The 61,850-nt window shown below is 38.0% G+C and overlaps 1 pseudogene; it reads left to right on the forward strand.

Annotated features, from left to right (window-relative positions):
* Positions 1 to 53,406: 53,406 nt before the first annotated feature.
* Positions 53,407 to 54,001, forward strand: LOC134485560 (large ribosomal subunit protein uL22-like; annotated as a pseudogene).
* The last annotated feature ends 7,849 nt before the right edge of the window (positions 54,002 to 61,850 follow it).

Raw genomic sequence — 61,850 nt, forward strand, 5'->3', positions numbered from 1 at the left:
CAAAAAAAAAAAAAAAGAAAAGGAAAAAGAAAAAGAGAGGTCAGGTTCAGGGCTTTTGGTCTTTCAGTGACTTGAGTGCTGTCCTTGATCCCTTTGGAGTTGAGCTGTGTTCAGGGTGAGAGATATGGATCTATTTTCATTTCTCTGTATGCTGCTATTCACACCATCTGTCTGTCAAGATGCTGACCTTTTCCTCAGTGTGTAATTTTGTTTGCTTTGTGAAAAACAAGGTGTTTTTACCTGTATGGAATTACATCTGGAGCTGAGTCTTCAATTCTATACATTGATCAATGTGTCTATTACGTCAATAAAATGCTTTTTTTTTATTACTGTAAGCTTTTTAATACAACTTGAAATCTGGGGAAAAAGTTTAAATCCGCTGTAATGACATGTATTCTGAGTTTTTCCTCAGTTTACCATACAAAGTTATCCCTTCAACCATTTCCATGGACATAAATATCAACAATTTATCAATTCAATTCAAATACATTCATTTAATCAATTTCAGGTTCGTCTAGCAAATCAACTGCAAGACCTCAACTCAAATATAAGGGATGATTCTACTACAAAAATCATAACTTTTAACAACTTATGGCATCTATAATTTATTATTTGAGTATGTGCTTAGACAATATCCCCTGTAAACTTAGCTTGGCTTAAAACTAATGAACAATGTAATGTAGCAGTTTGATCGAGTTCTTCCACACAGCGCCATGCTCTGAGAACTAAGACTCAGACTCAAGATATATTTACAAATACCTTGACTATATAGTGAGGCTCTTCTCTAACTAGATCACAATTTAGAATAACTGACTTATTTAAACCTACATTCTGTAACATGCCCACTTAACCATGTTCAGGTACTATGTGTCACTCTCCTCACGTCTTCCAAGGTGAATCTCCTGCCGCATTCTATTTCAGAATTATGGTTTCTCCCAGATTTCCCACTTCTTATTTACCACCTAAATAATAAGCCGTCTGATTTATTATTAACAAGTGCCATAGTCATATCTATATTAGATATTCTCTCAATAATACCCCTTTGAAGTACAATAAATGTCTCTTTTTCAAATATAAATTGAATAAAATTATATAAATTATAATAGATATAAGGTGTGATATATATTTACAATGTCAAGTCCATAGTATGTGGTAATTAAGAAAAATATCCTATTATCTCTCCTGTTCTGGTGAGTTCAGAGTTCTGGATCTAAATCACATTTTGTCCTAACTTGCATTAACAACCTAACACCATCTTTTTAGGTCTAATAAATCTTCTTAAATATAACAACTTAAGCTTTTATTGAGACTATGATAATCTTGTATTCAACCCCAAAAGACAACTAAGAAGAAATATTTCCTGATTAAGTAGGAAGTGCAGACAAACACTTTCAAAGTTTTAAAAATGGCAGACAGTTGGCTTTGGAGACCACTTCAAAGTATTCTAAGACATTGGAGCACTGTCTTCAGTCCTCTTGTTCAAAGTATCTGACAAACTTTATGTCAGCTTCCCGGAGATGTTTCTTGCCTTGTAATTGCCCTGCAGTAAATATGATATATACCATCTGTTTTATGATTCGGTATCTTCCAAGAGAGTGGGTGGGAATATGCTTTCTGTACTTTCTGGTCTATTGTCTAACGTCTAGGGTCTAAGCAAGGTATACCTTTAAAGATTCTCATTCTTAAGAAATGGCTGCACTTGATCCATTCTTATCACCCTGTACAAAGCTTAAGTCCAATGGATCAAGGACCTCCACATCAAACCAGATACACTCAAACTAATAGAAGAAAAAGTGGGGAAGAATCTTGAACACATGGGCACTGGAGAAAATTTCCTGAATAGAACACCAATGGCTTGTGCTCTAAGATCAAGAATCGACAAATGGGATCTCATAAAACTGCAAGGCTTCTGTAAGGCAAAGGACAGTGTTGTAAGGACAAAAAAATCAACCAACAGATGGGGAAAAGATCTTTACCAATCCTACAACACATAGAGGGCTTATATCCAAAACATACAACGAACTCAAGAAGTTAGACCGCAGGGAGACAAATAACCCTATTAAAAATGGGGTTCAGAGCTAAACAAAGAATTCACAGCTGAGGAATGCCCAATGGCTGAGAAACACCTAAATAAATGTTCAACATCTTTAGTCATAAGGGAAATGCAAATCAAAACAACCCTGAGATTCTACCTCACACCAGTGAGAATGGCGAAGATCAAAAACTCAAATGACAGCAGATGCTGGCAAGAATGTGGAGGAAGAGGAACACTCCTCCATTGTTGGTGGGATTGCAGACTGGTACAACCATTTTGGAGATCAGTCTGGAGGTTCCTCAGAAAATTGGAAACTACCTGAGGACCCAACTATACCTCTCTTGGGCATGTACCCAAAAGATGCCCCAACATATAACAAAGACATGTGCTCCACTATGTTCATAGCAGCCTTATTTATTATAGCCAGAAGCTGGAAAGAACCCAGATGCCCTTCAACAGAGGAATGGATATAGAAAATGAGGAATATCTACACAATGGAATACTACTCAGCTGTCAAAAACAATGACTTTATGAAATTCATAGGCAAATGGATGGAACTGGAAAATATCATCCTGTGTGAGGTAACCCACTCACAGAGAAACACACATGGTATGTACTCATTGATAAGTGGTTATTAGCCCAAATGCTCGAATTACCCTAGATGCACAGAAGACATGAAACTCAAGAAGGATTGCCAAAATGCGAATACTTCACTCCTTAAAAGGGGAACAAGAATACCCTTGGCAGGCAGAGTTTAGAATAGAGACTGAAGGAACACCCATTCTGAGTCTGCCCTACATTTTGCCCATACATATACAGCCACCAAACTAGAAAAGATGGATGAGGCAAAGAAGTGCAGGCTGACAGGAACCGGATGTAGGTCTCTCCTGAGAGACACAGCCATAGTATGGCAAATACATAGGCGAATGTCAGCAGCAAACCACTGAACTGCGAATGGGACACCCATTGAAGGAATCAGAGAAAGTACTGGAAGAGCTTGAAGGGGCTCGTGACCCCATACGAACAACAATGCCAACCAACCACAGCTTCCAGGGACTAAGCCACTACCAAAGATTATACATGGACTGAACCTGGCCTCCAACCTCATAGGTAGCAATGAATACACTTGTAAGAGCACCAGTGGAAGGGGAAGCCCTTGGTCCTGCCTAGACTGAACCCACAGTTAAAGTGATTGTTGGGGGGAGTGTAGTAATGTCTGGGAGATGGTGAGGGGAACACCCATATAGAAGGGAATTAGGAGGAGTTGGGGGATGTTGGCCCAGAAACCAGGAAAGGGAATGAAAATTGAAATGTAAATAAGAAATACCCAAGTTAATAAAGATGAAGAGAAAAAAAAAAAAAGAAATGGCTACACTAATATCAAACAGGTATCTTTCAGTTTCAATATCAACAAAGTTCTTAAATTAATAAAATTATGTTTAAATGCCATATTCTCTGAGTGTTTGGTACTTTTGAAGGACTTCTATTTATAGCCTATTTCAACAACGAAACATTGTTAGGCCTTTTTATAAAGGCTTAACCTGTAGGATTGTAAACTTTATCTGGAATAGGCTTCATGCCATAATGCCCATGAAATTGTATTTTAATGAACCTATATTGCTAAGCATCATCAGTTTTAATCTGTAAAGGTATATCTAAGATAGCCTTCATTTCTAATAAATGTGTAATCTCAGCATTATCCTCCTCAGAACTCAAGACAGAAAGCCATTGTAACATTTACCAATGTTACACTGTATCAAATTTTCCAAATAAAATTAAAACACAACCTGTTGTTTGGCATTGCTTTTATTTAGGATTAATAAGCAGAATCTGTATTCATATTTCAATATATTATATGCCTATGAGCTGCCATCCTAATTTCTCAAGCTCCTGTGGAACCATTCTAACTGGAACTACATTTTTTGATTTTACTATAGTAAATTACTGATTGTATTCTTCTGAGGGTTTCCTGTTTTGCTTTAAAGATGCTTTCAACCTCTGCTTTATGATCTTTAATCTAGTATTTAATTTCTCAATCTCCCACATCTTCCTTATTCTGATTTCTCCCAAAGAGGACATAGAGAACTATAATGATTGAAATATAGCCATTTGCATGCTTATAAACAAAGCAAGATCATATGAAATCCAGATACCCTGTGTCATTGCGCTTTCCCTCATCCCAAATATAGAAAACATTTTTTGTTTTTAATCTCAAAACATCTCTCAAAGGTCTTTGTTTTACCAATTTTAAGTTTAATGCCCCCCAAGTTTAGCTGCCTATGGCTTTTATTTTGTGTATTGTGTTGTTTTTATCCCAGCACTAGTTTTGTAATGGCAGACCTGGCCAAGCCTTTTCAACCCTCTGTTTCTGATCTGCCTAGGCTTCAAGGCTACAGGACAAACTCTCTTCAGCATGTTTTCAAACTTGCTGGGAGAAGTTGTAGCTATTGTGCCCTCAGGCTTTGGCCACTTTTACTTCTTTTTTAAATAGAATAGGCTTCTTTTCCAGCTAACCTGACACCTGCCCCAACCTCATCCTACCCCTGCCTTAAGCTTGGATTCTAATTGCTGTAAATTGAGTGTTATTATATAGTAATTAAGATGGGCTTCCTTTTGTCTGCCCTTTTCAATAGCAGAGGCATTGCTGTGGCTCCACACAGGGGGTCCTGGGGTGGAGGAAGAGAATACTAACTTCTTTTACTCTGTTGAGGGACAGGAGAGTACAGGATTTGATGAGCAGAGATGGGGGCAGGTGTCCTGTGTTTCTTTACTAGACAAAATGAAAACTTGAGTTCAAAGCACACTTTAAATCAGACACCATCATACTCATGCCTATATCAATAATGCTAAGATAAATAGGAGGTAGAGAGAAGAGAATCTAATTCAAGTTTACTGGTTAGCTGGCCTGTAGTATATCTTCCTCAAATACCAAAGAAATCAGTGTCCACATCTGAGGTCATTCTGTTATCTCAAAACATACACTTGCATGCATGTGAAAGAAAAAAAAAATGCAGCCAAAAAGTCAGAAGCTTAAAAATGCTACCTCACCCCTAAGGAGCCAAATTCCAGATCTCTGCCTGTAAGTAAGAGGTCACATTTCTTGAGCCTGCTCTCCCAGGATCCAGATAAAAGCGCTTAAGGCCCTTAGATAGGAGATCCTATCTAAGAGAAGAGGAGGCTTCTTCCAGGAACTAGCTGACCATAAAGTTAGATTACAATATCAAAAGCAATCTTGAGAGACAGGAAGCTTCTCCTCATGATTTTTCACTGGTATTCTCCACATTTTCCAATGACACCATCCCTACCCCCTTGGGTGTGACTTCTTCCTTCAAATGACCCTTCTCCCAGCTACTGGGTGTCGAACTCCTGTGCCCCTGCGTGGGATATGAGTCTCAACCACAGTGCACTGGTACCTATTGATAAGCCTCATGTGATTAACGCAAAGAAAGTCTTGTGTGAGTTCTTGGGGGGTCGTGTCATCCTGAGACTTGAGTGAGGGTCTCCCATACAACAGAAACACACACACACACACACACACACACACACACACACAGACACACACACACACACACACACGAATACTTTTAAGAAGAAAGAAAAGGGCAAATCTAATAAAATAAGAAAATACAGTAAAACTAGAAATAGATGAAAAGAAATTAGCTATTGTTGGTGAGCACCTTGATGGGTATGAATGAGTTAGTTAACTGATGCTTATACACTGTTCCATAGATGTTTGTGCCACCAGAGAAAAGAAAATGAATCCTACAACATTTAAGAACTTGTATTTGAATATAAAAATTTATTGCAGGAGATAGAATAGTCATAACATTCTTTTGTAAATGTTTTGATATAATTCATTACGACAAATTAGATAGATAAGAGCTTAGAAATGGGATTAACACAAAATCAATTCCTTGTTAATATAAACGAAGAAATTTTATTTGATTTAACTTCTAGTAAATGTAGGCTCTTATTACTGTTACATTTCAAAAAATCTAAGGCTCCAGGTGAAATTCAAAGTGTTCATGTACTTTAAAAACTTCTAAAATTATTTTAATTGTTTAAACCTTGACATTTTAAGATGGCCTTCTCTTTCTAACTTTAACTTTGTGAGACTTAAAATTCTGAAAACTAATTCATATGAGGTGTTGTTTATACAATTAACCAGATCAGGAATGTTGATTGATTTTAAATTTCAAATGTGGCAATCATGAACACTGGACTGAGAGAATGGGTTTTTAAACAAACAAATCATGTGGTACTAGCTTAATTGAGTTTTAGAGTCAGCTCTGACAGAGACAATCTAATTGTCAGCCACTGAGTACGAAAGACCCCCAGAGTGGGGAGACCCTCACTCAAGTAAGGAGACCCTTACTAGGTCAGGATCTAAGGGCCTTATCTTTCAGCCATTTTATCTAGGTTCTGGGAGAGCAGGCTCAAGAAATGTGACCTTCTACCTATTACAGGTGGAGAGCAGGGTCTGGAATTTGAGGTATTTAGGGATTCTTAGGGGTGAGATAGCATTTCTAAATTTCTGACATTTTGGCTGTATTTTTTATTCTTTCAGTAAAGAGAAAGTCTTATTTGATTTTGTCACTGGCAAGCCTCCTTCCAATTACAGGGACTGGGCTGACATAGTTCCAGAATCCAAGAGGATTAAAGGGAGATATTGTTAGGCAGATTTTGACTCTGAACTCAGCTCAGTCTCTTTCTAGCCCTGTGACTAAAGTGTTTGCAAGCTTCTTCACAACATGACTACCAGAGCATTATCACAGAGAAGGAACTTCATGAATCTCAAATTTTCATTTTGACTTCTTTTTATGTGTGTGGAATGGGCACATAAAAGAGAAAGATGTCTGATGCTCCTGGAGTTAGCATTTCTGCAGAAATGACCAGCATATTGGTTAACCATTCAAAATGACAAGAACTTGACTAATGTGTCAGATCCTTTTTAATGCAGGGTTAGGGAATTCTCCATAAGAGTTAGATAACTTCTAATATAATTGGTAAGGACAAAGTAGTCACACTAGTACAGTTTGAGTGGCTGCTATGTTAGTTTCATTTTATTTGGTGAGACATTGAAGAATTTTAGAAACCAGCTAAGTTTTGGCCTTGTTATCTCTTCTACCTAGGTGTCCCAGGAGCTGACACAGCTCCAGAGTTTCGCTGCCTAAGTCAGGGCTCTCACAGACTAAAGACCTATTGTCAGTGTCCCACTCTAAGGAACCCAGTATACTTTTTGGAGAATTGAACATGTTTATTCCCTAGGTTTTTAGTCTTCTCACTATCACCTTCTACATGTGGTATAAAAATGGTGCTGAACTTTTTAATTAAGTTAACTTATATTAATACTTCATAAATGTAAAGATGGTCAAAGGAATCCAAATTGGAAAGGAAGAAGTAAAAATATCTCTATTTGCAGATGATATGATAGTATACTTAAGTGATCCCAAAAGTGCCACCAGAGAACTGCTAAGCCTGATAAAGAAATTCAGCAATGTGGGTGTGTATAAACCTAACTCAAACAAAATCAGTAGCCTTCCTCTATTCAAAATCTGGGAAAGAAATTATGGAAATGACACCATTCAGAATAGTCACAAATAAAATAAAATATTTCAGTGTGACTCTAACCAAGCAAGTGAATTATTATTTGATAAAAATTTCAAGTCTCTGAAGAAGAAATTGAAGATCTCAGAAGATGGAAAGACATCCCAGTGCTCATGGATTGACAGGATTAATACTTTAAAATTTCCATTTTGCCAAAATCTATCTACAGAGACAATGAAATACACATCAAAATTCCAAACTCAATTCTTCATGGAATTTGAAAGAGCAATTTGCAAATCATTTGGAATAAGAAAAAACCCAGGATAGCGAAAACTATCCTCAATAATACAAGACCTTCTGGAGGAATGAGCATCCCTCATCTAAAGCTGTATTACAGAGCAATATTAATAAAAAAAAGTATAGTATTGGTACAGAGACAGGCAGGTAGATCAATAGAATAGAATTGAAGAACCAGAAATGAACCCACACACCTATTGTCACTTGATATTTGACAAAGGGTATTTTCCATCCAGTGGAAAAAAGATAGCATTTTCAATGAATCTTTCTGCTTCAACTGGAGCTCAGCATGTAGATGAATGCAAATCGATCCATTCTTATCGCTGCAAACATTCCCATGGAATAACAGATACCTATGGAATATTTTCTCTCATTTACAAGTTGCTGGAGATTCTGAACTTTGGGGGATTTCATTTCAGAAAAAGAAACAATGATCATTCCAGGGGAGATATCACTGAAATTCCCAAACCCATAACCCACAGACAATGATGGGCCTCATGAGTTTTTCTACATCTAGGAATTGTTAGCTGCCTATCAACCCCAGGGAAGAGGCCTAGGCTCATGAGACTCTTCTCTTTTTGTTCTGAATATCTTCCATCGCCCTTTATGAGTGAATGAGATAGTTTAAAGACTAAATCATCCTCTTTGCACTCTTACAACTCAGAAATATCCAAACGAGAGGAGGAGGAAGAGGAGGAAGAGGAGGAGGAGGAGGAGGAGGAAGAGGAGGAAGAGGAGGAAGAGGAGGAAGAGGAAGAGTAACATCTCTAGGTCAGTTGTCAGCATTCTCTGTCCATGGGATAACCAAATGAGTTTGTCATGATCTCAGAAGTTACTGGACTGGCAACTACAGAGCATCCATTGTATGCTGTGTCCCATTACATATCAAAAGTTGAAGTTTCTTCCTATGTTTTTAGTCTCCGTAGTGGATTGCCCAAAATGATCATTTCACCCATGTCTGATCTGATGATTTTTAAATAATAATGCTGTTTTCTGGCTCTCTCTGAGAGTAGTCTATAGGCAATTATAGTGGCTAGAGGAGGGAGAGATTTTCCTCAATGGTTTGCTATGGGTAAGTTGCACATGTTCCTGTGAGATACCCTAATTAAAATAAGCCCCCCCCAGAAAATGACAGAAAATTAGAGGAAGAATAAAAGGAAAGGTGGAGAGAGAGAAAGAGTGTGACAGGAAGAATGAGAGGAAGGGGAATGGATGGGATCAAATTATTAGCATGTATGAAATGTAAGATGATAAAATCTATTATTGTTTGACTCAATACCTAATAATAAAAATCTTTAAAAATATTCTAGGGCAGTCTTTTTTTTCCATTTTCAACTGTCAGAGCTAAGACTCTCATTTATAGTCCATGTTCCTATCCCCACTTCTATACATGGTGCTAGAAAGCACCATGGTCAGAAAGCAGCTTTGAACTCTTGTGGTTTATTTCAATTTCTTGAAGGATTATAACTTATGACATTCACTATTCTAAGACTGATGACTGATGGTCTTGTCTGTTCTATTGACTTATCTTCCCATGTGATCAATGAGACATGCTATAGTAGAATTCCCAATATTTTTCATGACACTAAATCATGTTGATTTCTCTCCTACCATCTTTCAAATGCATCTCCTATCTTAGCTATATTGTATCTATTGGTTTACATGATTATGATTTATATGTGATCATTAGGGACAAAGAAGTGTTTCCCTACTGTAGATCACCCTCCAGTTTTTTGTAAGAAGTTTGATGTGATATTGGTGCTACTACTTGACATACTCAGCCCACTTTCTGTTCACACTTGTGAACTTGGTTTCCAGTGATGGCCATGTGCTTGGACACATCCTGTGCTTTGTTATACTTCAGTATTTGTTGAGTAAACTATGTATATTCCATTCTCATTTCTGTGTGAACTGAAAGACTGCCTTGACTTCCATGAGTGTTGATGACACAAATATGGGCAAACCAGTAAAGTAAGTCTTTTCTGAAATCAAGCCTGTAAAGTATCTTCATGATTGTAAGTACATAGCAAATAACCTACATGCTAATGTCAAGTTGATGGATAAAGCTACAGAAAAATGTAATGGAGATGATAAGAAAATGTCTGCCAACTTGAGAGAGGATGTTCCACTTTTGTACTTTGGAGAACTGAAGATACAAGAGTATACAGAGGGAACTGAACTGGACACAATGATAAAAGTCAAGCAATATTTTAAGAGCACAGTAGCAAGATTCTTCATAATTATTACACGTATATCAACTTAATCCAACACATGGTGTTGCAAAATAGAACAGAGCATTTGACTATGAGACAGTAGGAGGGAACTCTTACTTGAGCTGGGACATACAGATATCTACAGAAGGGAGGATATGTCTAAAGTGTGTTAATAGTATGAAACAAGTCATTTAGGAAATTAAAAAGACAACAAAGAAATGGTTAATTTTGTGTGGCCTTTTGTTTGCTTTGAAATAATTATCAGAGATTCAAAAGTTCATTGGGAAGTGAAAAGGAGTGTGACTTGACAGGATGAGTGGATGAAGCAGTGAGAGACAGCATTGACAATTGGCAGGGTTGAACTCATAAAGGCCCTATCAGCTCTAGAGATAGAGTGGAAAAGGAGCAAACAGGTTGTGTGGTTTAAATGGTAACTCCCTCATAGGCTTACCTATTTGAACATATGGACCACAAGTACGGATGCTATACAGATGCTTGTGGAATTTCTAGGAGGTGGAGCATTGTTGGAAGTGGGTCACTAGGAAAGGGCCTCAAGGCTTTGTAATCAGGCTTAATTTTCATTTTTTGTTCTTGGATTCCTGAATATAGATACATTGTGACCAACTACTTCTTACTCTTGCTGCATTCTCTTCTATGTCTGCTGCCAGGCAGTTCCCAGTTTGATATATCATATCCTTCTAAAATAATGGACAAAATGAACTTTTTCTCCCCTAAGCTATTTGTTCAGGATACTTTTATCACGTTTATCATAAGGTATCTAGGAAAGGGACAAGGAGAAAGTGCTATGTAGGGAGGAGAAAGAAGTTGATGAGATGTAGAATTAAAGAACCAAAATAAAATTTTAGTAGATTTTTAACATGTTTTCATTTTTTTGCCTTAATAGGCTAAATGGTAGAGTATATGATTTTACAATTTCTCATGCCTTCATTGGGTACTGCAGTGGTTTGATTAAATCTTTCTTTCTGTGATGCTTAATTCCAGTGAAAACTTAATGCCTTACAGATCATGGTGGTTGTACACCTTGGTTTGTGAGGGTATTTCAAGGATGGTACGGTTAGCAAGGAACACCCAAACTGAATTTTGAAAAGACAATTCCTGGACTGACATCTCATGTAAGTGAAAATGAGAAAGTGGGCTAAGGACCAGCATTCATCTCTCTGCTTCCTGACCATAGATGCAGAGTAACATAGCAGCATCATGTGTGGGCAACTGTGACAGACATCCCAGAGGAGATGCACTGGATCATCAAAATGTGAAACAAAATAACCAATACTTTCTTTAGTTGGTTCTGTTATATGTTTTGTCACAAAAATTGGAAAAATTAACTGGTATACTTAGTGTTCTCCCGAATTCAGAGTTGCTATATATGACTCCTCTCTTTTATTCTTATATGTCTGTATCTTGAGCACCTGAAGTTCACTGCTACTCAGTTATTTAATTATAATCTCTTTGTTTCTAATATTTGCAGATATTTTCTTAATGATGCATGTCTTGCTGAATGCAAAATGCTACAAATACTTCTGTCCCTATGTAAGTAATAGATCTTAAAATAATCATAAGAATTTTACAACAAGTCCCCTGGGTTATAATATTTCTGACATGGAGTGGCTTCATGTTTAGTTAGCTGCTACATGCAGGAGATTATCCAAGGAAAGATATCCATAAACAGTGGAAAGTCACACTGTACATTAAATGGCATTTCTAGCATGGTCTTACAGGAAAAATCATGAGTGGAATGCCCCAAGACTGGTTTTGCTTTTAGTTACATAGTCTGTTTTCTGACTGGGACTAAGATTCCTAGCACTGTGATTTATAGGGCTATTTAAGTACTTAAATGACTTCATGAAATTCTTAGGCAAATAGATAGAACTAGAAAGTGTCATCCTGAGTGAGGTAACCTAATCACAAAATAACACACACGGTATGCACTTACTGTTAGTGGATATTAGCACAAAAGCTCAGAATACCCACTGTATAATCCACAGACCACATGAAGTTCAAGATAAAGGAAGACCAACGTGTGAATGCTTCTATCCTTCTTAGAAGGAAAAACAAAATACTCACAGGAGGAAGTGAGAAGACAAAATGTGGAACAGAGACTAAAAGAAAGGCCATTCAGAGTCTGCCCCACCTGGGGATCCATCCCATATACAGTCACCAAAATCAGACACTATTGTGGATGCCAAGAAGTGCATGCTGACAGGAGCCTGCTATAGCTGTCCTCTGAGAGGCTCTGATACAAATTAAAATGCTTGCAACTAATCATCAAACGGAGGAGTTAGAGAAAGGACTGAAGGAGCTCAAGATGTTTACAACCCCATGGGAAGAACAAAAATATCAACTAACCAGACATCCCGGATCTCCCATGGACAAAACCACCAATCAAAGAGTACCCATATAGTGTCTCCTGGCTCCAGCCACATCTGTAGCAAAGAATGGCCTTGTCAAGCATCAATGGGAGAAGAGGCCCTAGGTGTTCTGAAGGCTTGATGCCTCAGTATTGGGGGATGCCAGGGAGGGGAGGCAGGAGGGAGCAGATGGGTAGGTGGGGGGCACCCTAATTGAAGGAGGGGGATGGAGGATAAGATAAGGGTTCTTTGGAGGGAAAGAAGGAATGGGGATAACATTTGAATTGTAAATAAAGAAAATATCAAACAAAGAAAGGAAAATAGAAAAAAACTCTCTTTAAGTGCTGGTGTGTGCATGTATGCACATGTGTCTACCCAATTTATTTTAATATATAATGATATCAATAGAACAAAAGCAGAAGATCTAGTAGCAGTTTTGTGTATAATTTTGAACAATATCATTTTAATTTAGGCCGAAAACACCCTTACATTTTGTTGGGTTTTTGAGTAAATGAAATTTAATAAAATATATAGTTCTAATCCTTAAGTAACACGAACACTGCATATATTAATTATTCCTACTTATTTTGTAAAGGTCTTTTCTTGGGGACATGCAATAAGTACACACATACAGAAGAGTGAGGGATAGAGTGAAATGAGAGAAGAGAGAAGAGAGGACTAGATGACTTATGAAAAAAGCCATGTCAGACTAAAGTGACAACTGTATCAAAGTCCAAATTGGTGATGCAATGAGTTTTTGGGGGATGAGAAACAGGGGTTTCACTGGAGAGTACTTTAGAGCATTGCTGACACAAAAGCAGCTGCCTTACCAAAATACCCCACTTCAACATAGAAGGTGACTCACAAAAACAAAACAAGTTGAATGAAACTCTACAAGTCCAAAGATTTATCTCCTGTCACTGCTTCTTGGTCATCATTGCCTCCCTCTGAGTGTCCCTAAAGCTTGTGGGGTGGGGAGTGTCTAGACTCAGTCAAGTTTCCACCTTTCAAGATATGTGATGTTTTTTCCCTCCTACAATGCATGTTCAAGTTTGGGGAATCTGACATCCTACAACGAGAATGTGATCATTTCACAGGAATTGGAAATGTACTGGGAGACGGTTGGGTAAGGTTTTAACGTGAAAACATGAGGACTTGAGTTTGAATGCCCGAAACTTACATAAAAGTCAGATGCTCTAATTTGTTTTGTGTTGCCCTAATAAAACACTTACCAAAACCAACTTCATGAGGAACGTGTGGATTCCATCTCATACATCCAGGTTATAGTTCATCATCTAGGGAAGCATGGAAGGAATATAGCAGGGGAAGCTGGAGGATTATGCTGAGGTAGCACATATAGATAAGTGTTGATTTTATGAGGACACACATTACATATTTGTAGTTGATGTAAAAACTACATAATGAGCGAACGGGAATTGAAAACCGAACAGTTTACCTTGGGAACACAGATGAAAAATACTCAATAAAATTTTTGCCAATCAAATGCAAGAATACATCCAAGAGATCACTCACCATGAACAGGTAGGCTTCATCCCAGAGATGTAAGGATTGTTGAACATAAGAAAAACAGTAAGGTAATGCATTATGAAAATAAAGCAAAAAAAACCAAAAACCAAAAAACTAAGGATCATTTCATTAGATAGTGAAAAGTCTTTTTTTTTTTTTTTACTTTTTTCATTTTATTAACTTGAGTATTTCTTATTTACATTTCGATTGTTATTCCCCTACCTGGTTTCCTGGCCAACATCCCCCTAACCCCTCCCCTTTCCCTTTTCTATAGGTGTTCCCCCCCTCCCCCCCCCCCCCCCCACCCATTACCGCCCTGCCCCCAACCATCAGGTTCACTGGGTGTTCAGTCTTGGCAGGAACAAGGGCTTCCCCTTCCACTGGTGCTCTTACTAGGCTATTCATTGCTACCTATGCTGTTGGAGCACAGGGTCAGTCCATATATAGTCTTTGGGTAGTGGATTCGTCCCTGGAAGCTCTAGTTGGTTGGCATTGTTGTTCAAATGTGGTCTCGAGCCCCTTCAAGCTCTTCCAGTCCTTTCTCTGATTCCTTCAACTGGGTTCCTGTGTTCAGTTCAGCGGTTTGCTGCTGGCATTCGCCTATGTATTTGCTATATTCTGGGTGTGTCTCTCAGGAGAGATCTACATCCAATTCCTGTCGGCCTGCATTTCTTTGCTTCATCCCTCTCATCTAATTGTGTGGCTGTATATGTATGGGCCACATGTGGGGCAGGCTCTGAATGGGTGTTCCTTCTGCCTCTGTTCTAAACTTTGCCTCCCTATTCCCTCCCAAGGGTATTCTTGTTCCCATTTTGAAGAAGGAATGAAGCATTCGCATTTTGGTCATCCTTCTTGAGTTTCATGTGTTCTGTGCATCTAGGGTAAAACAAGCATTTGGGCTAATGACCACTTATCAATGAGGGCATACCATCTGTGTTTTTCTGTGAGTGTGTTACTTCACTCAGGATGATATTTTCCAGTTCCATCCATTTGCCTATTAATTTCATAAAGTCATTGCTATTGATAGCTGAGTAATATTCCATTATGTAGATGTACCACATTTTCTGTATCCATTCCTCTGCTGAAGGGCATCTGGGTTTTTTCCAGCTCCTGGCTATTATAAATAACGCTGCTATGAACATAGCGAAGCACGTGTCTTTGTTATACGTTGGGACATCTTTTGGTTATATGCCCAAGAGAGGTATAGCTGGGTCCTCAGGTAGTTCAATGTCCAATTTTCAGAGGAACCTCCAGACAGATTTCCAGAATGGTTGTACCAGTCTGCAATCTCACCAACAATGGAGGAGAGTTCCTCTTCCTCCACATATTTGCCAGCATCTGCTGTCACCTGAGTTTTTGATCTTAGCCATTCTCACTGGTGTGAGATGAAATCTCAGGGTTGTTTTGATTTGCATTTCCCTTATGACTAAAGATGTTTAGGTGTTTCTCAGCCATTTGGTATTCCTCAGCTGGAAGTTCTTTGTTTAGCTCTTGTCGGCGCCAGCACCGACACATTACTGAGAATCGGGTGAAAGCCTACAGGATGAAAGAAACACACACACACACACACACACACACACAGGTTATCATGTCAAGCCGGAAGAGGAGGAGAGGAAGAGGGAGAGAGAGAGAGAGAGAGAGAGAGAGAGAGAGAGAGAGAGGAAGAGATAGAGAGAGAGAAAGAGCGGAAGAGTAGAAGGAAGAGTGAGAGTGAGGAAGAAGAATGAGAGACTCCTATAGCTTTATTCACCACGTATATACCCAAGTCTCCAGGTAGAAAATAACTGGGAAGCACAGTGGGAAACCCTGGCTCCTGACTACCTGGCTCGTGACTTCCATAACAAAAGACCAACTAGGAGACCTGAATTAATTAGGGAGAAATCTGAGAAAACCAGCCTAAATCTCAAGGATAAAGGTTGAGGAAACAAAAGGCAGAAGTAAACTGACCACCACCTAGGTGTGTTCCAGGTGTGTCAGTTCCACATGCATCAGCTGGGCTCAGCAGAGGTCATGCAGTGGAGACACCAGGTTTTTACTACTTGATCTTTTCTTCCTGTGCCGTAAATACATGGGAGAGGCCTCTGTCCAACAATCCCATGACTTTTACTGTGGCCATGCAGTTACAAAGCAGCCAGGCCCAAATCCAATATAGCTCACTACATCTACCCCGTTATTCTTTTATAAAAGACCATTGGGTGGAAGTAGTGGTCTGACAGAGATCAGACATGCCTCACAGAGTGCCCAGCTCGGCCAAGGCGAGCCACTCTTGCAGGTAGGACTGCACCCCAATGGTTAGGAATGAACTTATGCTGTAACACACCGTTCTGGGCTATACGTGTGTTTATTGGGGGAGAAACTGGGCAGAGGAGCATTTGACTGGCCCGTACGTTTAAACGGGGTGTAGCTACCTCTGTCTTAGGATCGACCTCTCAGACCCCAGCCTCTCTGTCATAGGACCACCTTGTCGACCTCAAGGCTTCATGTCTAGATTGGTCAAGGGTCAGAGGAATTTGCCCGTCGCTGAGAATAGCTATATCAGGTCATCTTCTCATTCCTCTTACTTGAGCCCAGGGGTGAAGGAGCAGGGGCCAGAAGGCATTAATTTAAGAGATTGTGGAAGTTGAGCCTCTCCTGATATGTAGTGGGCACCTCATCTGGTTCTCTTCAGCTGCTACCACAAAGGGCCGTAGTCAAGCCACTCCTATAATCAAATTTAGAATTCCCAATTGTTAGCAACTACTCCAGAAAGTTCACCCACTGTGCTTGCCTAACAATATATTGGGGGAGGGTAACTCTAGACACTGCAGACACAACGGGTGCAACCGTAATGGCTGCTACAATAGCAGCGAAAATGCCAAGGTCTTTCCCAGGACAGTTCAGGATCGGTCATTCTTCTCTGGAACAACCAGCAGGCAATGGAACCATGTCTGAGATCTTCAGAATCAGGGCAGAGTTCCCCAGTCCACAGCAGCTTCCAGCAAGCAGTAGTGCACTGAGTGTTGGAGCGCAGGCCACAGTGGGATGGGACACAGTGACTGCAGCAATGCCAGAATTTCTGTGATGACAAAAGATGAGGGGGAATCCTCCATCTTCCTCTAAGGGCACAGGAATGACTCCAGGAACCTGAACCACGAGAGCTGAATCTTCATGCTCCCAGGATCAGCACGTCTCACCAGACACTCATACTGGCATATTCTTGTAGCATCCTGTAGAAAAAACACAAACATTCCCTCTTCCCCATATAAAATACCTGGACAGGATCATGCCAATATGTGGATCTTTCTATTTCACCTAGGCAGAAGTATGCCTAGTTGTAGCGTGCCATAAACACCATAAACAAGAGTTCCTTGGCATCCAAATTTTAAAATTGAAATAAAAAGAGTATTATTTAGCATACAGGGATAACTCCCCCTTTTTATTTATTAAAATTGTTAAAATGTTATTTATTTATTAAGATAATTGAGGACACTGAGCACTTGTATTCATAAATTGACTTGTATACCAAATTATAGTCTCTAGCATTATTGTTTTGGATATAAAGAATGAGATTTTTTGACTAATTGTTTCTATGTAAGGCCTATAATCTGCCTGGCATCATTGTCCTCCCTTGCTAAGGGGTCCAGGCAATCCAGTTTGAGTTCCCAAATGGCCTACAAAGGAACAGTACTTAGTGCTCTTAACCACTAAGCCATCTCTCCAGCACCTCACAAGTTTTAAGCATTAATTAGAAATGCCTAATCCTGTAAACAAGGTCCAGATTTAGCCTTATTTAGAAATCCCTGAGTTGGCAGGGTGAGGCTGGGCGTTGAAGGTAAGCAAATGGAGTCTTCCTCTTTTCATGAGGGTGTGTTATCAACTCCATTAATATTTTCAAAGAGCTGGGTCTATGGTTTTGTTTAGTTCTCTGAGCCAGAGCACTGAAAGGACAGTGAGTTGTCAGACAATTCACACTGAAATCATCACTCACTGATTTTAAGTAGAAAATCTGCCTCTAATAAAGCATTAAGTAATTGTAAAATTTGAGGGCTAGTAGTAAAAAAAAAAAAAAAAACGAAAACTTTTTAATCAATTGTAAAACCACAAGCCACACATTGGCTATCAGTGTATGAATTGAAAGCTTGATTTTTAACATTTAAAAACAGTGGCTACAGCACGTAATTTAATAATCTGTGCTGAAGCAGCGGAAACTCAAGAGAATAAACAAGTGATCCAATCATACATGTAGCCTTTTCATTAGATGAACCACCTATAAACACTGTAAGCGCATTTTCTATGGGTTGCATGCACAAATGTACAGGAAATACAAAAGCATGCAAAGAGTAAAATTATAAATTTTGCCTGAAATTTGTATATGTAATAGGCCAAATATCAGCATTTTGTAATAACCAATTTGATTGCTGTTTGGAATAAGGTATGTTTCACCAGGTTTCTTTTTAAAATACTTCCATGACTCTAGCCTACAATTCTGCATTAACACAACTGAAGCTTTATCTCCAATGAGGATAACAAAGACCTAAGTCCTCTGGTAAGGTGAGGTACTTAGCCAATTAACATATCCTTAGAAGCTTAAAATTAGTTTTAAATATTAAAAATGAATATTGAATCTTCTCTGGAGCAATAGCTACTCCCCAAATGTTAGAGCTCATTTTGAGAGCAAAGGTTTGTAGTAAAATTTTCCATATACACTGAAAGATTCAAAGTTCTAACTTCTTACATGGAAGCAACAAAATTACATAATACAAGGCTATTAGCCATTCTTTTGTAAATTTTTTTTCTTTTTTTAGGAGGTGGGGACCGAACCCAGGGCCTTGCACTTGCTAGGCAAGTGCACTACCATTGAGCTAAATACCCAACCCCTCTTTTGTAAAATTTTTCATGATATCACTTCATGGGCTCTCTAAAATTATAAGCAAGCTCACAAAATAAAAACTCACAATCTACAGGATGTAAACAAACTGCATAAAAACAATCCTCTAAATCTATCTTGAAAAGGCAGTTGGAGTAAGCAAACAGGCTATAATGCTCTCACAAATTCTAAAACCTCATCAATCCTTTGTAAATCTTGTAACAAGCTCTACCTGTTTGATTTTTTCTTAATTATAAATAAGTTTGTGTTAGTAAATGCAACACTGGCAATCCTTAATCACAATCCTTACGTTCTCCTTGTAACACCAGAGCACAACCACACGGTCACCTGAGTTCTGAGTAGTGACTAGGCAGCTCTCCTTGGGGCAGTGGAATTAGCATTAAAATACAGATAACCTCAGGGCAAACCACAACTTTGGAAAGCAAAACTTAACCTCTAACAATCTAGTCTCCAAAATCTAGTCTCCAAAACACCGAGTCTATCCTTCATGCTACAAAGTTTGACTGCCAATTCCTACATATGAATGCACGATGGTGCGGTCTCCAATACCTCAACAAAGAGACATTGCCCTAAATTCTTTTAGAAGTCTGGTTTCTAGAATAAGAGTTCCATGAAAATACTTTCTCAATTTAGACCTGTTTCCCTAGGTTGGCTCATGCTGCATGTTGTCTAGAATGACTCCGTCCAAATTACCAGCTTTATGTCAACTTTCTGTTACCAATATTATACCTTTTTAAACATATCCAATAACTTAAAAGCCAATAGTCCATAACCAAGACATGTAGAGCATATTTATACATTTAAAACCAATCAGAAACAAAATTGAAGTGGCTATACCTATCTTTAATATTTAGACCAAGCACCATTTTTACTTTTCTAGCTATGATTTTAAGAGAAGCACCTTGTCACCTGCTAAGTCTAATAATAAGTCAGGGATTTTTCTAAAAGAAACAGCCATCAGCTCCTGTATCAAAGAAGCTGAGGAGCTGCTGGCGCCTTTAAGATCAGCTCGTGGAGACGCTCACCCCCGGGCGGCTTCTCCAGCTGACTTATGCTCCTAGCTATAGGTGCAGGGCTCTAAAGGCCGATTGAAACTGCTTTTTATTCATTTGTTCCTTTTTGAAAGGAGTTAAAACCAAACCAAGATGTGAACGATTGACAGATAAAGTTTTTACCATTTTTTCTTTTTTGAACATGAAACATACATAAAACATTTAAACAACAAGAAACAAAAACCACAGACATGGACAGCTTGGTGCACCAAGGACAGACAATAGACATAAAGTGAAAAAACTAGATGGTGTCCCACCGAAGGGACCCACATATCCTACCTATGGCACCCAGAACCAGAAATAAGCATTTCTCCAATAGGAGCCAGCAGAGAGGCAGGACGTCTCCTGCTTTCCCTCTGTTCCTAGCAGAGCTCTGAAAAGGTTTTTCTCTTTCTCCAAAGCAACCGCGGAGAGTCCGGGAGGACTGTTTTTCCCAAACCCGTTCTCTCTCATGTCTGGGGTGTAAACTATCACTAGTCAGGGTCCAAAGACTAAAATATACTCTAACAGAATGCATATGCAAAAACACTTTACCGTTACCTTGTCCCTTTTTTATGACAAGTTTTACTCAGGCTAGCCCAAATCACCCAGGCCTATTCTGGCCCATCTTACCCCCAATCCGTCCCTTCTCCTATGCCGGCCAGGCTCCAGGGACGTCCCGTAGGTGGTACCCCTTACTTCTCCAATCTCGGTGGGACCTCCATTTGTCAGCGCCAGCACCGACACAGTACGGAGAATCGGGCGAAAGCCTACAGGATGAAAGAAACACACACACACACAGGTTATCATGTCAAGCCAGGAGATGAAGAGAGGAAGAGAGAGAGAGAGAGAGAGAGAGAGAGAGAGAGAGAGAGAGAGAGAGGAAGAGCGGAAGGAAGAGTGAGAGTGAGGAAGAAGAGTGAGAGACTCCTATAGATTTATTCACCACTTATATACCCAAGTCTCCAGGTAGAAAATAACTGGAAAGCCCAGTGGGAAACCCTGGCTTCTGACTACCTAGCTCTTGACTTCCATAACAAAAGACCAACTAGGAGACCGGAATTAATTAGGGAGAAATCCAAGAAAACCAGCCTAAATCTCAAGTATAAAGGCTGAGGAAGCAAAAGGCAGAAGAAAATTGATCACCACCCAGGTGTGGTCCAGGTGTGTCAGTTCCACATGCATCAGCCGGGCTCAGCAGAGCTCATGCAGTGGAGACACCAGGTGTTTACTACTTGGTCTTTCCTTCCTGTGCCATAAATACATGGGAGAGTTCTCTGTCCAACAATCCCATGACTTTTACTGTGGACATGCAGTATAAAGCAGCCAGGCCCAAATCCAATATGGCTCACTACAAGCTCTGAACCCCATTTTTTAATAGGATTATTTGTCTCCCTGCGGTTTAACTTCTTGTGTTCTTTGTATACTTTGGATATAAGCCCTCTATCAGTTGTAGGATTGGCAAAGATCTTTTCCCAATCATTTGGTTGCCGTTTTGTCCTAAGAACCGTGTCCTTTGCCTGAAAGAAGCTTTGCAGTTTTATGAGATCCCCTTTGTCGATTCTTGATCTAAGGGGCAGAAGCCATTGGTGTTTTATTCAGGAAATTTTCTTCAGTGCCCATGTGTTCGAGATGTTTCCCCACTTTTTCTTCTCTTAGTTTGAGTGTATCTGGTTTGATGTGGAGGTCCTTGATCCACTTGGACTTAACCTTTTTACAGGGTGATAAGCATGGATCGATCTGCATTCTTCTACATGTTGACCTCCAGTTGAATCAGCACCATTTGCTGAAAATGCTATCTTTTTTCCATTGGATGGTTTAGGCTCCTTTGGCAAAAATCAAGTGACCATAGGTATGTGAATTCATTTCTAGGTCGTCGATTGTATTCCATTGGTCTATCCATCTGTCTCTGTACCGATATCATGCAGTTTTTATCACTATTGCTCTGTAATAATGCTTGACTTCAGGGATAGTGATTCCCTCAGAAGTCCTTTTATTGTTGAGGATAGTTTTAGCTCTCTTGGGCTTTTTGTTATTCCAGATGAATTTGAAAATTGTTCTGTCTAACCCTCTGAAGAATTGGATTGGTATTTTGATTGGGATTGCATTGAATCTGTAGATCGCTTTTGGTAAAATGGCCATTTTTAATACATTAATACTGCCAATCCATGAACATGGGAGATCTTTCCATCTTCTGAGATCTTCTTCAAATTCTTTCTTCAGAGGCTTGAAGTTCTTATCATACAGATCTTTCTCTTGCTTGTTTAAAGTCACACTGAGGTATTTTATATTATTTGGGACTATTATGAAAAGTGTCGTTTCCCTAATTTCTTTCTAGACTTGTTTCTCTTTTGTGTAGAGGAAGGCTACTGATTTATTTGAGTTAATTTTATACCCAGCCACTTTGCTGAAGGTGTTTGTCAGGTTTAGTAATTCCCTGGTGGAGCTTTTGGGATCACTTAAATATGCTATCATGTCATCTGCAGATAGTGATATGTGAAAAGTCTTTAATAAATTCCACCACCCCTTCATGGTAAAAGTATTCACAAGATTAGTGGAAAAGGAACATATCTTGGTTTACTTCAAGTTGATAGCTAACACCAAATTGAATGGATAGAAATGCCAACTAATTCCACTAAAATAAGGAACAAGACATTCCACTCTGTTCATACTATTCAACATAGCACTTGAAGTTTTATCTGTAGCAATAAGACAGCCAAATGATATCAAGGGGACACAAATTGGAAAGGAAGAATTGAAAGTATCATTAACTTTGGATGAAATGAGAGTACATTAGTGACCCTAAAATTCTACTAGGTATCTCCACGGGTTGATAAACACTTTTAGCACAGTAGTTGCATACAAGATTAACTGTAAGTACTCCGTAGCCTTTCTATATAGAAATGATAAACAGACTGAGGACGAAAATGAGGAAATGATCACTCTTCACATGAGCCTCAAGATGTAGATAATGTCTATCCAAGTCAATGACAGGTTTCTATGCTTATAAGCTTAAAATATTTGAAGGAAAAATTGAAGAAGATACCAGAAAATGGAAAGATCTCGATCCTCAGGGATTGGTAGGATTAACAGTAAAAATGGTCGTTTTTATCAAAAAAGTCTACCGACTGAATGCAATCCCCATCAGAATTCCAACACAATTCTTTACAGACCAGGAAATGACAATTCTCAACTTCATAGAGAAAATCAAAATCCAAGAACCCAGGATATCTAGAACAGTCCTGAATATTAAAAACAAAACAAAAAAGAACAACAACAAAAAGAACAACAAAAAATGTTGGAGGTATTACTTTCACTGATTTTCAAGTCATACTATAAAGCTACAGTGATAAAACCCACAAGGTATTGTCATAAAAACAGATACAACAACAAACAGAATTGAATTGTAGGCCCAGACATAAATTCACACCTAAGGACAGGGAAGCCAGAAATTATCATCTGTAAAGAAAAATCTTCAAAAAATAGATTTTGTCAAACTGGGTGTCTCCAGGTGGAAGGATGCAAAAGATGCCATATTTATTATCCTGCTCAAATCTCATGTACAAGTAGATCAATGACCTTACCATAAAACCAGAAACACTGAACTTGATAGAGGAGAAATTAGAAAATAGCCTTAAACACTTTGGCATATGAGACAACATTCTGAACAGAACACCAATACTATATGCTATAAGATCATCAATTAAAAATTTGGGCTATTTCCAGGGCAGCCAGAGCTAGTTATACCCAGTCTTGAAAAAAATACAAATAAATAAATAAGTAAATGAGTAAATACCTCAAAACAGATTTTGCATTTTACGTCAGAGTAGAAATAAATGTATTCTTCATTACAAATAGAAATCTTAACTTGCAAGTACTTAATACAGGACAAACAAACTTATTCTGTAAGTATTTCACAGATTTAACATTGTAAAAACTGGAACTTAATCTTCACTACAAACAAAACCCTCATCCTGGAAGGTATATTTTTATTGTTTTCTTTTCTCATTAACTTGTAATGTATATTGTTCCTGTTTTAGTCTCACAGGAAGAGAGAGGGTAATCAAACAGCATTATGTTTATGTAAATAATTGTCAAAGAATAAGCTTAATAATAAGATGCTTTAAAACATCTCCAAATGAAGAAAAAATTATTAAAACAAAATATCAAACAACAAATACTAAAGATGGTGTTAGCCATTTTCTAACCTCATGATTGTGATTGCTGGGGAGTTTGTACGATTTAGACACACAGCACCTTTACGTAGTGAAACTGCTTTTCTTTATTGTCTTTAATATCTTGTCCTTCATGCACTCAGACCTTTTCATGAAATAAACCGGGCTCACAGCACTTAATAAAATGTGGAACTGCACCACTAATGAATCCTGGCAGTCTCTTCTCATTATGTGCCTAATTTTCCTTAGAGAGCACAAACCTTCGGGTGGGGTCTTCTCATTCTTAAATCATCTTCAATTGGCAGTGAAAGGGAATATGCTCCTTCTCTGTCCAGTTCAGAGAGTCTAGTCTTGCTAACAGATAGAGAAAAGATGAGCTCTTCACAGGCCACACTATCTAAAATTACACTTGTCTTTATAGCCTGGTACTTTGAGTTTTTGCTTAGGTTTCTTTGAGACTAAAACTCAAACATACAAAAGAGAGAGATTAGGGATGGCTCCCTGGTTTTCCTTCTTTTGAGACAAAAATGGCATCAATAACACTCCATTTATTCAAGGTCATTCAATATTCAGGTAATGCACAGCAAGATAAAAGAGTGGGCCCCTGGCTTTCTCTTCCAGAATATATTAATATTAATAGTCTGAGTTAATAGGGATAAATGGCTGTCTGGAGCAGATCTGTAGCCTTGTTTCTCAGGCTCCTATTTGATTGGGGAGTCCTCCAAAATGTCTCTTTCTGGAGCTTTGTCCCCTCAATCATTCTACTGCTGTAATTGGAAATATGAGCCCAGAGATTCATTTTATTCATTAACAACTATTTTCCATGATGATTTTTTTTCCTCAGAGTGCCTCAAGTGGTAGTTTTGTAGAAATAACAAATTTTCCAATTTTGCCTTTTTTCAGAATCTGCATATACTATGCCTTTGGACAGGGGTTTACATGGAACACAGATGTTGAAATCATGCATCCAGCTGTGTTACTTGTCACCTTATTTCCTTGAGACAATGTCACTGATTAAACTTTGAGCTAAGCTGGCAGTTAGCAAGGCCAGTGATCCTCTTTTGTCTGTGCCCCAACACTCATGCTTGGCTTTTTATATTGTTGCTAGGGATTAAATCAGATCTTTTTGCTGACACAACAGGAACTTTTCCATACTGAACTACTTTTCCATGCCTAAATCATGCTATTTTATTAATATCTCTTTTGTGTATAGGAAAACACAGAGAACTACATCAATGGCATAAATCATTTATTGAACTGAAGTCCCCATGTTCTATGGTAAAGCATCCAATAGAGTCAGTTTTGCTGACTATCCTTGCCAGTTTTCTCCAGGAGCCAACAGCTCATAGTGAACTGTTTTTATGAAGAGTTAAAGAGATAAAGAAACATTTAGCCTTAGTCTCCTGGATCTGTTGTTACCAGACTTTCTCCATACTTTATTCTTGGGTACTTTTTAATATTTTGTAATTATTCCCTAAAAAGCAAGATATTAAAGGGTCTTCTGAAGGTCTACTTCAGACCCTATAATTAGTACTAAAGTTAGTGAAATCCCAATATCCATCTTAGCTTCAATCATGTGTAGTCACATGTTTGAGAGAGTTTTGAAATTCCAGGGATAGCAGTATGCGTCATGGTTTTTTTTTTTTTTTTTTTTTTTTTTTTTTTTTTTTTTTTTTTTTACCTATCCGTTTCTGCTCAACAAACCCACGAGTAGTTCCAATGTCTTGAACTACAAACCTCTGTAGGCCACCAATGGGATATGTTGCTTCATTTTGAGAACTAATCTTTGTGAAAGCAGCACTTACAACACCATTGTCTTAGTTAGGGTTTTCATTACTGTGAAGAGACTCCATGACCGAGGTGAATATTTTAAAGGACAGCATTTAATTGGGGCTTGCTTTACAGGCTCAGGGGTTCAATCCATTATCATCAAAGCAGAAAGCATGGTCCTGGAGGAGTTGAAATTGTGATATCTTATTTCAAAGGCATGCAGGAGATGACTGGTTCCTACCTGGCTAGAAAGAGGGTCTCAAAGCCCATGCCCACAGTGACACATTTCCTCCAACAAGGTCACATCTCATGATAGTACCACTTCCAATTTGCCAAATATATTCAACTCCCTGGTTACAATAGGACAGTTCAAATACATGACTCTATAGAGGTCATACCTAGGCACAGCACAATGCAAAATACATTATTCCAACTTTACAGTCCCCATAGTCTATAAGAGTTTCTCCAATGTTAGGAGTTCAAAGTTCAATGTTTCTTCTGAGATTAGGTAATCTCTAAACTCTAATCCCTTAAAAATCAAAAACAAAAAGAAGACCACATACCCCCAATATCATGCAGGATAAACATTATCATTCCAAAATGTCATGGTAAGAAAACACTGGATGAAACAAGATGAAAATCAACCTGAGCAAACTCCAAACTGTGCATCTCCATGTCTTGTGTCAAAGCCAAAGCAATCATCAGATTTCTGAATCTTTCCATCCTTGTTCACTTCTATTGCCAGATCCTGCATTTAACAGCAAGAAACTTCTTCGTTCTCTGTTCTTCCATTCCCTGTTGCAAACTTTCTTCAGCAGTTTGCCTACGACTCTGGTATCTCTAACATCTTGTGGCATCCAAGACAACTTAACCTTTACAGCACCTTGTTCGAATGTCTAGGATCCACACATGATTTTCTGGGCTCCTCCAAAGGGTTTTGCCACTTTTCTAGCACTGTACTCTGTAGCACTCTAAGCTCTTATTGACTCTAATTCCCTGATGCTTTTCTTGGTGATCATCCCATGGTTCTGGAATCTCCAATATGCTGGGGTCGTCACCTACAATCAGGTTTCACCAGTAGTCTCTCATAGACTCTCTTCATGATGCTAAACCTCAAATTGTTTTCATGGTCCCTTCATTCCTGAGACCTCAACTGTTACTAAGGCTGTTCCTTCAACAGTGGCCATCCCTACACTCTCACAGTGCCAAGCCTCATGTGATCTCATGACCCCTTCATACAAGCCAATACTACCTTGGTGATTCTTACACATTACAAGTCCAGCGGCAGCAGGAGATACAACCTTGAACATCTCTGGAACACAGCTTCTTTGTACTCCAATTAGATGGAAACAGCATGGAAATCTGGGGCAAGTCTCTTCACAAGGGAGTGTATGCTTTGAGTCAGCATATTATATATGGTGCAGTTTCTCCCACAGACAGGATCTATGGGTCCAGGAATCAAGAGGTGGAAAAGCGCATTCACTACCACTCCTAGTAGCCCACTAAATGTTGTCTCTGCAACCCTAAATTCTGCTGGGCAAGAAGTTTGGAAAGAATGCTAGCAAGTAACTGCAAGCAGTTGCATAGAAAAAGGAAACGTTCCTTCTTTCACTGACCTTATGTATGCCTCCAGCAGAAAATCTTTCCCAGATTAAAGTGTGTACCACAACATCTGGATCTATGGTGTTCTTTACTTGAAATTTGATCTGTCTCAGGCTGACCTTGATCAGAGATCTGATTTCCTCTCTCTCCTGAGATTATAGGCATGTTCCAACTTTCTCTGACTAAGCTTTTCATGGTGACTATGTTTCAAGTTTCATATCAAAAGCATGTGTTTTTCAGCCTCAAGATCTGAAAATCCACTATAGATATGGGGAATATATCTTGATATTGACAGACATATTTTCAGTGACTTAACCAGAATATATTTTTGAAAAACTTTAAGCACTAAAATTTCAATAGCTGGAAACCAATTACACATTAAGTCAAAAATAGGTTATCATTGTGTTATCATCTGCAATACTCCCTATCAGTGTTTTTATACAACAAACTTATATTCAATACACTTCCAGACTGGAATGCAATCATTTTGCTTGATTGACTGCTGTATTTTCTATGATGAAAAACTTGAATGTAACAACATGTGAGTGCCAGGGAGCACTGGTAACTATATGTGGATTCCTAGACATTCTTTATTTGTCATTAGATATATCTGATTCTGAAATTTAAAATACATTCCAGTTGCATTAGCTTTATTTTATATGACTTTTTTTTCATCCTACTTCAAATTCATCCAGCAAAGAAGTGACACATGAAGAAATAAGTAATAATGTATGCTTCAAATATAAATATGAGAATAAAAAGTTTACAAATCCTCAAAGAATCTCATTGCTAGAATTTGAAATGTGGCAGAAAGCTCAATAGAGTAATAAGAGTTTCCTTTAAGTTTCTATAAGAAAACATTCAGTACGTTTCTGCAAACGACAGAACAAAAGGAGAAAAGAGAAGACAAATGGAAATTGAGAGTAAAAAGGATTGGTAAGGAAAGAAATGCAGAGGAGGTAGGTATGTTTAGTCCTTGGAGCTATGACACAGAAGAGTAAGCAGGGGAGAGCCAATGGGATAATAGATGCATAGTGACACTAGTATAGTCAAAAATGGATTGTGGTGTGTTTATTTGAGAGTGTTTGTGTGTATGTATATTGTGTACAGGCATACACACTTCTGTATGCAGGTTCAATCTACCGAATGTGTACTTGCAGAGGACAAAGGTTCATGTCAGTTTTCTTCTTCACTTATTTCTCCAGCTTATGTTTTTCAATACTTTGTAGGTTCTATTAATTTTTGAAATTCTGTTCATATATTGTCTGTGTAGACTTTTGTGAGTAAGTGTGTGTGTGTGTGTGTGTGTGTGTGTGTGTGCATGCGCGCGCTTGTACTCGCGTGTGCAAATTCTACAAAGCACATGTGAAAGTCTGGGAACAACTAGCATGAGTTGGTTCTCTTCTGTCATCTGTCTGTCTAACAACTGACCTTTCACCTGGGTAATCTTTCCAGCTGTCTACCTTATTGTTTTGAATTTGTCTCTCGGGGGAAATTCTGGAGTTTAACTAAATCTGCTATACTGGCTAACCAGCAAGATTCAGAAATCCCGTTTGTGTGTCTTCTCAACTCTGTCTCTCGTAAAATAGAAAAACAACACTATAAGTTTAGATTTTTCATATGGGTGATAAAGATAAGAAGTCAGGTTCTTACATTTTCACAGTACACTTTACCAAGTCATCTCTCAGTTTTTAAACAAGTTTCTTCTGTAGTGAAATATTAGATCTATAGGAATACTAGGCTGAAGTCTATATGTTCTCTAGTAGGAGACATCTCAAGCTGCAGATAAAAAGGCAAAACCCAGGAATATAAAATGAATTGTCTTTATCAACATTTCTTGGATCATTTTTATTATCACCTTTTCTCTTCCCTCATTCCAGCCCAGCATTTGTAGTTGAACTCTTGTCCATCTTCATGTTAACCTTTAAGACATTCTCAATGTAGAAATGAGTAAACCTAATTACTACGAATATTAGTTATTTTTTTATTGATGTAAGAAAATATCCGATGAAAGAAGCTGAGAGGACTGAGTGAGCCAGACTCAGGCAGACTCCATGACAGGCTGAAAACCAACAGTTTGGGAGAATAATCCAAATTTATGTTTCCAAGAACTGGAAAAGACTGAAAACAGTCAATTCCAGGAAAAAATACCACTTGCTGGCAGCCAATCAGGAAGATGCCTTACCACCTAGTCTGAGCCTACCTCATGGGCAACCAATCAAAAGCTGTAAATGCTGACCCACCAGCTAGCCTGAGACAAGTATAATTAAGTAGCAAAAGTCCCCAAATCCCTCAGTGCTTTAACCAATCACAAAGGCAGCCATACTCCTGGAGATAGAGCTAATCAGTAATAGGAATGAAAAATAAAAGTCACCCATTCCTACCCTAACAGACTTAAAATTGACCCTGAAATTTCCATACCTTTGTCTTCCATTCTGATGAATGGTAGATCCCCCTCCCTGCTGGCAGGTTATCTACAAAATTAACACTCTTTCCTGTTGCATATTATTTGAGTCTGGGGTATTCTTCCCAAATCATAGCCTCTTATAAAACTTGATGAATAAAAGGTTTATTTTGCCTCTCCCTTTGAAGACATTATCTATTTAACAGGGAGGACATGACTACAAACTGTGTGAAACTCATCTTAACATTGCATTAGAAGCAGAGACATGAATGCTGTGCTCGGCTCAACTGTCTCCTTTTTATTCTATTCATGACTGCAGCCCATTGAATGTTGCAGTCCACATTCAGAGTATTTTCACCTTAGTTAGGACAGTCATAATTCTCCCTTAGAGACATTGTCTGATATTTGTTTCCTAAGTGAATCTAGGTCCTGTCATACATGGCAATTAATATTAATGAATACCTCATCCCTCAGTATTTGTATATCTCAAATATTACTAGCATAATTTCAACATGAATTAAATACATTATGAAATGAGAAGAGCTGTTCTATACCATGTTGAGAATTAGAGAGCAGCCGAGTCACAGAGACAGATTTGATTTATTTTTTCACATCTTCATCACATACTTTTGCCTTTCCTGTGTGGAGATAGAGCAGAAGACATTCCTAAAGGAGAGGTATTGCCAAAGATCAGAGATTGTCATATAATAAGCAGTGTTTTAGGAGTTTTGCTTTATAACACAGAAGTATGATCTCCATCATAAACAACTCATGTGTTTATTGTGTTTTGTGAATTCAATAGGTTCCCAATAGAATTCGCATGTAATAAGGGTACTATTCAAGAAACAGAAATATATTTAGGAACTGAAACACTGTTTCTATGTGAATTCAGTTAGTTCCCATTAGCTGGCTCTAGTAATATATGTACTATGAAAGATTTATCAAAATTTCTTTACCCGAATCTAAGTAACTTGGTGAATTCAGTTAGTTCCCAATAGGCCGCAATAGTAACAAGAGGACAGTTCGGGATATAGAAAAATTTTCAAAAATAGAAACCCAATTTCATGGCAAATTCAGTGAGTTCCCAATAGGAGATGATTGTATGAGTGTACTTTTCTAGATATAGCAACATTTTAACAAACAGAATCTAAGTATCATGGTGAATTCAGTAGGTTCCCAGTAGGATTCCTATGTAATAAGGGTGCTATTCAACATACAGCAACATTTTAACGAAGTGAAACACTGTTTCTTTGTGAATTCATAGTTCCCTATAGCAGGCTCTAGTAATATCTGACCTTTTAATTATTTATCAAAATTTCTTTACCTGATTCTAAGTAACTTGGTGAATTCAGTTAGTTCCCAATAGGCGGCATTAGTAACAAGAGGACAGCTGAGGATATAGAAAAATTTTCATTTATGGAATCATAATTTCTAGGCGAATTCAATGAGTTCCCAATGGGAGATGCTTGTATGAGTGTACTTTTCAATATAGCAACATTTTAACGAACGGAATCTAAATATCATGGTGAATTCATTAGTTCCCAGTAGGATTTGCATGTCATAAGGGTGCTATTCAGGATAGAGCAACATTTTAATGAACTGAAACACTGTTACTGTGTGAATTCAGGTAGTTCCCTATAGCAGGCTCTATTTTTCACAAATGGAATCAAAATTTCTAGGCGAATTCAGAGAGTTCCCAATGGGAGATGCTTGTATGAGTGTACTTTTCAAGATATAGCAACATTTTAACGAATGGAATTCCCCTAGAAATTTTGATTCCATTCGTGAAAATGTTTCTATATCCCGAACAGTCCACTTGTTACTATTGCGGCCTATTGGGAACTAACTGAATTCACAAAGTTACTTACATTCGGCTCACGAAAATTTGATAAATCTTTAAAAGTACACATATTACTAGAGTCTGCTAATGGGAACTACCTGAATTCAAAATGACATAGTGTTTCATTTCGTTAAAATGTTGCTGTATCTTGAATAGTACACTTAATACATGCGAATCCTATTGGGAACCCACTGAATTCACCATGATACTTAGATTCCGTTCCTTAAAATGTTGCTATATCTTGAAAAGTACACTCATACAAGCATGTCCCAATAGGAACTCACTGTTTTCCCATAGAATTTTTTATTCCATTCGTGAAAATGTTTCTATATCCCGAACCGTCCACTTGTTACTCTTGTGGCCTATTGGAAACAAACTGAATTCACCAAGTTACTTAGATTCGGCTCACGAAATTTTGATAAATGTTTAAAAGTACACATCTTACTAGAGCCTGCTAATGTGAACTACCTGAATTCACAAAGAAACAATGTTTCAGTTCATTAAAATGTTGCCGTATCTTGAATAGTACACTTAATACACGCGAAACCTATTGGGAACCCACTGAATTCACCATGATACTTAGATTCTGTTCGTTAAAATGTTGATATATCTTGAAAAGTACACTCATACAAGCATGTCCCATTAGGAAGTCACTGAATTCGCCTAGAAATTTTGATTCCATTCGTGAAAATTTTTCTATATCCGGAACAGTCCACTTATTACTATTGTGGCCTACGGGCAACTAACCGAATTGACCAAGTTACTTATATTCGGCTAAAGAAATTTGGATAAATCTTTAAAAGTACAGATATTACTAGGGCCTGCTAATGGGAACTACCTGAATTCACAAAGAAACAGTGTTTCCGTTCCTTAAAATGTTGCTGTATCTTGAATAGTACCCTTATTACATGCGAATCCTATTGGGAACTTACAGAATTCACCATGATACTTGGATTCCGTTCGTTAAAATGTTGCTATATCTTGTAAAGCACACTCATACAAGCATATCCCATTGGGAACTCACTGAATTCATCTAGAAATTTTGATTAATTCCTGAATATTGTTCTATATCCCAAACAGTCCACTTATTATTATTGCAGCCTATTGGGAACTAACCAAATTCACCAAGTTACTTAGATTCGGCTAACGATATTTGATAAATCTTTAAAAGTACACATATTACTAGAGCCTGTTAATGGAAACTACCTGAATTCACAAAGAAACAGTGTTTCAGTTCGTTAAAATCTTGCTGTATCTTGAATAGTACACTTATTACATGCGAATCCTATTAGGAACCCACTGAATTCACCATGATACTTAGAATCTGTTCGTTAAAATGTTACTATATCTTGAAAATACACTCATACAAGCATATCCCATTGGGAAGTCACTTAATTCACCTAGAATTTTTGATTCCAATAGTGAAAACATTTCTATATCCCGAGCAGTTCACTTGTTACTATTGCGGCCTATTGGGAACTAACCGAATTCACCAAGTTACTTAAATTCGGCTCAAGAAATTTTGACAAATCTTTAAAAGTACACATGTTAGTAGAGCCTGCTAATGGGAACTACGTGAATTTACAAAGAAACAGTGTTTCAGTTCGTTACAATGTTGCTGTATCTTGAATTGTACCCTTATTACATGCGAATCCTTTTGGGAACCTACTGAATTCACCATGATACTTAGATTCCGTTCCTTAAAATGTTGCTTTATTTAGAAAAGTACACTCAAAAAAGCATGTACCATTGGGAACTCACTGAATTCGCCTAGAAATTAGGATTCAATTCGTAAACATTTTTCTATATCCCAAACTCTCCTCTTGTTACCATTGCGGCCTATTGGGAACTAACTGAATTCACCAATTTAATTAGATTCGGCTCACGATTTTTTGATAAATCTTTAATATTACACATATTACTAAAGCCTGCTAGTGGGAACTACCCGAATTCACAAAGAAACAGTGTTTCAGTTCATTAAAGTTTTGCTGTATTTGAATAGTACCCTTATTACAAGCGCATCCTATTGGGAACCTACTGTATTCACCATGATACTTATATTATGTTCGTGAAAATGATGCCATATCTTGAAACATACACTTATATAAACAAGTCCTACTGGAACTGAATAAATTCGCATAGAAATTTTGATTCCATTTAGAAAATTTTTCTATATCCTGAAAAGTTCACTTATTACTATCTTGGCCTAGTGGGAACTGAGTTCGCCAAATAACTGAGATTCGGCTCGTGAAAATTTTGATAAAGCTTGAATGTACACTTCTTACTATAGCCTGCTAATAGGAACTACCTGAATTCACAAAGAAACTGTGGTTCCGTTCGTCAAAATTTTGCTGTATCTATATAGTACCCTTATTAGAAGCGCATCCTATTGGGAATTCACTGAATTCACCATGATACTTAGATTCGGTTCCTGAAAATGATGCTATATCTTGAAAAGTACACTTATACAAGCATGTCCCATTAGGAACTCACTGAATTCGCCTAGAAATTTTGATTCCATTTTTGAAAATTTTTCTATATCCCGAAAAGACCACTTTTTACTATCGCGGCCTATTGGGAACTAACTGAATTCACCAAGCAAATGAGATTTGGCTAGTGAAAATTTGATCAATCTTTTGAAGTACACTTCTTATGAGAGGCTGCTAATGGGAACTACCTGAATTCACAGAGACACTGTGTTTCAGTTCGTTAAAATGTTGCTGTATCTTGAATGGTACCATTATTACAAGCGCATCCTATTGGGAACCTACTGAATTCACCATGATACTTAGATTCGGTTCGTGAAAATGATGCTATATCTTAAAAAGTACACTTATACAAGCATGTTTTATTGGGAACTGAGTAAATTCGCATAAAATTTTTATTCCATTTGTGAAAATTTTCCTATATCCTGAAAAGTCACTTATTTCTATCGTGGCCTATTGGGAACTAACTGAGTTCGCCAAATAACTGAGATTCAGCTCGTCAAAATTTTGATAAATCTTTAAAAGTACACAAATTACTAGAGCCTGCTATTGGGAACTACCTTAATTCACTAAGAAACTGTTTTTCCATTCCTTCAAATTTTTCTTTTTTCTTTGTTTTTTTTTTGGGTTCTTTTTTTCGGAGCTGGGGACCGAACCCAGGGCCTTGTGCTTCCTAGACAAGCGCTCTACCGCTGAGCTAAATCCCCAACCCCTCAAATTTTTCTATATCTAAATAGTACCCTTATTACAAGTGCATCCTATTGGGAACCTACAGAATTCACCATGATACTTAGATTTGTTTCGTAAAAATGATGCTATATCTTGAAAAGTACACTTATAGAAGCATGTCCCATTGGAAAGTCACTGAATTCTCCTAGATTTTTTGATTCCATTAGTGAAAATTTTTCTAATCCCGAAAAGAACACTTTTTATTTTCGCGGCCTATTGGGAACTAACTAAATTCACCAAGAAAATGAGATTCAGCTAGTGAAAATTTGATAAATCTTTAAAAGTACACTTCTAACTAGAGACTGCTAATGGGGAACTTTTTCTATTAAAAATGTTTTCTTTTATTTTAATAATATGCATATGTATGTAGTAGCTGCTTGGTGGTAATGGTCGGTATGCACACATGAGAATGAAGTTGCTGGCATCCAGAGAGTGTGTCTGAGCTCTTGGAGCTGAGTCAATTGGTTGTTAGCTGCTAGATGTGTTTGCTTTGGCCAAACTCTGATTCTCTGCAAGAGTATTGTGTTCTCTTCTCTACTGAAGCGTCTCTTCAGTCCTGGAAAAAAACTTTTTTGTTCATTTTGCTTGTTTGTTATTTTTTTGTTTGTTTGTTTGTTTGTTTTCTTGGAAACAGGTTCTCACTATGTGTTAGTTTTCTGTCTAAGCTCCACCCCCACAGTTACTTGGTAAAAGCCAGGTATGCCTGGCACTATAAAAGGAGCTGCTTGTCCCCTCCTCATTCTCTTACTCTCTTCCTTTCTTGCTTCTTGTTCTTGCCCTGCTTCCCCTCTTACCCTTTGTCCCTTCTCTCCCCATTCTCCTTCCCCCTTCCCTCCACATGCACATGGCCGGTCTTTACTCCTCTCCTCTTCTACTCTTCTCTCATTAAACATTTCTACAGGGAACCTTGTCCCGTTGTGGTTTGTCTGGACATGAAATGAGATTTCTACCCCAATATTATGTAGTCCTGGCTGGCCTGAAACACTCTTTGCTACCCAATCACATGTACAGTTAATGGCAATTTAATATATTTTCATGATAATATTTGAGTATGTGAAACAAGATTCTTGTTGGTTTCAATGAAATATGAACGTGTACTTATGAATATGCTCTCCATGTTTATGTCAGCTCAATCTAGGCTATAGTCATCATAAAGGAGGGAACCTCGATTGAGAAAATACTTCCCCATAAGATCAGGTTGTAATCAAGCTTATAGGGTGTTATTTCAGTGATTTATACAGGAGGGCCCAGGCTCTTGTGGATGTGGCCACCCCTGGCCTGGTGGTCCTGGGCTGTATAAGAAAGCAAGCTGAGGAAGCCAGTAAGCAGCACCACTGGTTGACCACTGTATCAGTTGCTGCTTCTAGGGTGCTACCATGTTTGGGTTCCTATTCCAAGTTCCTTCAGTGATGGATTACCAAGTGGAAGTGTAAGGCAAATACACTCTTTCCTCTGCAACTTGCTTCAGTGTTTCATCACAGTGATAATAACCCTAACTAGGGCAATGAGTATCAATGCAAGTGTAGAGAAATGTATCACTTGCCTTGTATTTGGTCTTTTAGTAACAGTTGTCGGGGGTTTAATTTCCGGGAAACTTGATTTGTTTACTTCTAGTTTGTTATTTCTTTTTTAAAATTTATTTATCTTATGTATGTGAGTATACTGTCACTCTCTTCAGACACACCAGAAGAGGGCGTAGGATCTCATTACAGATCTGATCTGAGCTACCATGTGGTTGCTGGGAATTGATCTCAGGACCTCTGGAAGAGCAGTCAGGGCTCTTACTCACTGAGACATCTCTCCAGCCTCAGTTCTTATTAGTAATATAGAGATCAGTATATTTGGAAGATTCTTCAACTCCAGTTCGCATTCCTTTCGTGTGGTGTTTGTTAAAATTATGGCTGTTCTTCAGCCACTCCTCTGGAGTTGACAGATTATTCTCAGAGAGAAAAGAATCCTTTTGGGGAGAAGTAGCAGTTATTTGTAAATTTTGTTCTCTTCAGATATTTATTTCACTAATTTCCACTACTTGGGAAGTGACTTTGCCTTGGGACAATTTTTTATAGAAAACATAGTTTTAGTTTCTTGTGGGGCTTGCTTGGTTTTGTATTTTTCCTTAATTATTGACACCATACCCAAAGCCTCTTCAATGATAGGCGAGTGCTGCACCCCTGATGCATATCCATAGCCTTAGCATCTCTCTCAGTGTCAGACTTGATACCCTCCTTATTACACCATCAATAAGGATTTTCTCACTGGCTTTTCACAGCAGGAACTTTGGTGAGCATACCATGCTCTTAAATGAATAATCAAATGAATTGTTATTATTTTTTATTTCTCACTTATTTTTCTTTTATTTGTTCATTTTTTTTAAGAAATGAGACTAGGGTTCTGTAGTTGAGGCTGGTCCTGAGTTCATTATATAGATGGGGCTGGCCTTGAACTTCTGATTCTCCTCATTGTACCTCCCAGACACTGAAATTAAAGGTGTAATACACCATACCTTACTTTAAGTTTGAAGATATATTCTATTATTTGTAGAGAAATGGCAGGAGGACAGTGTTCCCAGCTTGCCAGCTTGCAGGCAACCTAGGGTCTTTGTCATTCTAAACAAACTGAGACAAAGGAAGCAGACTTTCTCAAGCAGAGAATCCTGGTGCTCTGCCAAGTAAGCTGCAAACCTGAGGAAGAGACCTTCTTGTTGCTTTTCCCATGAGAAAGTAACTTTGTTTATAGTTTAATAGACATCTTGATGGGAAGCATGGTGGTGAGCAGAAGCAGAGAGAGCAGACTGGATAAACAACATTCTTTACCTCTCAAAGCTTCCCTCCTGGGACATGCTTCTTCCAGCAAGGCCATTCCTCTTAATCCCTTCCAAACAGCACCACCAGCTAAGTTTCTAAATATCTGTGTCTGTGAGGACATTCTCATGCATATGACTACATGTTGTTACATTTAATGACTGCCACATACACATTAGCAGAATGTTCAAATCATTTGCTGTTAAAAGTACATGTATAGATTCAGAGTTTCTTTGAACCAGTCATTATACAATAGGAATTTCTTTGGCTCTTAAGGGATGAAGACTAGCAAATAAACCTCTTAAGGAGAATTTATGAGATACATCTGGCAATCCTGGGCTTGATGAGGAACACACCATGGAACACCCTGGTACCTGCCTAGAGCAAATTTAAGAGCAAAGTCCACAGAATTAGTAATTTATTCTCAGGGCCTTTTACATATGCCCCTAAAAAATTTAAATTGTCTTTCTCACTCCTAGGACTAGGTGACAACTTCCATGTGTCTTTAGCCATTTTTCATGTGTATAATATGTTGTTAATACAAATGTCTGAAAGAGAAACCAAATCAAAAGGCATTTCAAAAACTAGGAGTCATGTGTGTGGATAAAATATGTTTTAAGATTAAAGATTCTTATAAATCTTACCAAAGCTAGTTTGACTTTGATAGTGAAGGCTTCATATAATAGTCTCTGATATAATCTTAAAGAATTACAGAAAGCAATGTAAATGTTGCATTAATATATGAAAGTTAATGCAGTGGTGGCCTAACTTGTACCTAGAAAAATTTAATTGTGCCTCTTTTGATCCAACAATGACTTAACTAGCTGACTAGTTAGTCCCTAAGCTGGAAGCTTGAGACATGCCAAGATCTGGTAATCTTGGTGTGTATAGTAGAGTTAAGTGTTGCATTAAGAATGCCAGTGTTTTCTGTCCTCTGACCTTGTCTTTCCTTCTCTGCCCTCATGGCTCTGCTCTTGTCTGCCTGCTTCTACCCAGTCTCCAGGTTCTCACCCCACCCCAATTCTTCCTACCCCTGATCTCTTGCATGTAATCATTTCTCAAGAGCACATCTTGGCATGGGTCTGCAGTAAGTAATACTCGCTTAATGTATTTTGTTTCAACCTCATGTATTAAATTTGTTATCACACTAACAAGTCCTTTATGTAGATCTTTTAATGAACTTCTTGGGGGTGCATTTTGTTTAGCAGATGTGTTATACTATGTGTGTTTTCTAGAGTGGCTTGTATGACATAGTTTAAGAGTCATTTTAGGTCAGATGTCAAAGGGAATATTTTAGTAGATTGTTTAACTAATTAATGGTAACAAGTAAGTGACAGATGGATTTATTGATGTTTTATGCAAAGTGGATGTTAAGTGTCATGCAGGAGGGCATATATTCTCCATTGACCCCGATTACAAGTAAAAAGTTGGAAAGTGTTTAAATATGAGACTAAAAGTGTAGGAAGGATGTTCTCTGGACAGACTGGACTGATAAAGCAACCTGAAAATAACATTTTGATAAGGCTTACTTGGGATTATACTTTTGTCTTTCATTAATTGGACATTTGAGTTTTCAAATTTTCATTTCCCTTGATAAAATATCAATGAAGTGTACGTTATGGTATAAAACTGACTTTTTTTTTCTCTCTCCATACAGAATCTCTGCCTACCATGAGGCAGTGCTGTTGGAGGACGAAATCTGAAAATCATGGCTGTGAAAAAGGCTGTGTTTTAATGAATAAAGATATTTACATATCCAGATAATTTTTGTTCATTTTAGTTTACAATATGATTTCAGATAGAATATATTTTCACTGCTCAAAAATTCTAACCTTTAAAGTTAATTTAATCTCAAAAATTATGTTCAGAGGAAGTAGATATTCTTTTATTTTATTTTATTTTTTTTATTATCTTGAGTATTTCTTATATACATTTCAAGTGTTATTCCCTTTCCCGGTTTCCGGACAGACATCACCCTCCCCCCTCCCCTTCCTTGTGGGTGTTCCCCTCCCAAACCTCCCCCCATTGCCACCCTCCCCGCATAGTCTAGTTCACTGGGGGTTCAGTCTTAGCAGGACCCAGGGCTTCCCCTTCCACTGGTGCTCTTACTAGGATATTCATTGCTACCTATGGGGACAGAGTCCAGGGTCAGTCCATGTATAGTCTTTAGGTAGTGGCTTAGTCCCTGGAAGCTCTGGTTGCTTGACATTGTTGTACTTTTGGGGTCTCGAGCACCTTCAAGCTCTTCCAGTTCTTTCTCTGATTCCTTCAACGGGGGACCTATTCTAAGTTCAGTGGTTTGCTGCTGGCATTCGCCTCTGTATTTGCTGTATTCTGGCTGTGTCTCTCAGGAGCGATCTACATCCGGCTCCTGTCGGTCTGCACTTCTTTGCTTCATCCATCTTGTCTAATTGGGTGGCTGTATATGTATGGGCCACCTGTGGGGCAGGCTCTGAATGGGTGTTCCTTCCGTCTCTGTTTTAATCTTTGCCTCTCCCTTCCCTGCCAAGGGTATTCTTTTTCCTCATTTAAAGAAGGAGTGAAGCATTCACATTTTGATCATCCATCTTGAGTTTCCTTTGTTCTAGGGATATAGGGTAATTCAAGCATTTGGGCTAATAGCCACTTATCAATGAGTGCATACCATGTATGTCTTTCTGTGAGTGGGTTAGCTCACTCAGGATGATATTTTCCAGTTCCAACCATTTGCCTACGAATTTCATAAACTCGTTGTTTTTGATAGCTGAGTAATATTCCATTGTGTAGATGTACCACATTTTCTGTATCCATTCCTCTGTTGAAGGGCATCTGGGTTCTTTCCAGTTTCTGGCTATTATAAATAAGGCTGCGATGAACATAGTGGAGCACGTGTCTCTTTTATATGTTGAGGCATCTTTTGGGTATATGCCCAAGAGAGGTATGGCTGGATCCTCAGGCAGTTCAATGTCCAATTTTCTGAGGAACCTACAGACTGATTTCCAGAATGGTTTTACCAGTCTGCAATCCCACCAACAATGGAGGAGTGTTCCTCTTTCTCCACATCCTCGCCAGCATCTGCTGTCACCTGAGTTTTTGATCTTAGCCATTCTCACTGGTGTGAGGTGAAATCTCAGGGTTGTTTTGATTTGCATTTCCCTTATGACTAAAGATGTTGAACATTTCTTTAGGTGTTTCTCAGCCATTCGGCATTCCTCAGCTGTGAATTCTTTGTTCAGCTCTGAACCCCATTTTTTAATAGGGTTATTTGTTTCCCTGCGGTCTAACTTCTTGAGTTCTTTGTATATTTTGGATATAAGGCCTCTATCTGTTATAGGATTGGTAAAGATCTTTTCCCAATCTGTTGGTTGTCGTTTTGTCCTAACCACAGTGTCCTTTGCCTTACAGAAGCTTTGCAGTTTTATGAGATCCCATTTGTCGATTCTTGATCTTAGAGCATAAGCCATTGGTGTTTTGTTCAGGAAATTTTTTCCAGTGCCCATGTGTTCCAGATGCTTCCCTAGTTTTTCTTCTATTAGTTTGAGTGTGTCTGGTTTGATGTGGAGGTCCTTGATCCACTTGGACTTAAGCTTTGTACAGGGTGATAAGCATGGATCGATCTGCATTCTTCTGCATGTTGCCCTCCAGTTGAACCAGCACCATTTGCTGAAAATGCTATCTTTTTTCCATTGGATGGTTTTGGCTCCTTTGTCAAAAATCAAGTGACCATAGGTGTGTGGGTTCATTTCTGGGTCTTCAATTCTATTCCATTGGTCTATCTGTCTGTCTCTGTACCAATACCATGCAGTTTTTATCACTATTGCTCTGTAATACTGCTTGAGTTCAGGGATAGTGATTCCCCCTGAAGTCCTCTTATTGTTGAGGATAGCTTTAGCTATCCTGGGTTTTTTGTTATTCCAGATGAATTTGCAAATTGTTCTGTCTAACTCTTTGAAGAATTGGATTGGTATTTTGATGGGGATTGCATTGAATCTGTAGATTGCTTTTGGTAAAATGGCCATTTTTACTATATTAATCCTGCCAATCCATGAGCATGGGAGATCTTTCCATCTTCTGAGGTCTTCTTCAATTTCTTTCCTCAGTGTCTTGAAGTTCTTATTGTACAGATCTTTTACTTGCTTGGTTAAAGTCACACCGAGGTACTTTATATTATTTGGGTCTATTATGAAGGGTGTCGTTTCTCTAATTTCTTTCTCGGCTTGTTTCTCTTTTGTATAGAGGAAGGCAACTGATTTATTTGAGTTAATTTTATACCCAGCCACTTTGCTGAAGTTGTTTATCAGCTTTAGTAGTTCTCTGGTGGAACTTTTGGGATCACTTAAATATACTATCATGTCGTCTGCAAATAGTGATATTTTGACATCTTCTTTTCCGATCTGTATCCCCTTGATCTCCTTTTGTTGTCTGATTGCTCTGGCTAGAACTTCAAGAACTATATTGAATAAGTAGGGAGAGAGTGGGCAGCCTTGTCTAGGCCCTGATTTTAGTGGGATTGCTTCAAGTTTCTCTCCATTTAGTTTAATGTTAGCAACTGGTTTGCTGTATATGGCTTTTACTATGTTTAGGTATGGGCCTTGAATACCTATTCTTTCCAGGACTTTTATCATGAAGGGGTGTTGAATTTTGTCAAATGCTTTCTCAGCATCTAATGAAATGATCATGTGGTTCTGTTCTTTCAGTTTGTTTATATGATGGATCACGTTGATGGTTTTCCTTATATTAAACCATCCCTGCATGCCTGGGATGAAGCCTACTTGATCATGGTGGATGATTGTTTTTATGTGCTCTTGAATTCGGTTTGCCAGAATTTTATTGAGTATTTTTGCGTCGATATTCATAAGGGAAATTGGTCTGAAGTTCTCTTTCTTTGTTTGGTCTTTGTCTGGTTTAGGTATAAGAGTAATTGTGGCTTCATAGAAGGAATTCGGTAGGGCTCCATCTGTTTCAATTTTGTGGAATAGTTTGGATAATATTGGTATAAGGTCTTCTATGAAGGTTTGATAGAATTCTGCACTAAACCCGTCTGGACCTGGGCTCTTTTTGGTTGGGAGACCTTTGATGACTGCTTCTATTTCCTTAGGAGTTATGGGGTTGTTTAACTGGTTTATCTGTTCCTGATTTAACTTCGATACCTGATATCTGTCTAGGAAATTGTCCATTTCCTGAAGATTTTCAAGTTTTGTTGAATATAGGTTTTTATAGTAAGATCTGATGATTTTTTGAATTTCCTCTGAATCTGTAGTTATGTCTCCCTTTTCATTTCTGATTTTGTTAATTTGGACGCACTCTCTGTGTCCTCTCGTTAGTCTGGCTAAGGGTTTATCTATCTTGTTGATTTTCTCAAAGAACCAACTTTTGGTTCTGTTGATTCTTTCTATGGTCCTTTTTGTTTCTACTTGGTTGATTTCAGCTCTGAGTTTGATTATTTCCTGCCTTCTACTCCTCCTGGGTGTATTTGCTTCTTTTTGTTCTAGAGCTTTTAGGTGTGCTGTCAAGCTGCTGACATATGCTCTTTCCTGTTTCTTTCTGCAGGCACTCAGTGCTATGAGTTTTCCTCTTAGCACAGCTTTCATTGTGTCCCATAAGTTTGGGTATGTTGTACCTTCATTTTCATTAAATTCTAAAAAGTTTTTAATTTCTTTCTTTATTTCTTCCTTGACCAGGTTATCATTGAGTAGAGCATTGTTCAATTTCCACGTATATGTGGGCATTCTTCCCTTATTGTTATTGAAGACCAGTTTTAGGCCGTGGTGGTCCGATAGCACGCATGGGATTATTTCTATCTTTCTGTACCTGTTGAGGCCCGTTTTTTGACCAATTATATGGTCAATTTTGGAGAAAGTACCATGAGGAGCTGAGAAGAAGGTATATCCTTTTGCTTTAGGATAGAATGTTCTATAAATATCCGTTAAGTCCATTTGGCTCATGACTTCTCTTAGTCTGTCTACATCTCTGTTTAATTTCTGTTTCCATGATCTGTCCATTGATGAGAGTGGGGTGTTGAAATCTCCCACTATTATTGTGTGAGGTGCAATGTGTGTTTTGAGCTTTAGTAAGGTTTCTTTTACATATGTAGGTGCCCTTGTATTTGGGGCATAGATATTTAGGATTGAGAGTTCATCTTGGTGGATTTTTCCTTTGATGAATATGAAGTGTCCTTCCTTATCTTTTTTGATGACTTTTAGTTGAAAATTGATTTTCTTTGATATTAGAATGGCTACTCCAGCTTGCTTCTTCTGACCATTTGCTTGGAAAATTGTTTTCCAGCCTTTCACTCTGAGGTAATGTCTGTCTTTGTCTCTGAGGTGTGTTTCCTGTAGGCAGCAGAATGCAGGGTCCTCATTGCGTATCCAGTTTGTTAATCTATGTCTTTTTATTGGGGAGTTGAGGCCATTGATATTGAGAGATATTAAGGAATAGTGATTATTGCTTCCCGTTATATTCATATTTGGAAGTGAGGTTATGTTTGTGTGCTTTCATTCTCTTTGTTTTGTTGCCAAGATGATTAGTTTCTTGCTTCTAGGGTATAGCTTGCCTCCTTATGTTGGGCTTTACCCTTTATTATCCTTTGTAGTGCTGGATTTGTAGAAAGATATTGTGTAAATTTGGTTTTGTCATGGAATATCTTGGTTTCTCCATCTATGTTAATTGAGAGTTTTGCAGGATACAGTAGCCTGGGCTGGCATTTGTGTTCTCTTAGGGTCTGTATGACATCTGTCCAGGATCTTCTGGCCTTCATAGTTTCTGGTGAAAAGTCTGGTGTGATTCTGATAGGTCTGCCTTTATATGTTACTTGACCTTTTTCCCTTACTGCTTTTAATATTCTTTCTTTATTTTGTGCGTTTGGTGTTTTGACAATTATGTGACGGGAGGTGTTTCTTTTCTGGTCCAATCTATTTGGAGTTCTGTAGGCTTCTTGTATGCCTATGGGTATCTCTTTTTTTAGGTTATGGAAGTTTTCTTCTATGATTTTGTTGAAGATATTTACTGGTCCTTTGAGCTGGGAGTCTTCACTCTCTTCTATACCTATTATCCTTAGGTTTGATCTTCTCATTGAGTCCTGGATTTCCTGTATGTTTCGGATCAGTAGCTTTTTCCGCTTTACATTATCTTTGACAGTTGAGTCAATGATTTCTATGGAATCTTCTGCTCCCGAGATTCTCTCTTCCATCTCTTGAATTCTGTTGGTGAAGCTTGTATCTACAGCTCCTTGTCTTTTCTTTTGATTTTCTATGTCCAGGGTTGTTTCCATGTGTTCTTTCTTGATTGCTTCTATTTCCATTTTTAATTCCTTCAACTGTTTGATTGTGTTTTCCTGGAATTCTTTCAGGGATTTTTGCGATTCCTCTCTGTAGGCTTCTACTTGTTCTCTAAGGGAGTTCTTTATGTCTTTCTTGAAGTCCTCCAGCATCATGATCAAATATGATTTTGAAACTAGGTCTTGCTTTTCTGGTGTGTTTGGATATTCCGTGTTTGCTTTGGTGGGAGAATTGGGCTCCGATGATGCCATGTAGTCTTGGTTTCTGTTGCTTGGGTTCCTGCGCTTGCCTCTCGCCATCAGATTATCTCTAGTGTTACTTTGTTCTGCTATTTCTGACAGTGGCTAGACTGTCCTATAACCTGTGTGTCAGGAGTGCTGTAGACCTGTTTTCCTGTTTTCTTTCAGTCAGTTATGGGGACAGAGTGTTCTGCTTTCGGGCGTGTAGTTTTTCCTCTCTACAGGTCTTCAGCTGTTCCTGTGGGCCTGTGTCTTGAGTTCACCAGGCAGGTTTCTTGCAGGGGAAAAGTTGGTCCTACCTGTGGTTCCAAGGCTCAAGTTTGCTCGTGGGGTACTGCCTAAGTCCTCTCCGCTGTGGCAGCAACCAGGAAAATCTGTGCCGCTCCTTCTGGGAGCCTCCGTGCACCAGGGTTTCAGATGACGTTTGGTGTTTTTCTCTGGCGCCTGGATGTGCACAGAGTGCAGTCTCTTCTGGTTTCTGAAGGTTCAGCTCTCCCTCCCACGGGATTTGGTTGCAGAGAACTGTTTATCCGGTCTGTTTCCTTCAGGTTCCGGCAGTGTCTCAGGCGCAGGGTTCCTTCCGCTCCCGGGCCCTCCCCTATGGGAACCCAGAGGCCTTATACAGTTGCCTCTTGGGCCAGGGATGTGGGCAGGGGTGGGCAGTGTTGGTGGTCTCCTCTGCTCTGCAGCCTCAGGAGTGCCCACCTGATCAGGCGGTGAGGTCTCTCTCCCACGGGGTTTGGGAGCAGAGAGCTGCTGCGGTCCGGGATCCGCCGGTGTGGGACTTCCGGTCGGAAGTAGATATTCTTGCACAGAACAACTCAATATATTTTTGTTTAGCTCAGAATTGCTAGTAATTCTGAGAATAAGGAAAAACATATAAGTATCTAGTACATAGTGGTATTAGTTAATCTTCTGTACATAGCAAAACATTCTTTTTATGTTTCTAGTTTTTGAAAAATACAAAGAACAGATAAAATTTACTAATCAGTAATAGTAAGTTGTTTGCAGTTTGGACAAAGTATACCACTAGTTGTCACCTATAGCTTCACTTTAAAGGCAAACTAATCTTTACTATATTAATCCTGCCAATCCATGAGTTTGGGAGATCTTTCCATCTTCTGAGATCTTCTTCAATTTCTTTCTTCAGAGGCTTGACGTTCTTATCATACAGGTCTTTCTCTTGCTTGGTTAGAGTCACACCAAGGTATTTTATATTATTTGGGACTATTATGAAGGGTGTCATTTCCCTAATTTCTATCTCTGCTTGTTTCTCTTTTGTGTAGAGAAAGGCTACTGATTTGTTTGAATTAATTTTATACCCAGCCACTTTGCTGAAGGTGTTTATCAGGTTTAGTAGTTCTCTGGTGCAACTTTTGGGATCACTGAAGTATACAATCATATTGTCTGCAAATCATGATATTTTGACTTCTTCCTTTCCAATCTGTATCCCCTTGATCTCCTTTTGTAGTTTGATTGCTCTGGCTAGAACTTCAAGAACTATATTGAATAAGTAGGGAGAGAGTGGGCAGCCTTGTCTAGTCCCCGATTTTAGTGGGATTGCTTCACGTTTCTCTCCAGTTAGAGAATGGTTTTCTGTATATGGCTTTTACTATCTTTATGTATGGGCCTTGAATTCTTGTTCTTTCCAGGAACTTTATCATACAGGGGTGTTGTATTTTGTCAAATGCTTTCTCAGCCTCCAATGAAAGGATGATGTGGTTTTATCTTTCAGTTTGTTTATATAGTGGATTACGTTGATGCTTTTTCGTGTGTAAAATCATCCCTGCATCCCTGGAATGAAGCCTACTTGATCATGATGGATGATTGTTTTGATATGCTCCTGGATTCGGTTTGCAAGAATTTTATTGAGTATTTTGTATTGATATTCATGAGGGAAATTGGTCTGAAGTTCTCTTTCTTTGTTGGGTCTTTGTATGGTATAGGCATAAGAGTAATTGTGGCTTCATAGAAGGAATTCGGTAGTCCTCCACCTGTTTCAATTTCATGGACTAGTTTGGATAGTATTGGTATGAGGTCTTTTATGAAGGTCTGATAGAATTCTACACTGAACCAATCTGGACCTGGGCTCTTTTTGATTGGGAGACTTTTAATGACTGCTTCAGATTCATTGCAGTCCCCATCAAAATTCCAAGCCAATTCTTCATGGAGTTAGAACAACTTTCAAATTCATGCGGAATAACAAAAAAGCCCAGGGGAGCTAAAACTATCCTCAACAATAAAAAGACTTCCGGGGAAATCACTATCCCTGAACTCAAGCAGTATCACAGGGAAATAGTGATAATAACTGTATGGTATTGGTATACAGACAGACAGATAGACCAGTGGAATAGAATTGAAGAGCCAGAAGTGAACCCATACACCTATGGTCACTTAGTTTTTGACAAAGGAGCCAAGGAAAAAAGATAACATTTTCAGAAAATGGTGCTGGTTCAAATGGAGGTAAGCATGTAGAAGAATGCAGAAAGTTCCATACTTATAAGCCGGTACAAAGGTTAAGTCCAAGTGGATCAAGGACCTCCACATTAAACCAGATACACCCAAACTTATAGAAGAGGAAGTGGGGAAAAACCTCGAACACATAGGCACTGGAGAAAATTTCCTAAACAAAACACCAATAGCTTATGCTCTAAGATCAAGAATTGACAAATGGGATCTCATAAATCTGCAAAGCTTCTGTAAGGCAAAGGACACATTTGTAAGGACAAAATGACAACCAACAGATTAGGAAAAGATCTTTAGTAATCCTACGACCAACAGAGGGCTTGTATCCAAAATATACAAAGAACTCATGAAATTAGACTGCAGGGAGACAAATAACCTTATTACAAAATAGGGTTCAGAGCTAAACAAAGAATTCACAGCTGAGGAGTGCTGAATGGCTGACAAACACCTAAAGAAATGTTCAACATCTTTAGTCATAAGGGAAATGCAAATCAAAACAACCCTGAGATTCCACCTCACACCAGTGACTGGGTAAGATCAAAAACTCAGGTGACAGCAGATGCTGGTGAGGATATGGAGAAGAAGGAACACTCCTCCATTGTTGGTGGGATTACAGACTAGTACAATCATTCTGGAAATCAGTCTGGAGGTTCCTCAGAAAATTGGATATTGAAATACCTGAGGACCCAGGTATACCTCTCTTGGGCAGATACCCAAAAGATACCCTAACATATAACAAAGACACATGCTCCACTCTGTTTAAAGCAGCCTTATTTATAATAGCCAGAATCTGGAATGAACCCAGATGCCCTTCAATAGAGGAATGGATAAAAAAAAATTTGGTGCATCTACACTATGGAATACTACTCAGCTATCAAAAACAATGACTTTATGAAATTCATAGACAAATGGATGGAACTGGAAAATTTCATCCTGAGTGAGGTAAGCCAATCACAGAAAAACAACATGGTATGTACTCATTGATAAGTGGATATTAACCCATATGTTTGAATTACCCTAGATGCACAGAACACATGAAACCCAAGAAGGATGACCAAAATACGAATGCTTCACTCCTTCTTAAAAGGGGAACAAGATAACCCTTGGGAGGGAATAAGGGAGGCAAAGTTTAGAATAGAAACTGAAGAAACACCCATTCAGAGCCTGCCCCACATGTGGCCCATACATATACAGCCACCAAACTAGATAAGATGGATGAAGCAAAGAAATGCATGCTGACAGGAAGTGGATGTAGATCTCTGCTGAGAGACACACCCAGAATACAGCAAATACATAGGCGAATGCCAGCAGCAAACCACTGAACTGAGAATGGGACCCCCATTGCAGGAATCTTAGAAAAGATTTAAAAAGCTTGAAGGGGCTTGAGATCCCATATGAACAACAATGCCAACCAACCAGAGCTTCCAGGGACTAAGCCTGTACCCAAAGAGTATACATGGACTGACCCTGTGCTCCAACTGCATAGGTAGCAATGAATAGCCTAGTAAGAGCACCAGTGGAAGGGGAAACCCTTGGTCCTGCCAAGCCTGAATCCCCAGCGAATGTGATTGTAGGGGGAGAGGGTCGTAATTAGGGGAGGATGGGGAGGGGAACACCCATATAAAAGGTGAGGGGAAGGGGTTAGGCAGATTTTTTCCTGGAAACGAGGAAAGGGAATAACAAATGAAATGTAAATAAGAAATACCCAAGTTAATAAAGATGGAGAAAAAAAAGCAAACTAATCAAAATAGTGTAAAAAAATATGAAATTTTATTTGTAAGTGTGCTGCTATTTTAAAGTTATTTTTGTGGCAGGGAGTTGTACCTACTGTTTATTAAAATCTCTTTTCTTGGTAGAATGAGCACCTGGCTGCCTTGTTCTAGAAGCTGGAGGAACCCTCTGTTCTGTTAAGCAGGAGGATGGAACGCTGCAATGTTTAGAGGAAGTGCTATCTATATTAATGGTTAGAGATGTTGAGTGCTTTTTACTGGTTTTGTGCCCAATTTTATCATGAACTTTTTATGATTAAGAAAATTTTGTTTTAATCTTCAATTACTTATAGTCTGACTTATTTGCTTTTCTGTTACTATAATGAAATACCATGACCAAGTCAGTTTATGGAAGAGTTTATTTTGGTTGTGCCAGTTTTAGGACCTGTACTATCATATTTTGGAACACCAGGGGGAAATATTAGAAGTAATATTATTATAACGTAGTGTTATCCTAATAGTTGGGTTATAATAATCCTTATTAACAATCTCTGGTTATTCTAAACCAGTAATTTTCCTTATTAGGTAATATTTACTTTCACCACTATAAATATAATAGTCATGCGGCAAAACTAGTAACAGCTAATGATGAAAGAAAAATTGCCTGTGTATATAGACTTTGGTTTTTTTGTGAAATTCTTTTTGAAATATGTCAAATTATAACAGCAGTATTGTTGGTATTAGGAATTCCCTTGAGCAGTGACACCATTTGGTAACTGTTGACATGGAAACAGCCCTACATTCCCAGTATTGCTTTGGTCCAAATCCAAACTCCACGTGGGAGTAGTTATGTCATATTCCAAATGAAAGGCAGACTTCTTCTGCCCTCATGCTCTCTCTTCTCTTCATTCTTTTCTCTTCTTTCTCTCGCCCCTTTCCCTTGTCTTGTTCTCCCATTAAATCTCACCAAGTAGAACTGTATTAGTTTTGTGTGCTTTATTTGGATGGGTGTGGTGGGTATTTTATTACAACGAGATTTTAATAACAACAAGTATGATAATTTAAGAGCTTGGAAATCAGACTGACTTGAAATAAATTCCAATATGGGCACTCACCAGATGTTGAACTTATATTACTAATATAAAAGTAGTGGGTGATAGTAATTTTTCCCTGTAGTGTTGTGAGAATAAATCTAACTCCTTGTAAACCTCTTGTGTTTTATTACTTATCAGGAACATTGGGTAGTAGTAGCCATTTTAATTGTTTCATGAAATAAAGTTTGTAGAGTTGTGGAGAATGGAGTTTATCAAAGCTAACCTACACATAACTACACATAACTAAACTGTATAATCAGATTTATCTTATAAAGTTATAATCTTAAAGGAAGAAGGTTAGAATGTAGAATAGGAAATAATGCTATGCTACTGTTAGAAGTGATTTAACATTCTATCACAAAACTGAAGAAATGGAAATTCATCTATTAAGGTGTCATACAGTCCAAAATACATTCTATATTATGTTAACATTATTCTTAAATGTGATTTTTTAAAATGGACTAAATATGTTTTTAATGAGAAGAATTAGTTTGGGTTTGAATGCTCTTTTTTTCCGTTTAGGCAATATGTCAGTTTTGAGGGCACCCAGACATCAGAGCTCTGGAAGGCATGTTGATACTGTGTTTTTCTTTGTCTCCTGGGTGTAAGAAGTATAACAGATCTTAAAGAGCTGCATTTTTGTTTGTTTAAAAAAAACTGATACATAAGAGGGTGTGTGTTGTGTGTGTGTATGTTTCTGTGTGTTGTGTGTGTCTGTGTGTGTGTCTCTGTGTGTATCTAAAATGATAGCAATATATTCTTTGGAAAGTATTTTGTTCTTTCTCAATTAAATTTATTCATTTGTTCAAATTGGCTACCCTTTATTATCACAGGTATAGGGAAATTAGAATCCTACTGCTCTAGTGTACGTTGAAATATAGAGAAGAGTATCTTAAATTGAGGACTCTGTTATGTCACATAGGTGAGAGTTTCTGGATATTTTCTATATCTTTCTATTGCTCATTCAGGGGAAATTTCTGCTATACTGTGTCTTCAGACTTTCTCTTCTGTTCAAATAACTCTCTTCCCTTAATGTAGGTAAACATACTAACTTTTGTGTTTTGCATAATTCTGTTTCATTGAGTTGAGTCAACTGGGCAGTCTGTTTTGCAAATGAAATTTCAGGTTTATGTGTGTACTACTTACTAGTATTAGAAGCATTTATTTAGCATTTTTCTTTAGTTCTTTCTGGACAAGATAGCTACATTTGCAGTTTTGTTTGAAAGTCCGTTTTTCTCTTATGTGAAAATACTAGAAAATTCTAGATTCCCAACAAGGCTTTATTTTGTTCTGCATAGTTTTGACTCAGCTCTGAAAGGGATTTTTTTGAATGTAAAGGAATTGATTTTAGGCTAGGGATACTTACCTTCTGGTCTATTGTACTTTTGTCTGGCTTATGTAGTGAGGCAGGAGAGCTTTATGTGTTCTGTGTTTCTTTGTTCTGAGCCCCCTGCTCTCTAACATATTTATACCTACTTATACCAGAATTACAAAAGTCTGATTGTAGTTTTATGTCTCATTTTCTTCTCCTACAATCTGAACCTGATATCTGAGTTGCCTGTTTTTCCTTGTAAGAAATCAAAGGCCACAGAAAACTGACTCTGCTGCTGTTAGATTGAGTCAGTTCATCAGAGCCATGTTTGGTGGAGCAAGCTTTTAATCCTAGCAAGTGAATCTCTATGAGTTCCCGGCCAGCCTGGTCTACATAGAACACCTTTTCATCCTGATGTTAACACCCAGCTGGAGTGGAATTATTACCAGAATAAACTGAAAGGAAAAGCAGGTGCACATAAGTTCTTTAAAGCAATAGTCCTCCCATGGATGGTCTTTGAATGTTGGTGTTGGTGTTGGTGCATTAGAAGTAAAAGTAGAAGTGGAATAATTAGATCTTTGAAGGCTTTAAGAATGCTAGTGACTGTAGAGAGAGTATCTTGTGTATTTGTATGGATATATCACCTTTCAGTTAAAAAAATTATGGCCTATAGGAAAGGGTAGAATAGAGGGTGAGACAACTAGGAGGTAGAGAGAATTTTGGGATAGAGCCAGGTGTAGAGATTTGCCCTGGAAAATGTAACCAGACAGACTCATGGTTCCTCAGCACAGGTAATGAGCCACATGGCAGAATGTAGATTTGAGTAAGTGGGTTAGAATTTGTCAGAGAATAGTCTACCTCTATGGACAAGGTATTTGTTAATATATTTTGAGTCTCTGTCTAATTCCTGGGATCATGGTGCTGGGAGGAAGAACCAGGTCCAAACTTCTACAAGTGACAACATGAATCGAAACAAAATCTAAATCTGAGCAATGACCAGTGTATAGTTTTGATTTTTGGAACAGGATGATGATGTTCACCTGGAACTCAATCCCAACATAGGTTGGGAGTGAAAGCTTGATTTATTTCATATTAACTAGATGAGCTATTGGCGATGTGGCTTATATCACCGTGCAGACACTGAACATTTATGTTCTTCAATATTTTTTAGAACTTAAAAGCAGACACCATGGTACCTAACCTCGGCTTTCAGGATATGACACCAAGAGAACAGAACTTTCAAGGGAAGGCTACAGAGCAGGGAACCCCGACTCAAGGAAGGGCACAATGACTATTGTAACCAGAGTCGAAATGCCTCATTTGAGTGAGCTGGTTTCTTAAAAGAAATATTTCCTTAACTGTCCTGGAAAATTAGTTTCTTTACAATCACAAGATCTTCATTTGTTTTACTACCCTGCATTACAGTTCTAAAGAAATTGGCAAGTCTTTCCCATTGGTTTCCTTGTAGAATAAATTGTAAAACCACAAATATTTAAAAAAAAATCATTGTTTTAGGAACACATTAATGAGAAGAAAGACATATAGCACAGTAGAAAGGATTTAGTTTTTGGTTTTATCCCAGTACCTTCTGTTACCTATTTTGCCAGATTTAAATAAACAATGGTTGTTCTTCCTGTAAGCAGCCAGAGGTGACCTGTGAAGATGGTTCTCTACTCCCTTGACCCAGAAAACCCCACGAAATCATGCAAGTCAAGAGGCTCAAACCTTCGTGTTCACTTTAAGAACACCCTGGAAACTGCCCAGGCCATCAAGGGTATGCATATCCGCAAAGCCACCAAGTATCTGAAGGATGTCACTTTAAAGAGGCAGTGTGTGCCATTCCGGCGGTATAATGGTGGAGTTGGTAGGTACGCCCAGGCCAAACAGTGGGGCTGGACACAGGGACGGTGGTCAAAAAAGAGTGCTGATTTTTTGCTGCCCATGCTTAAAAATGCAGAGTGTAATGCTGAACTTAAGGGGTTGGATGTAGATTCTCTGGTCAATGAACACATCCAGGTGAACAAGGCTCCTAAGATGCGCAGACGAACCTACAGAACTCACGGCCAGATTAACCCATACATGAGCTCCATCTGGGACATCAAGATGATGCTCACTGAGAAGGAACAGATTGTTCCAAAGCCAGAAGAGGAGGTTGGACAGAAGAAAAAGATATCCCAGAAGAAACTGAGGAAACAAAAACACATGGCACGGGAAAAAATTCAGCATAAATAAATGCAGATAAAGTAAAAAAAAAAAAAAAAAAAAAAACGGTTATTTTAGAAACGACCCTGAGGAGGCAAAGCAGAATCTGGCCAATGGATTTCTTTTCTGGAATTAGTCTTTCTTGGTTGCCATCATCTGCTTACACGGTGCACCAGGAAGGGTGATTGTACACAAATTTATATTTTATATGTGTATCAGTTTTTCAAGTTTTCTAGGGTTCTTATTAGCTGTTAAATGTTTTCAGAAAATTTTGAGATTAGTGATTTGTGTCAGTAGATCTTGGGATAACTTCCTGAGCTTGTTGAGTCTTTGTTTCATTGTCTCTGGTCAGTTTCTTCAGCATACTTGTGTACCAGGTTGCTTTTTCTTTCTGAATTTCCTAATTTGTATTATTAAACAGATAAAATTTAATTTCTAGAAAGTAAGGGATGTGTAACTGAAGGAAGTACACAGTACATGTCCCATGCTGAAAACTAAGAAAATACTGAGTGAATATCTGTCAAAATGAGGGGAAAAAAAACAGTTGTGCATGTTTGGTGGTGTTTCTAAGTTCCTTTGTTGCTCAGTCTGGTGGGTAGACTCTGTGTCAGCTGCTTGTTTTAGTAGTCTGCATCTAGATTTTGACCTGGGTAGGTGCTTGTTCTTTGAAAGTAGCAGGATACTAATCTTCTTTTGTCTTGCTTTCCATCACTGGCTGGCCAAGCATGGTTTTGCAGCAGAATATTTTCTTTGCTTACTTAATTAGCAGCATCTTACTAGCCACTGGATTTTTAAAATATTTAACATCCTTTTATAATCCACATCTCCTTCATTTCTTTTGGATGGTCCACCAGAAGTCAAATATTAGAGGAAATGTTTAAGTTCCACTTGCTATTGAAAGGGGACAAAATGAAATATTCCTTTCCTTTAAAAAAAGTGGTCATAATACCTTGATACTATATTCTTGTTTTAACTTTATGACATTGATTTTTGTATCTTAAGGTCTGTGAACCATCTGGAGGCTGTAAAAGTATTTGCTAGATATAGAAGGACTAGATTGTCTTGTATTAAATTTACAGCCAAACCTGTGCCTAAAACTCCTTTTCCAATGCCTTTCTTCTACTTTTTTCCAATATCACATTCTCTGAGTCATTATTAGACATCGCACAAAAGTTAAATGTACTAAGAGCCATTTTAGAAGTTAGTTTCTTTGACTTCTACACATTAGCTCTATAAAAATTAGGTCTAATATTGACTTGTATTATTAGATGAAGCATATTCGTGTTTTTTGGAAACTGATTTCTTGTTCCTTATATTAAGAAATTAGGTCAATGTAACCAGAGCATTTGATCCATCTGTGACTTCCTTTGTGTGCTGTTTCCTGAATCATCTCTTTGATGATTCCGTTTAGAGCTATTTAATCTCTGCACATGTTTGGGGCCTTTTACAAACCCTTCCTGGATTCCTAGGATGCAGATGTTTTCTACCCTGTTAGCAACTTTCCTTTTCATTCTACAGGAGCAACAGTTAAAAAATTATATTAGTCACAGACTGACTCTCAGCGATTTCTCTTTCACTATCTTGTGTCCTGGTCTCTGATTTCTCCAACTATTCCTCCACATCCTTTCTCCATGTGCTTGTCTAGTTTGCCCTCCAGTGAGGACTGTGTATCCTTGCATTTCCATGAATCTCACATAGAGTAGCTCACTCTGCTTGTGAAGAGCCCCATGTACACTGCTGCACTGTGGAACAGGTCAGCTAGCCAAGTGAAGAAGAATACTATGGTGTTGCCTTTCAGGCCAGGGCAGTCGGGGTGCATGGCCCACACTCAGTGGTCAAAAATGAACTTTGCATAATTTCAAGTGAGACTCCTATTTTAAAAGTCTTTAAAATATAAAGGTTATGTAACTTCCCTTTAAAGCTTAATTCATGGTTGTAACTTTGGAATATAATGTATCATGGCTGTTGTCTTTGTTTAGTGGCATTTTCTTTTGGATTGTTATTGATGACCCTTAAATTCTTGCAGATTACATACAGGACTGTTGTGGAAACACTGGATAATCTGCTCACTTTGTCTTGAGTTTGTAAGAATGTGACACGTACTTACATTTTACCAGAAGCCATAGCTATGGGTGCTAGGATCTGAAAATATCTGTATGGGGTGTGTATTAGGTAAAGATGCTGCTGGTTATTGGTCAGATAAGGAAAAGTTATTGGTGGAGTTGGTGTGGTGCTGCTTGTATTTAAATGCTCCCTACATACTGGCTCCCAAGATCTGGAAGCCGTGAGGAGCAGATCCTCAGGTACCCCAAGTGATGCTTTGTAAAGTTTACTTCTTAGTTTAGCTCATCAAAAATGGATAGAGTCTGTGATTAGGCAATAGAAGAAGAAAGGTGGTACTTGAGGATGGAGTGGAGGGTCTCAAGAGAGAGGAGAAGGGGGAACAAGAGAGGAGACCAAGGGAGGAGGAAGCCACCATATGAGGAGATGGACACTGAGCATGTGGCCTGGAAAAACAGCAAGTAACAAGGGATATTATGGCATGGAAATAGGTTACTATAGCTGTAAACCTGCCCAATTAGGCTTATAACTTGTAAATAAAGTACCTGGATTGTGTGGATGAGATTAAGTCTCATGGTCTACTGAAATGAAGTTAGATATTGAACTGTGTATTTCTGGTGATGCAATAACTTTGTTGTTTTTCATAGAGCATTGAGGTGTTTCAATATGTTTGAAAAGAGGCACTGAGTAGTATTTTTAACTATGTGCTACTGCAGTGTACACAGAATAGCCATGTTTGAAATTAGCTAAAGTGATAGGTTTGGGTCTTGCTTTACTAACAGTGTTGTTTGTAGCAGAAAAAGTTCTATAAAAGCACACATCATGCTTAACCTAATAGTATTATCCAGAGATAAATAACAATTTCTTTAATATACGTATCCATTATTAATGGACTTCTTTATGGTTCAGGTGCCGGGCACATTTATACATCTGGGTGAGATTGCAAATTTGATTTGGATATTACAAATGCTGGTAAGCTGTTTTTCTATCGAAACTGGAATTATGTTCTGCAAAGCACCTACTACTGACTAAAATTGATCTCAGGTTTTTTAGTTGAAGGTGCACTTGTTTCATAACAAGTAGAAAATAATGCTGTTAGACTGTTTTTACCTGTGCGTAAAAGAAAAACTTTAATGTTTAAGATAAAGTGTCATTATAGTATATAAAACTATTTATATAATGTGCATATATTTGTGTGTTTGTGTGTGTGTGGGGGGGTGTGTGTGTTCACGCAGGCGTGCATGTATGGATGGATGTAGTGTATACAGATCATCCTGTTACACTGACTTAGTTTCTAGATATGGGAAACAGGAATCCAAACTTTCAAAAAATGATTAGTAAGTTTTTGTTTAATCAAATGGCTCGCCGAAACTTGAAATTTCTTTAACATATTAGTTTTTAGTTCTATAGAAAGTTCTTTAAGGAAAGAAAAAGTAACCATTCCAAGAAACTTCTTTTCTGTTTTTCCTATTATAGTGAGCTGCATAGTTCTCCTAAGCAAGGAGGTGGACTTCATCCTCCTTACCACTTTCACCCTTGCCTACCCCAGGGACTTTCTGACAAGGTAACAGAATGGTTTACATTTATTAAAACATGATACCGTGAGTTTATTGTGACGCGTTTTTGTCTGAACACTGCTGAAGAATAAAAAAAGAATTTTACTAGTTTTTGTACTAAGTATAGAAATAATGGCCATTCATGCAGGTGTTTGGAACTTAAATATTTGCACCTGAAAATAACAGAAACCATATTTCCTTAATAAAATTTAAGGAAAACATATTTTAGCATAATGATTAAATCTTATTTTAATGCAGACCTAATATCAGATTGTCAGTGAGTAAGAATCCCGATTCTACGCAAAGAAATTGAATTGGTTCTCTTTTTTTCAAGAGATGAAATTGCTTCTTGTGGTTATGAAGGCAGGTATGGAGAAGCTAAGTGAGTTCTATTTCTTAATGGGTTGATTTCTTTTATATATTTTTAGAAAGATTAATCCTCGCAAGTCAGTTCTACAATTTCCACCTATGAAATATATATTACAAAAGGAAATATTTTAGTCTGAGTCTTTCATCTATACTACCATGTAAAGAATTTTAAATAACATATTAGTCCCTAGTGATCCTCCAGTGAAAACCAAAATAATAATAATATTAATATTAATAATAATAATAATAGGCATTGTCATGTTTATCTTCCTTCAGGTATAAAATGGTAAGAAATTGAAAGCTACATATTTCTTTTTCTTTTTATTTTTTTATTTGAATGGCATTGGTGGGGCCTTATTTGTCAGTTTTTACAAATAAGAAAAACTTGCCTCACAACTGTTCATAACTTCAGTTCTGGGCAGTCTGTCTCTTCACGGACACAGTCACATACATTCAGGAAAATACACAGAAAATTAAGCTGAAACTTGATTTCCTTCTAAATTAAAAGTAAACTATTTTCTACCATTGATGATGACCAATATTGGCATCTGTGTGGTGGGTAAAATGAGGCAGGCAGCCTTTGGGGGTCAGTGCTTAAATCTTTTGATGAGGGTGGATCCACATACCTATGGGGATGCTGCCACAGGCAGCCAGCAACTAGAGATGTTACTCAACAGACAGTTTTCTGAGGGAGCAAAGCTTAAGTTACTGGGGGGTTGGCACTCTCTATGATCAGCGAAAAACCTATGAACTCCTGACTCCTTGGGGTCAGTGAGAAAGACCAGGGAAGAGAGAAAATTCACACACACACACACACACACACACACACACACACACACACACACACACAGAGTTGATGGTAGAAGGAACAGTGTTCCAGCCCATCATACACAAGCCTTAACAGATACACATAGTTGATGGATGCCCTAACCCTTGTGTTTTATTCTTTGTTCCATCACTTATATGTCCCAGCCAAATCTTTCAAGCAGCATTAAAATACAATGTAATTGTTTTAGTTTTCTTCTAGACAAAAACAGGAGTAATTATTTCATTATTTATCCTTAAAAAGTATTCGTAAAAGACTCACAGATCTAACCACTTATATAAAAATCAGTCATATCTACTTTAATTCCTCAGAATGAGTATCTACTCAAGAGCAATTCTTAATAAATCTCATCAGGAAGCTGAGGGCAAAAATGTGTATAAGAAATCAATTGTTAGTGCCAGAGATGTTGGCCAGTGAGTGATTTGAGGCCCCTTAGAGTTTTCCCATAATTCTTAGATTATGAGGAATATGCTGGAAGTGAACAGAGCAGAACTCCATAACAGCATAACAGCTTTAAGTCCTCAGGACACACAGCTCTCAGGACACATAGTCCTTGGAGCTGTCACACTGAGGTCGCACACACAGGACTGTGGTAATGGGGGGGGGTTTCATACTAGATCCTATCTCCATTTTAAATTTGATACTTAAATGGTTTATTTTATTTACATGAAAAATGCATGAAGCTTGGGATTTGCTTCTCAATAACTTAAGAGGTTTCTTAGTTGTTTGTAGTTCTCTGTGGTGATGTGAATGTTAGGAAAATCCCAGAAGCCACTGAGTACTAACAGAGTATTAATTATTCTTCTGCTCTTAGCAAGAGGGCAAGAAACACCTGTAGCTGTTTCTTAAGCAGGAATATGTTCAGTGAATTTCTCTATTGTTTTACAGTTTTCATGGCACACATTCCTTTGTCATATTTATTTCAAGAATTTTCTTGTTGTTTTGTTTTGATTTAGTTTATTGAGAGTAGTATTGTCCCCTTGCTTTCTGTGTTTGTCTTTTGTATATAAAAAGGATACTGATTCCTGTGCTTTAATTTTGTGTTTTTCAACTTTTATTAATATTTATCAGCTCTAGGAGTTTTTTTTAAGATTTAGTTTTTATGTATAGAATCTTAAAACCTGAAAATAAACATATATTGATTTCTTCCCTCCTCATTTATTTGCTTCATTACCTTGACTTGTTTAATTGCTTGACCTAACACTGTAAGAAGTATATTGAGAAGTGAGATGAGAGAACATCCTTGTCTTGGTCTTGATTCCAACACAAGTACTTTGAATTATTCTCTCTCTCTTTTGGATGACTTTTGCTGTATATTGCCTTTATCAAGTTGAGATAAATCCCTTGTATCCCTATTCTCTGCAAGACTTTCCTCACAAATGGAGGCTGTATTTTATCAAAGGTCTTTTATGTATGCAATAGGGTGGTACTTGTACTTATGTGGTATATTATGTTAATTCTCATGTATTGACGCTTTCCTCCATCTCTGGGATGAAGTTGCCTTAAGCCTAATGGGAAATCTGTTTGTGTTACTGCATTTGGTTTACACGTATTTTATTAATGTCTTGTGCACCTATGGTCATCAGAGATGTTGGTGTATGACTTTCCTTTCCGGTTGTTTGGTTTCAGCATCAAGATTAGACTCCTAGTAAATGTTTTCTAACTGTTTTGGGAATATCTTACCTTTTCAACTTTGAGAATGTGGTGGCTGCCATTTTCTTCCCCTACCTTTATGTTGGCTCAAATAGGATTCAGGAAGTAATATTGACCTATTGTCAATACAGATTACAATACTGTGCACACTCAGAAGGTATACATCTTGGTTCTAAACCATGTATGATCTTGGTTCCATTACTATAGGCGGAAATATTTTCAGAACGAAATCTGATTCCTAAATGTCATAGTTTAGGGCTCACCTGCTTTGTTTTGCAACATAACCCTGTTTTTGTTTTTGTTTGTTTGTTTTGTTTTGTTTTTTGAAAAACTGCTTTTATTTGTTGTAGCACAAAACTGTTATTTAGCCTATTAATTTAAAATTAATAATTTGTAATTACATCCTTGATTTATATGAAAACAAGTCACTATACCTTTTATTTCACTTCTTAGTGTGTTTTTATTGAATTTCACCAGGTCCATTAATGAACGTAAGAGGAAGGACCATGGAAAGGAGTATATCTCTTACATATTCACAGAAGATTATGCCAAGCAGGAATACTGTGTATAATACCTAAATTTCATTGGAAGAACCTGACTGAGGAAGTGAAAAGGAAAGGATGGGAAATAGGAAAACATTTGAAAATAAGGCTGTTGACAGGCTGGAGAGGAAGGAGGAGATTGAAAATTTAAAGTGTGCTACCTGAAACAATGTATTTTCATGGATACAAATATGTCTTTGCCTATTTAAAAAAGTACTAGTTACTATGAGGTAGGATTTATCCATATCAGTTATGGTAAAATATGCTTTAGGAATTTAATTCCTGGGGACTTAAATTGAAAGTTAGTGGTATGGTAATTTAAAAACACATTAAAAACTATTTAAAAAGAGATAATTTCTCACTGTAAGTGTGTACTTTTCTCCATTTCCATTGTTTATATAAATACTTATTACTTCTTCTTACCATCTTGTAAATGATGTTTAGTTACTTATAATAGTTTTTCTTTATGAGAGCATAGTTATAAACACACATGATACTATAAAATAATACAAAGAATACTGTACTCTATCTTACTTATCTGTTTGTAAATACTCATTTGTGTGTGTGTGTGAATATATGTGTGTGTGTGTGTGTGTGTGTGTGTGTGTGCGTGTGTTTGTACTTTTAATGTGAGTGAGGCATGTGCCTTGAGAGTGTGGTGGTTGCTGTGGCAACAGAAGCAAGCAGGTCTTTGTTACCTAAGGATGATGTCATTGCTGGACTCAGAGGCTAGCTGTAAACCACTTCTGATGATAACATACCTCCTCTTTTCTTATCATAGAGAGAAGAAAAAAGGGAAAAGGGGGAAGCCAATGCTAAAAGGGAAATAGGGGCTTTAGACTTCTTAAAATGCTTCCTGCTGTCTAGGAGCA

The sequence above is a fragment of the Rattus norvegicus genome, chromosome 2, assembly GCF_021556685.1.
Source record: "Rattus norvegicus strain SHRSP/BbbUtx chromosome 2, alternate assembly SHRSP_T2T, whole genome shotgun sequence".
NCBI lineage: Eukaryota > Metazoa > Chordata > Mammalia > Rodentia > Muridae > Rattus > Rattus norvegicus.